The following is a 72089-nucleotide window of genomic DNA, read 5'->3' on the forward strand; positions in this document are numbered from 1 at the left end:
ACTCACTATTTTCACAAATTTTAATGACGGCATTAAAAACCGTCATTTTTCAAATACAAAAACAAATAGTGAGATTCAAATTCACTATTTTCACAAAATTTCAACGACGGCATTAAAAACCGTCATTTTACAAAAACAAATAATGAAATTCAAATTCACTATTTTCACAAAATTTCAACGACGGCATTAAAACCGTCATTTTTCAAATACAAGAACAAATAGTGAAATTCAAATTCACTATTTTCACAAAATTTCAACGACGGAATTAAAAACCGTCATTTTTCAAATACAAGAAAAAAGTAGTGAGATTCAAATTCACTATTTTCACAAATTTCAACGACGGCATTAAAAACCGTCATTTTTCAAATACAAAAACAAATAGTGAGATTCATATTCACTATTTTCACGAAATTTCAACGAAGGCATTAAAAACCGTCTTTTTTTCAAATACGAAAGAAAAACAGTGAGATTCAAATTCACTATTATCACAAATTTCCCACTGCAAAAAAAATATTTCGATGCGACGGACACATTGCGACGGAAGACTAATCCGTAGCAAATTTAAACCTGCGACGGACCTCAGAATTTGCGACGGACTTTCCGTTGCAGCATATTTTCCCAGACCGCCAAATTTTCTGACATGGCGGGAAGGGCTGGGACGAAATTTCTGTCACTATATTAAAATAATAATAAATTCTGTGACGGAAATTCCGTCGCTGCATTAAAATAATATTTTTCCCGCGACGGAATTTCCGTCACAGGCTTTTTTTAATGTCCACCTGTACAGCTCTTAACACGCTGGAAAAATATTATTATTTTATTCCTGCGACGGAAATTCCGTCGCAAGATTTATTATTATTTTATTCTTGCGACAGAAATTCCGTCGCAGAAATTCTTTATACCGGCAGCATCGAACCCGTCTCCCTCATTATCACTCTTCAATTATTTTACCCAAAAATCCCTAAAACCCGTCTCCCTCAATCCCACCAACACCACTCCCACCACCACCACTCCTACCACCACCCTACTCCCCAAATCACTCCTCCTATTTCTCATTTCTCCTTTCCCTTTTCCCCTTTCTTCTTCTTTCCCCTTTCTTCTCCTTTCCCCTTTCCTTTTTTTCTGCTGCCGCCGCCGTTCCTCCCTCCCCTTGTCTCCTTCTCTTAATTAATCTAAGGTTTGTTTAATTTATTTTACTATTTTGATTAATTAGGGTTTATGGTTATTGTTTTAATTAATTTAGGATGCTTAGTATTATTAGGATAGTTTAGTTTAGTTGAAAGCCAATTTAGGATGTTTAGTATTATTAGGATTGTTTAGTTTAGTTGAAAGCCAATTTAGGATGTTTAGTATTATTAGGATAGTTTAATTTAGTTAAAAGCCAATTTAGGATGTTTAAATCAATTTTATAATGCTTATTTAAATTATATTATTATTTGGTAAATAATTGGTTTATTATCATTAATACTAGGTAAATAATTTAAAAGATCCAGTTGTAGTTGCCTTAACAAATGGACCTTCAAGAAAAGTAAGAACATGGAAGCGTTATTCCATCAATGGTTACAAATTTCGAGCTTTCATAGATGGGAAAGATTTGGAAAAGTCGACAATTAACAATGGAGTGTGTGTGAGTTCGACTGAAGGAGCTGAATACTATGGAACCTTAAATGAAGTTGTTGAGTTGTCTTATACTGGCGAGAAAAACCCTTACAACGTTATTTTATTCAAATGTAATTGGATATATAACTCAGAAAGAGGAATGCAAGTACATAAGGAATATAAACTTGTGGATGTTAATCGTGTTGGAATATAAGTGTCCTCCGACAATAATGCGATCACAACTGTCGATCATGATGATCACATGTTTAAATCTCATTTTAAGAATACATGTGGGATTTAATGTTTTACAGTCAACTGGTCCACACATATCGGTAATGATTGGCTGACTAGAGTTTGACATTACTATCGTGCGACGGTGGTGATCAGTTGATCCCCTTAGGTCATACCTATAGGGAAATACTCTTAATTGATTATTTAAATAATCGTATGCCGATACGAGTTAATTAAATTGCTTAAAATTGACGGATGATTTTTGGAGTATGATTAACGTGTCTTATTATAATTCGATTAAATTGGATACGGTCTAAGTAATCGAATTGTTTTATTACTTAGATTAAATTATTGTTTACGAAACAATTGAAACAGAATGAATAATTTATTATAAATACAAGTTGTTGTAATTTATAATTTGATAAACCACTTTGGTACAAGTAATCAAGAATTACTAATTATTTTTGTATGTGACATATTTAATTATATGATGATTTTTAATATGTTAAAAATGCATTATAATGTAACATGTCATGTAACATGTCACATATGTCACAATTGACAAATGACAAAATAATATGGACCACCATTTTACATGGTAACCGAAAATTAGGAAGGGCATTAAGGGTTTGTGTTGTTTAATTTATTTTATTATATAAACATAATGATAACCCTAGGGTTGCATGCCTAGCCTCTTGTGAAGAGCAAAAATGAAATGCATTGGGCATGCTACCAAAGGCCAAATTTTCGGCCATCCATAAGAAAATGGAAAGAGTTTTTCTCTTCCTTGTATCATTATTCATTCTAGTCTTATATTTTCTTCTCTCTAGTTTTTGAAATAAAAAGCTTAAGAGTAAAAATAAACTCATATATCACTCCCTCTTGAACCGATTTTTCAAGACCAAAAATTACAATTTTTGTGTCAAATTTTAAGTAAAACTTATATTATTTCTAGTACAAAATAATATTAGTTATTAGGGGATTTCCTTGGGTATTCACTTTTGGGAGAGGTTCTAATTTGGACCTTTGTTCATCCATTTTAAGGAAAGCTCAAGAACTAACAAATAGGTGAATTTGTTGGTGCCCTTAATCCGAAATCATATAGTAAGATTGATGATTTCTTATCTTATCTTATTTATGTTTGCATGCATAAGATCTAGCTTTTATTTTATGACTAAATAAATCTTTTCATATATGAATATGTAAATTTATGAGATTATGAATCCTAACAAATCGGAGCAAAAATTTTCCAAAATATGACCCATTTGTGTTAGCATATCAAGTGGAACAAGTTTGCTATGCTCCTTATCCAAATATCAAAAGAGATAAAGATCAGTGGTCAGCAGTATTTAAAATAAAGGCAAGATCACAAGTTGATTCTCCTACCGATGAATCTATCTTTCAAGAAGATGTTAATAATGGTGATACAACATTGGCAATAATTGAAATAGAAGATGAGAATGAAAATGTGGAGGAGGAACAAGAAGAAATGCAAGGAGATGAAATGCAAGTACAGATTGATGATATGCAAGAGGAGGATGATGAGGAAGAGTTAGGAGAGGAGGCTTTGAAGAAGTATTTAGAAGAAGATGATGATGAGGATTTTTTAGATTCGCTTTTTGAACGCAACGAAAACACTAATTTAAGTGATGATGATGACTAGGATTTATATTAGTTGTAGATGTTTTGTACCCTTTCATTCAATCTTATTACTTTGTTAGTACTATTGGTTGTAGATGCCGTATGGCTTAATTTAATGAAATCTAGTTTGTTTTCATTCAATCTTACTTTTTATTCAATCTTATTTTTTTACTTTGTTGCTATTATTTGATTACTTGACCGAGAGGGAGGGAGTACTATTTAATTTCTTACTTTGTTGCTATTATATGATTATTTGATTTCTTACTTTGCCAATTTCTTATTTTGTTGCTATTATTTGATTATTTGATTTCTTACTTTGCCAATTTCTTATTTTGTTGCTATTATTTGATTATTTGATTTCTTACTTTGCCAATTTCTTACTTTGTTGCTATTATTTAATATTTTATTGTGTTGCTATTATTTGATTTCTAACAATGTTGAAGAATTTAGTTGGTTTCTATGGTGACGAGGAGACGAAGACATGGTAGTAATTGTAATGCAGAAAACCAAGGACATGAAAAAAAGAATGAAGAAATACCAGCAGGTCATCAACAAGAACAACAAAATGTGCAAGTTGACAAAATTCATCTCGATTCTCTTGAGCAAGATGGCGTTTGGTAAGTATGTTATTTTTTCGTAATTAATTATTTTTATAACGATATATATATATATATATATATATATATATATATATATATATATATGTATTATATTGTCATTTTTTTTCAGGTTCAGTAATGAATCCGTTGTGAACTTGATATCGAATAATATTGGATGCAACTACAAAGAACATGCTCCAAATTGGAAATCAGCGTCATCTACTATAAAGAAAGATTGGTGGAATTGGTTTGAGGTATTAGCAATTGTAATTTAATTTAATATTAGGTATTTTATTCATTTATTTTATATTTATTTACAATGAAGTTTATTTTCTAACTTTATTGTTTATTGAACAGTGGCGTGTTACTTACGATCCCCGCGACAAGGTAAGGGTAAAGAAAGCTTGGGAAGATGCCATGAAGACCCGTTTACGGCAAATGATTTATCGAGCTTATCATAAGGAAGAGCATGAAAATCTGGATTGGATTAGTGTTGACTTGCACCGTAGATTGAAGAATAGACCACTTGAAGAACCTACTTTCACGGAAAGATCGGAGCAGAATTCGGCTAACCGTAAGTAGGGATGTGACGAGAAGGGGAAGGCGTTGGGTACTCACCTAATGGGTCGAAAAAACACATTGCAATATATGGACTCAATGGTAATTTCTTCACTTCCTTTTTTAATTTATTACCTTTTTTTTCTTTAACTTTATTTAAAGTTAGTAATTATATTTAACAAGTATCAAAATTTTAGGTTGATAAAGATGGGAAAGGAGAAATTCCGTCCGCTTTGCAGTTGTTGGAGAAGACAAGGAAGTATAGCACAAAAGGATGGTTATCCAAAAAAGGCAGTCAACTCTTCGTAAATTACTATAATTATTTAATTTTTAACTCATTTTTTCAATCATGATTATTTAGTAGATGGTATCTAATCTTTCGTTTTTTAATGATATAGGGTAAGATCTGTTGGAATAAGTGTCCTCCGACAATAATGCGATCACAACTGTTGATCATATTGATCACATGTTTAAATCTCATTTTAAGAATACATGTGGGATGTAATATTTTACAGTCAAATGGTCCACACATATCGGTAATGATTGGCTGACTAGAGTTTGACATTACTGTCGTGCGGCGGTGGTGATCAGTTGATCCCCTTAGGTCATACCTATAGGGAAATACTCTTAATTGATTATTTAATTAATCGTATGCCGATACGAGTTAATTAAATTGCTTAAAAATTGACGGATGATTTTGTGAGTAAAATTAACATATCTTATTGTAATTCGATTATATTAGATACGGTCTAAGTAATTGAATTATTTTATTACTTAGATAAAATTATTGTTTACGAAACAATTGAAACTGAATGAATGATTTATTATAAATACAAGACGTTGTGATTTATAATGGGTAAACCGTTTTGGTACAAGTAATTATGAATTACTAAGTCGATTTTGTACATGACGTATTTTTATTAATTCGTTGATTTTTAACATGTTAAAAATACATTAAAATTTCACATGTCTAGTAACATGTCACATATGTCACAATTGACAAATGACAAAATAAAATGGGTCATTCATTTTATGTTATAAGTACCGAAATGGTGGAGGGAGTATTATGTTTTAAATTGTGTTAATTGTTTGAGTGGAAAACAAAATGATTGCACACCTATTTGTAGCCATGCAAGTCTATTTTTCTTGGGAAGAAAATGAGCCCATGCATTGGCTCTCCTCCACCCTCCCAACCGGTTTTCAAGAGCATCATAGAGGGTTTTTCCTCTAATTTTATTCATTCACAATTTGACAATATTTTCTAGTGTAAGAAAATAGAAAATACTCTCTACATCTTATGTAAAATTAGAGAGTTAAAATCTCCAAAAAATCCTCCCTCTTGAACCGAAATTTCAAGAGCAAAAATAACATTTTGTGTCAAATTTAAGTATGATTAATATTATTACTAGATCAAAATAATATTAGTTTTTCTGAGTTTTCCTTGGGTATATGCTTTTGGGAGAGATTCTATACTTGAATCTTTGTTCATCCATTATTTGGAATGCTCAAGAACTAACAAGAAGGAGATCTTGTTGGTGCCCTTATAATCCGAAAATCATATGGTGAGAAAACGATATCTTCACTTATCTATTTTAGTTTGCATGCATAAGATTTGTAATTAATTTTATGACTAAATTAATTAGAACATATATGAATATGTTAAGTAATGAGATATAGATTTCTAACAAGTGGTATCAGAGCCTTAGGTTGTTTGCATGCAAATCGGTTATAGTTTTTCCGAGTTATACGATTAACAAATAAAACTTATAAATTTGTGTTTATTATGATATATCACGAAATTAATTATGAATGTTAAATTTTCTGGTCCTAAAATGTATTTAGGATATTTTTGTTAATTTATGGATTTTTATTGTTCATTTTATATATTTTTAGCATTAAAATGTGATTTTTGTGATAAAAATGTCAATTTTGGACGAAAATTAGCTAAACTTCGATTTTTCCAGTGGTTTTTTGATATATTTTCACATATATTAAATTTAGATGACCTGTAAATTTTCATAATTTTTGGAGTTCTTATGCTCGAAATATGGTTTTTTCATGATAAAATCGAATTTAAATGGAAAAATAGGTTAATATGAGATAAATTTCGAATCTGGTCATTGATATTTAGTATGTTGTCACAAGCAATTTTACAAGATGTGTGTAAAATAATAGGCTATAATGAAGTCTTTATGCATGATTTATGAATTTTTGATGAAAAATAACAAAAATAGTGACTTTAATTAGTGAATAATTGCTAAAACATACTTCATGACTAAGGGAAAACGTCACATGTTGCATTTTATCATATGTTTCAGATCTAAAAGTGAAAAGTAATTAATATATTTTTCTCATATTTTTATGATTATATTTGATAAATCCGATAAACCGCAACATTGTTTTTCTCGATAAATTTCGAAATTTGTAACCTAAGTTTTTGAACATTATGAGTGTCATGGTATTTTTCCAGAATGTTCATGAGTTTAAATTTCAAATTTCAAATTTATTTGAAATTTTTATGATTTATTTGGAGTTTATGGCATTTTATTGTAATTTTGAGTCCATTAATGAACAATTTTAAGAAATATAAGTTAATTATTGTCAATATGTTAGTGGAGACTAATTTTGAGTCCTAAGTTGGTTAGGGTAATTAACTTGTGCATAAATAGATTTTATGTAATTTATTGTGATTTTAAAAGGTTGAATCACGCAAATCCGTAAAAACTGTTTAATATATGATATTGGCTCCTTAAAGGCGATTTAGCATAAAATTGGGCATGTTCATACATATTATAATGCTGCATTTTATTTATGATTGTCATAATTTTATTTTATGTAATTTTATTTTATGTAATTTTACTTAGTATGGCCTTAGTTTTTAATTGGTATTACCCGAAATGTATGGGAATATCAATTCGGTTGTAATTTATTGTGATCTCGTATCACCGTTTTGTAATTTAATAGATTTATTTTATTTTAAATACAAATTTATAATAGGAAATTATGTAATTTGTTATGTAATTTATTTATTCCGGAGATCCTTGAAGACGGAGCCACTCAAGAGGGCGATCCATTAAAGACGATGTTACCTCGAGATGTGTGCCAAAACCGAAGTTCAAGGGACCAATGGAGTTGGTTTCCGAATTTGTAATAGTTTATTAGATTTACTATTTTAGGAAGGTCATACTAGGATTTTATTTATGCTTTGCATTTTATTTTATATGTTGCATGCATCGCTAAATCGCCATAACTAAAAAACATGCATTATCATTTTAATCGAGTATATCGACCGTGTCAATTACAATTATCGTAGTTCACCGCTTTAGTTCACTTAAAACGTGATAGATAATAAATTGACATGATCTCTCGCTAAATAAACAATTGAGACTTAGCCTTACCAAAAAGTAGAAACCATGAAAACCTATTTCATGAGGGAGTGCACTCGGCCACACCGGGGTACAAACCTTGTTACGTAGGGGAAGTGGGTGATAAATGTCTATCCACCGAATTTATGTTAATGAAGGGTATTTCGCCACACCGTGCCCTAAGTTGATATGAGTTTGGATCATGGACACATTTATTCGAAATTTGGGTTGAACTCAACGAAAGTATTCACGACGATTTCCGGATGTGTTTCGGGCTAAAGATAAATATTAATGTAATTTTATCGACTAAGAGTTCTAAAAGTAGAATCGATTAAAGAGTTAATCCACCGAGTTATATTAATAAAGGGTATTTCGGCACACCGTGCCCCAAGTTAATATGAATTTGGATCTTGGAATCATTTATCATAGTTGGGTAGAGGTCACTATGTAAATGTTTTACTTGTTATTTACCAGTATTAATAAAACGATAAATGTTAAGTTTTCCACTATTCCGTTATCATATTGTTCTATTTCTTTACCGTAATTCATATACGATATCATTTCGATTTTCGATTCAAAACTCCATTAAAACATCGTAACTAAAGACAAATTTTGAATTTTCTTCTAAAAACCTCGAATTATGCATTGGAAGGATCTCTTGTGAAGAGTATAAATAAAAGTTATTCATTATCAAACGGGTTTTTGATTCTTGACTAACATATCTACTTACAATAAATTGGTTCTCATATGCTTAATTGAGTTAAGTACTTTGAAACGTTAAATCATTTTGGTGACTAGATTTGTTGGAAATCGTAATAGACCAAAATACCGCAACCACTTCAATGAAACTTTTAAGACTAAACAAACGAATGAAGAGTAGTCTTCATAAAATTCAATTTTGCTTCTCTAAGCAAAGACTCATTGAAATGAGTGGGAGCATTCTCTTAAACCGTTAAGAAAAGGACGAGGTTCAAAAAGAAAAGATTATAATGGAATTGATACAAGGTAATGTTAAAAGTAAAGTTATTGAGAATAACGACACTAAACCTATCAATACCGACCGATAAAGTTTTCATTGTCTTAAATGTTGGACACTAGAAAGGAAACTACCCCAAATTATTGAAGGATCAGCAAGTTAGTTGTGGAACATCTAATGAGACCTTCTTCTTTAAATGTTTATTCGATTAACATAAGTTTTGCTAGTACTACTTCGTCAATATTAGAAACCAGTGGAGGTTTTCATCATTGTACTTGATACATAGGATGATTAGAATATGACGACTAGCAACAATGATGTTGAGAGATAGCGTCATTGTTTAATCAATCTAGTTTTGGGTTTATAGCTGTACTTAATTATGACTATTAAGTGCATAAACTCTAAATAAGAATATAAACTTGTTAAGATACAAAAGAGGTTTCACTTTTGGACCCTATACACCACGATTTGATGTATGGCTAGCCCATTATCAAGGTATTATATTCTAAACCAAACTAAAATGATATATCATGTGGATGATGCAAGACTCAAATTGGTAACCCAAGATTGAACCTTAGATTCTGGAATGATGAACGCAAAGAGTTATTGAGTACTCTTGAAACCATTAGATTGTTAATCTTATGGTATATGCGTATCTTGTATTCAAAGCAAGATGTCTCGTGCCTTTTGGTTGAAAAGGAGATCGAGGTTGTAAATCATTGATCCAAAATAGGTTGATCATTATCTTTTACCAACGATTTAAGTTGACGCTAATATGTTCACTTAATAAGGTAAATAGAGAAATCTTTGAAGAAGTTCAAAGAGTTCAAAGAATCACGCTTTAGCCGTGATGGGATTATCAAAGTGAAAACTTTGATATAAGCCAACGGAAAAGTGATATAGTATCACAAATTAATCTCTCTTAGCACGCATTATGGGATAATGTGTGGTTGGATAAAGAATTTAAACTCCATTCGATATGGTTTGGACTTTAATCAAGTTACTTTGAGTTACTTGATCCTTTTGGGAATTTTATCATTTTGTCTAAATTATTTTTCCACTAAATCTAAAACGAATCATATGAGGTATGAAATGGTAGGGTACCATGTTTCTAAGTTCTTAAAAAGAAACAAATTCTCATCTTTCCTTACTATAATCACGAGTACAACGGGTTTGTGGCTCGTAAAGTTGTCTTTCTAGAATACAAGTTTATTTCTAGAAGGCAGATTGGGAGAAATTATTCAAAGAGCCACAAGGAATGTTATGTCCCAAGAAACTGGTCTTTCTTGACTACATGAGACGTTTTGTGTAAGACGTTGTTTCTTCAAAACCTAGGAGGTTAAAATCATCACTTATTGAAGATGATGAATTAGTGTTACTTTTAGGGGTCGTTTGGTTGCCACTTAGAAAACATAGGCATTGGAAAATCCCATGATTTTGAAAAACATGGGTTGTTTGGTTGCCATAAATTTTACAAAATGTAGGAATTAGAACTTCCCAAGAACTTCCAATGCCTACATGATGAGGGAAGTTGCTTACCTACTCCCCCCTTGGTCATTGAAAGTTCCTGTGGAATTTAATTCCTACATGAGCAACCAAACACTTTTCCGAAATTCACCTGAATTGGATGAGGGAACTTAATTCCCATGAATTGCGTTTTCCTAGGAAAATTAAGTTCCTTGATCAACCAAACAACCCCTTAGAAAGTAAAGAGCTTGCAACTTACAAAGAAATTGTTTGATTCAAGTTGATTACTTCTGGAAAGTAATGAACATATGACTTACATGAGAATGTTTAATTCACAACTCAATGCAAGGCTTAGAGCCATGAAAATCTGAAATAAAAGGCTTGATTAGTGTCAAAGGGTTTTGCACTAATAAAGAGAGATTTCAAAGTTTGATTGGTTGCAAAGGGTTTTGCACTAGTTGAAATGCTTAAGTCTATTTGGATCTTCTTAGGGATTGTGTTTCATTATGATGATATACATATAGCAAGTGAATCCAAAACCCACTTCTTCCATTAGAAGGAATGTATTCAATACATGTCTTGAGTTTTGTAGATTCTTGCAATCCTAAGATAATGTGAAACTTAAGAGAGAATCTTAAGTAGGACATCAATGAGTTGGAATCAATGTTTTGATCATGTTATAAAACTTTTATCGATATGTCGAGAAGTTGTGTTTATACATGAAGTTTAGTGGGAGTTACGAAAATTTTAATTAGTCTTATATATGGATGACATATTGACCATTGGGAATGATTTAAGACTTATGGAGTATTATAATACATCTATAATATCCGGATTTATGAAGATAAATCTACATGATATTAACGTCAAATAAGAAGTCTTATGTTGATAAGATTCATGACTAGTTCAATCAAGTTGAACATATTTGATTGATTCCATTTGCTTCCGCTGCCGAATCAATTAAATAGGAAATGATGTATAACACTTCATATACTTTGAGTATGATGAATTGTTTCAAATCGAATTTAAGTAATATTTACCAAGTGAGCCATAAAGATTACCCTTAAGTGCTTGCATAAGCGTTAAGGATGTAATGCAAAGTGTTTTTGATGCAATTTTGTGTAAGGATGTTACACAAATGACAATTGACAATTGCGATTGCGCATGGTTTCTGACAAAACCATAATCAAAACATATCAAGATGGTTAAGTAACCATTGTGGCTATGTTATTTAAGAAATAGATTTTCTAGAATCGTTCTAGACAATAAAGAACAATGAGAAATATTTACAACGGAAATTGAGTACACTTGCAATCATGAGATGTGCAAGAAGGATGAGTCTCGTACACTGTGAAAACAGTGGGAGCTATTCTAAGGCTAGAGGGCCTATGTTTTGATTGGATCTCGACACGTGCTCAAAAAGTTTTGTAATGTAAATGTATACATTACAAAGGAAAACAAGTATGTAGTAAGATTGAGTTAGGTACAAGAAATTGATAAAACCTACTAACCAAAGCCTTTTCATAGGCTTAACATGATGAGTCATGTCATTTCAATTGGATTGAGATTAATAACTACATAAAAGATCAAATTAGATTATAGAATATGAAATAGTAATCATGTATTGACTATTCACATGTGATAATCACATTTGTCGTTTGAGTTTTTAAGCTGAAAAAACTCTTTTTATACTTTGTTACATCCAAACGGATTGTAGAGACAACATTGAACCCCGTTAAACTGAACCCGGATTAACATAGTATTCGTCCATAGTCACTTGTATGAGGTGAAGTCTCAAAGTGACTAGAGTGTGATGCGATTGATGGCAAGTTCAAGTGCCATAGAGTCATGTGAGATGACTAGTCGATCACATAGGCAGACTGTTAGGAACGCCTTCTCGGGCCTTATGACCGCTTATAGAGTTCTGGAAAATTTATATAGCCTGGTCGTGGCGAGAGCTACTATAGTATTTTAATGAGTCGATTCTTTTGACTAAAGACTGTTCGCTTAAGGTGGCATACTTTCAGATTAACTTTGATTTGTGTTATTACGACCTTCGTAAATGGGGTCAAATGGGCATATTTTGGGTTATGATGGCTGTGGCTAGTCGAAGGGAATAAGTGCGATAGGAATTTTCCACCCCCTTGTCAGGGTTAAAACAATATCTCAGGGCCACTTGAGGAGCAATGAACTGGAAATGCGTGGCCACGCTCGAAAGGTATCTATGGTAGATAACTCCGGTCAATCAGTTATTCTCCAGATCGAGGAAACCACTCTCGATATGATCACTTGCAAGTACGACCTGAAAGACACCTTGCATTGAGTGGGAGATAGTAATAGGACAAGAGAATTGGTGACGCACACTTGTCGAGGACAAGTGGGAGATTGTTGGAATAAGTGTCCTCCGACAATAATGCGATCACAACTGTTGATCATATTGATCATATGTTTAAATCTCATTTTAAGAATACATGTGGGATGTAATATTTTACAGTCAACTGGTCCACACATATCGGTAATGATTGGCTGACTAGAGTTTGACATTACTGTCGTGCGACGGTGGTGATCAGTTGATCCTCTTAGGTCATACCTATAGGGAAATACTCTTAATTGATTATTTAATTAATCGTATGCCGATACGAGTTAATTAAATTGCTTAAAAATTGACGGATGATTTTGTGAGTAAAATTAACGTGTCTTATTGTAATTCGATTATATTAGATACGGTCTAAGTAATTTAATTGTTTTATTACTTAGATAAAATTATTGTTTACGAAACAATTGAAACTGAATGAATGATTTATTATAAATACAAGACGTTGTGATTTATAATGGGTAAACCGTTTTGGTACAAGTAATTATGAATTACTAAGTCGATTTTGTACATGACGTATTTTTATTAATACGTTGCTTTTTAACATGTTAAAAATACATTACAATTTCACATGTCTAGTAACATGTCACATATGTCACAATTGACAAATGATAAAATAAAATGGACCATCCATTTATGTTATAAGTACCGAAATGGTGGAGGGAGTATTATGTTTTAAATTGTGTTAATTGTTTGAGTGGAAAACAAAATGATTGCACACCTATTTGTAGCCATGCAAGTCTATTTTTCTTGGGAAGAAAATGAGCCCATGCATTGGCTCTCCTCCACCCTCCCAACCGGTTTTCAAGAGCATCATAGAGGGTTTTTCCTCTAATTTTATTCATTCACAATTTGACAATATTTTCTAGTGTAAGAAAATAGAAAATACTCTCTACATCTTTTGTAAAATTAGAGAGTTAAAATCTCCAAAAAATTCTCCCTCTTGAACCGAAATTTCAAGAGCAAAAATAACATTTTGTGTCAAATTTAAGTGTGATTAATATTATTACTAGATCAAAATAATATTAGTTTTTATGAGTTTTTCTTGGGTATATGCTTTTGGGAGAGATTATATACTTGAATCTTTGTTCATCCATTATTTGGAATGCTCAAGAACTTACAAGAAGGAGATCTTGTTGGTGCCCTTATAATCCGAAAATCATATGGTGAGAAAACGATTTCTTCACTTATCTATTTTAGTTTGCATGCATAAGATTTGTAATTAATTTTATGACTAAATTAATTAGAACATATATGAATATGTTAAGTAATGAGATATAGATTTCTAACAAGATCATCTCAAAGAAAACTCAGCTTCAGAGTCAAGGGGTCGAGAACATCGATGATAATGAGATTTATATTGAAGAACATGGAGGATTTGATAAGAAAGGAAGAGTACTTGGCACGGGAAATGCGGCACCACAAATTTGGGAGCACCACCGCGGCTCGACTGGTAACGTATTTTCTACTCCTCATACTCCGGGTTTTGTTGGTAGAGTCGCAAAAGAGAATGCCCGACTTAAGCAAGTCGAGGTCGAACAATCTCAAAGGATTGCGGCAATAGAGGAGTTCTTGAGCCAACAAGGTTTTACTACTCAAACTTGTAATCCCGGAGGTGTATCTCAAGCTAGAAATGACTTTGATGATGATGGTGGCGACAATGCTAGGCCTACTCCTACTCCCGTGTATTGATTAGTAGTTGTTAGTTGATTAGTAGTTATCACTCCTACTCCCGGTTTATGGACTTATTTAGCTTTCTTTGTTGAACAGTTATTGTACTAAACTTATGTAAACCTTTTATTTTAAGTTAATGCGAAAACGTTGTTTTGAAATCTCGTCTTGAACGAGGTGTGAATTTGTCAATTGCTGGATTTTCTGTATGTTTGCAGGAAACCGGGAGTATATCTAATTGTTTTCTAAGCAATTGGGGAGCTGGAAAAACGCTGTAAACCCCCTGGTTTATTTTGCCCTGCGACGGAATTTGCGACGGATTTTTCGTCGCAAATTTTGACTAATGGGTTGACTAGGGGGACACGTGGCTTACATGAACAGTGTTCTGCGACGGAAATTCCGTCGCAAATGTTGACTTTCTGGTTGACTAATGTGCATACATAGCCTTCCATGAACAGTGTTATGCGATGGAATTTCCGTCGCAAATTTTGACTTTCTGGTTGACCCTTGTGCCTACGTGGCCTTCCGTGAACAGTGAACTGCGACGGAAATTCCGTCGCAAGTCCATCTTTTGCGACGGGTAACTGCGACGCTTTGATCCGTCACAGATTTTACTTTTCAACGGAATTCCCGTCGCAAAACTGAATTTTACGACAAAATAAAGCGACGGAATAATTCCGTCGCAAGTTCTGTATTTGCGACGGGATTGGCATATTTGCGACAGATTTTTCCATCGCTATGGAAGCTTTTCTTTGTAGTGTCCAACAAACGACAATAAAAACTGTTACCTCTTTACGAGCTTCAAAATCGCCGCCAACCACAGGAGCCAGGTTCACGAGCCTATCCCTTTCCAGTGCCACAAACATCCAATATAAACACCGAGATTCCCAGTAGGATATCGGAGGCTTCCTGACGGAGCTCGTTAACTTAAACAACTTCTCGAAATAGGCCCATCCAACACGGCTATTTCCCACAATCGATCATTCGACATTCAACATGGCTGGCGAGCCTCACAACACAACACATTCGATATGTCTAGCGAGCCTCACAACGCACATTCAGCATGGCTGGTGAGCCTCAAAATGCAACACATTCGATATGGCTGGCGAGCCTCACAACGCACATCCAACATGGCTGGCGAGCCTCACAACGCACATTCAACATGGCTGGAGAGCCTCACAACGCACATTCGACACGGCTGGCGAGCCCCTTCATATCCGCAACGCGGTTGGCGAGCCCCTTCATATCCGCAACGCGTCTAGCGAGCCCCTTCATATCCACAAAGCGGCTGGCGAGCCCCATCATATCCGCAACGAGGCTGGCGAGCCCCTTTATATCCACAACGCGGCTGGCAAGCCTTTGTTCGCAAGCAAGAAAAACCTCAAGGACACATCCCGAAGATGCCTCAGGTATGACTCCTTCTTATGACTGGCGAGCCATTGTACGTAGTCTAACGAACTTTAAATGACCCGCATGGACAGTCGACAGACTCTAAACTGTTCCCGATGACAGGTCCTTGACTTGTATCCCCGAGTCGCCTTGGCGTCGCCCTTCCCGACGACAGGTCCTTGGCCCGAACCCTTTCGAGCCGCCTCGACGTCGCTTCGGTCTCCAGGTTGTAATCTTCGACTGACCTGGGGCTATACTTTGACTTTTGCCCTGTCCAAGCCTCAGTCAAAGTGGGGGCTCTGTAGATACCAAGTATCAGTCGAGTCTCCAACAAACACCCGATGATTATCGGACTACAACATGCTTAGGAATCGCAGCGTTTGATCGACAGTTTTCTACAACTATACGTCGGAAAACTTAATACGATTTCGAAAATAAAACATTTCAAACTTTTCAAAAGTACTTGAAGTGTTTAATGCATGACGACGGGGTCACAATGACATTAACTAGAATCAAAACCGACATCGGACCAAAAACCGACTCAAAATTCAAATCCCGACTCCAACAACGAGTCAAATCGAGTCAAACACAAAAAAAAAAAAACTTTTCAAGATTTCCACGTTAAGTATTTCCCGGAATGCTTCATGGTCAAGTACAAATCATGTCATCCAAAACATAAGATAGAACAAATCATGATTTTAATTGCGTGATAGTGACAAGACAGCTCGAAGACCCGCGAATTGGCTCGCGCCTCTTCAAGCAGCCCATGCGGCCACATCGCTCAAAACGCACACAACCACCCATTTCTCTATAAATACCCACCTTCACACACCATAACACCTTACGCGAGCGTCCGCCCCCTCATTTCTCCCTTAAAATTCTAGACTCGACTTCTAAAGTCACAAACCGACACGTGTTTTCAACCTACCGATCGAAAACACAAGCCTTACACATTATTTGGTACCGTTATCATGCATTAAATCACTTGATTGACCATCTCGACCAACTACACCATCACTAAACTTAAAACACTCTTTTTACATTGCTAAAACGGTTTTCAAACCGAGTTTTCCGACCAAACAAGTTGATAGACTTTCGTCGATTTCTCGTCTCAAGCCTAACATGTAAGTATGAGGGTGTAAAAATCCTCTTCTATCATGCTTTTCATTTGTTTTATGACTATAAAATGCTAAAACATGCATAACATTGTTCAAATATGGGATAAATGAGCCGAAACCGGATTTTGGCCGGAGACAGAGACTGCTTGTATAGCAGCATGGCTCGCGCCTAAAGCCCCTCTCAGGCCTTAATCCAACTGTGTTTGGTTTCATCTTCCTCTTTATTTCATTTCTTATTTGTAATCAGTTTTTACCATTTCAAATATTTCAAATCATTTTTATGATAAACTTTTAACCATAAAACATTTTCCACCCTTGGTTCCTAATACCATGACGGTTTAATCCGTGTTTCGGTGATAATATTTGGTTAAATACATTTTAAAAGGTATTTTAAAACCTTTTATTTCATTTCTTTACATTTTCAAAACAAATGCATATTAGTCATAAATACAAAATCATCCTTGGTTCTACATACCATGTAGGATTTTAACCCGAGTACGATGATAAACATTAACTAATCACAAACAAATGAACTTAAAACAATTAGTACATAATCATTTTCAAAACTATTCATGTAAAGCTTGCAAAACCGAGCCCGACATCGAATATTGTCAATACAATGACGATTATTCAAGTCTCCCTCTTCACATCAACACAAAAGCGGTCTAAACGACCTTTTCAAATCAATACGGGTTCAAACACCCTCTTTTCAAACCATTTTACAAACCTTTTTAATGGTCAAAAGACGTCTTTCAATCGTCTGTAGACCCGCGCCTAAACAGGCCACTCATTTTCCAATTTTCAAATCAGGACAGGCCTGTTTGCATCGCGCAATGGCTCACGCCTATATAGGTTGCCTGATGCAGACCCTGTTTACTTCCAGCACTTGTCTAGGACGATCCCGATTTCGGTTAACCCAAATACAGGACGGATCAGATGACAAATCTGCCCATTTTACATTGTGTTTGCAAAACGCCTTACTAAGACAAATGGATCACGTTATGCACCATAGACCTAATTCGTTAAATGGATATTTAATTTCCGTCTTGCATGCAAATCAACATTAAATCCAACTCGACATCAAATACTTGATACTTGGATTAAAAAAACCGACATAGAAAGCTCACACGTTAGGTTCAAACTTCTGGATGCGCATTCATGCATTTACCCGTTTTATCAACTTTTGCATTTAACCAACCAAGATCGATCAGTAGAGGCCGCTACCACGGGCGGGATTGGGTATCCGATTAAAGGGCTTCCCAATACGTACCTTCACCTCTTACTCAGAAACTTTGGATAGTGGACGACCTTATTCAGGGCGTACGAGAGTCATTCTAGAGATAGGATGCTAAAGAGGGACGATTCCTTATCTTTAGTACCTATGTCAAACACCGCTTTTTGCCTTGGTTGACCTAGGTATAAAGTGGATTCGAACGGGTTCCAAACATCCCACAAATGCTTGGTGGCGACTCCGAATATCTCTTGCATCGTTTCGAGACCCTTGCCGAGACGAAACTTACTGATCTAAAATGATCCGGTCGAAAGCATTTTCTTACGCCACCGAGCGTGGCTTTCAAAAGACCGCTGCCGCGTCCCACAGATCGGTTGGGCGTCGCAGGTGGGCCATGTCCACACCGGGTATTACATGGAGTATATAGTCAACGTAAGCTATTCAAGGTTAGTTATATTTAGTACAAAATTTCGGTTGATGATTTCTCAAGAATTGATAGCTCTCGGTCAAATTAATATTGAACTTTGATCGTTTGGTAGGAAAGGTAATAGAATCAACAAAAGAGAAAAAGAAAAGAGTAAAGAAAAGTGATTACCTTTAATACCATAAAGTGTTTGGTTGGATATTAATGAGTAAGGGAATCCCTCACTATGGAAACTAACATTCACCACCTCTACCGCCATCACCCATCACCTACGCCCCCTCCCACATCGGCACAACCACTAGAGGCGATGTCGACGTCCCAACATCACTCTTTCATCGACGACTTCATCACCATACCAACACAGCCCACCAAGCACCCATAATATCATCCCCTAAACACCTTCCACCCAAAAATAAATACTCCACCACCCAAAACACCATATCTAGTGTTTTGGGTGGTGGGGAAAGAGATTTCGAAGGGTGGTGGAGGGTTTTCTAGGGTTAGTTATGTATTTTATTATATGAGGTTATAATTCCGACGTGAATGAGTGGGTGGTGCAACGAGATACGGTGTGATGTGGGAACATTGTTAGCGGGTCGAAGTGGTGCAACGAATGGACGACGAGTCGCCGATGATGCTAGTGTTGATGGGCGTTGGTGGTGATGCGTGAAGAAACCCAATAGTCCCATATGTGAGTGTTATCCCACATCAAAAAGTGGAGAGAGTTTACTAATTTATAAGTAAAGAGCTACTCTCTTTATTACCAATTGATTTTAGTGTGGAACCTACTTGCACTTATGAAACTGATTCTCTCTCCTTCACTTGGGTCTTTTATCAGAACCATTAGAATCCGGCCTTTTTCAAGTTTGAATCAAATCAGTTAAGAAGGGTAATATGAGAACTTTTTTCAAGGTTGGACCGGACCAAAAATCGATCACCATTTATTCCCAGACCCGAACACCGGGTCGGAATGTATCTGGTCCATTCTAGTCCAAACCGGACATGACCAACCAATCCAGAACTCTAGACCCATTTATGAACATGCTTATCTGAATTGAACTAAATTCACAAGGACTGATTAATTAATCAGTTAGTCTTGCATAAGCCAGAATATCCGTCTTAAATCTTAAACAGCTAGTCCAAACCAGACAGGACCAACCGTATGGTAGTAATAAGACAAAACTTTTGGCATTTCTTAAAAAACTTGCCATGTAATTAGGCATGTATTTAATCCGCCTTAGCGTTTAAGACGGAGGCTTCCGAAAAGAAGTTGTGATATTAAATAAATAGACTTGTCAAACGAGTCGGGTCATATGGATCGGGTCAGAATATGGGTCTAATCGAATACGTCATACGGGTTTTAGATCGGGTTAGGGTCAGAATACGGGTTAGAAAAAAATGTGTGATGTCTTTTACTCCCTCCACATAACAATGTTTTCCCCATTTCTCTAAAAAATGTGAGAAGTATTTTATTGAAATGAGGCAAACATAGGTGTTGGGAGGGAGTATGTTTTATCATTTTTCAGTCGAAAAACATTCTCTACACTTTTTAAAATTAAATCATAGTTAAAATTAATAATATGATTATATTCATTTTTTATAGTACTTATATTAAGACATTTATTGAATAAAATTATCTTCGTTTTTGTTTTATTATTTCATGAAATAAAAGTTATATAAAATTAATATTTTAATTAGAAATATTGAAATAATTATTTTTGTATTTATAGTTTCAACTATAGTATAAAAGTATTAATATTTTAATAATACTCTTGATTTATCTTTAACCCACTGGGTCTAACGGACGAATTTCGACCCAAAAATAATGGGTTATTTGGGGTTTGGGTAAAGATTTATGGGTCTTAGAAGTTAGACCCTAAAAAATCGGGTCGAATCGTGTTTTGAGAGGTCTAGAAATAGACGATCATTAGTGGAAAGAAACACAAGGGCTGAGCAAAATCGGATATTCGATCTGAATTTCAAAACCGGATCGAATATCCGAATTTAAAATTATCAATTTTCCTGATCCACATCCGATCCGAATAATTCGGATATCCGAAAATCTGGAATCCGAAAATTCGGAGATCCGGATTTCGGAAAATGGATTCGATCCGGATTTAAATATACAGTAAAAATTCCACCGAGGCTGGTGATATTGGGCTATTGGCAGACTAACACTAAAGACAATTTCGGTCTATTTCACATTTTGCAACCCACTAAAAAAAGTAACGTCTTCGATCGCATAAATTACAAGCCTCGATCGCATAAATTACAAGTGTTAATTGCATAAATTACAAGTCTTTATTAAAAGCTTCAAAACTAGTCTAAAAACCGCATAAATTTTTCCTTTTTGTTTATATATATAAATTTTTAAAATTTGGATCGGATTCTGATATCCGGTTTTAAGAAAATCACAATCCACATCCGATTCAATTTATTCTGAAAAAATCAGAGGATATCCAATTTAAATGTTATCCATATACTAGGATTTTTTTTTCTCGGATTTCAGATCGGATTCGGAAAAACAAAAAAAAAAAAAAAAATTGGGTCGGATATTTTTTGTTCAACCCTAAGAAACACCCATATACCCTTGTAAGCTTTAGGTGAAGAGAGAGCACACTCCCCTGACAAAATCGGCATCAAACATAATTTCTCCTATGACATACGGAGTATAACATAAAGCTTTCGAATTCCATTAAAACACTCCCCCAATCATCTCTTTCGCACTTAAATCCCAATCATTATATTTCTCCACCCAATTCCAAAAAGTCTTCTCCACCCTCCCAAAATTATCTAACTTACCCAAATTTACACAAAGGATACTCAAAAACTAAACCTAAGTAACAAAAAAGAGGGAGCAGAGATGGGGACAGGAGGAGGTGGCGGAGCAGCAGGAGGCAGGACACCGTCATGGAAGGAAAGAGAAAATAACAGAAGAAGAGAACGACGTCGCCGTGCCATTTCCGCCAACATTTTCTCCGGCCTTCGTGCTTACGGCAATTACTCTCTTCCTAAACATTGTGATAACAATCAAGTTCTTATTGCTCTTTGTCATGAGGCCGGTTGGACCGTTGAACCTGATGGCACTACATATCGCAAGGTATACTCCCTTTTCTATTTTTCTTCTTCTATGGCTCCATGTGACACCGTCTTATACAAGAATTTATTCCGAGGAGGAAAGTTTTACTAAGACCGATCCACTACTTGACTTAGCTTGTGTGAATGCTAGATTTATCACGGTTACAATCGTTTTTATTTTACCAATTCACTAACAAACCACAATGTTAGCTACTTAGCTGAAGAACACGAGATATGAACAATAATGTTTACTTTTTAGCTTAGTGCTAAAATGCGCTATGATGAACTTCTCTGTTTTTTTTTTTTTTTTTTTTTTTTTTGGTGTTGCTCATTATTGTTGTTTCATCATGATGATAATTGTGATGTTGATAGCTCTGGTCTAGGCACTTTTGGGATAGTCTTTGAACGGCAATAGTCCTTAATTTGATTAATTCGAGTATTTGCTAATTATACTCCGTAATTTGATTAATCCATATTTTATACACGAGTAGCCTCATAACCTAAATCATTTCGGAAAGATTCTTGGGTACACCGGGTATACAAGATTATCGTATACCCTAACCAATGATAAACTTTTAATCATATTCCACTTAGATTTTGTTTTATTATTTATGAAAAGTGTTGATAATTCTAATAATTTTATTAGCTAGGGTGTACGATGACATAGTACACCCGGTGTACCTACCATTTTTTCATCATTTCAAAGGACACTACTTATGTACAATTCATTACTTAATTAATGTAAGGAATTATGTGTCATAATTCCCCTTTAAGTCCTACGAGTACTAGCTAGCTATTCACGTATAAAAATACCACACGTTAGTAAAAGTGTAAAACCACACTACATTTTAAGAGAAATGTGCTGGTTGATTATATAGAATTTTGGATAAATGTCACTCTATGTTGCTCAATATTCTAGAAAGTTTTAAACTATCACAAAAATAATAATTTGACCATGTTATTTTTTCCAGGGACGTGCTATTTCCTACACATTAGAACATCCACAATGGTAAGTTAGTTGTTACTAGCTTACCATTGCCACATAAGATTTTCAAGCTACAACAATTTTAAGCTAGAAATTACTACAATGGTAAACTACTAGTGTTGTGGCTTAGATGGGCCCATATGCACAACAACATTTCTGAAAATACAATTGTACTTCATGCCTATTTCCGCGTGTATTAGTTTAGTTGGTAGATTTTTTTTTGTAGGACCATTTGAGCTACTAGATCTATGGAGCTAGTTGCTCAATTTAAGCTAGTTCAATAGGAGTGCTCCAATGGTTAAGCAAGTAGCATAGAATTTTTTTTATTTGCAAGCAAGTCCTTTTGGGTAACCATTGGAGATGCTCTTATTTTACTAAATCCTACACAAATTTTCGACTTTTTTCAACTTTGCCTCTCCCATCTCATACACATAAAAGAAAAAAGAAAATTAACCCTAAATCAAATCTCAACCCCGACTACCCCCATCCCACTCCACCGACGGCGTCGACCACTACTTCCGCATCCCCACCGTTCCCCACTGGTGTCGCTCATACGTATTTCTCCCTGCAATAATAGATCGTAAAATGTTGGAATGATAATTCGTAACAACGGAAACCAGACAGAAACTTTAACGAAACAAGAGACAGAAATAGACTTATCGTAACAGAATTGCAGCGCCGTGGTATGGAGGCCACTGACTTGAAAACTATATCGGCACGATCATGGTGGTAATCGTCTCACGCCGGTAGTTCCCCAAGGTTAACACTGCGACGCCCGTACACAACCACTCGTGTATGAGAGCCTTGGAACAACCAAAAACGTACCCAGAAAAAACTCAGAAGCAGAAGTAGAATATCATTTTAGAGAGAGATAAGAGAGTGTGAAATTGTGTGTATGATCTGATGAGAGAACAGCTCTATTTAGAGTTGATAATAGAGTTGTTACAGGCAAAAACGTAGGGTCAAACGGAATTAAAGGAGATAATAAATCTCCTTAATTACAGCCAGTCAAACGGGATTAAAGGAGAATAAATCTCCTTTATCAAGGAGATCTTATTTGACTGAAATCCGTTACAGGACTCCAAAAACACACACAGACCAGGCCCAAAAAGATAAGGTAAAAGTGGGCCAAGGCCCGCACCGCAGGTGCTCTACCCAAACCCAATCCCGAGCCCGAGCTCGAGCCGGGCCGGCGCGCGCGCGTGTGTGTTTGGATCCAAACCCACAGGCCCAACAATCAGCACAAAAGTCTCCTTGGTCCAATCTCTTACCCACTATTAGACCAAGGGTAATATAAACACACTACAAACCACTCTCTCCACCGATGTGGAAGAGAGTAAGAACCAAAAAACCAAATTTCATGGTTTTACTTGGCATCACACCAACAATCCCCCACTGATGATAAGGAAAAGCTAAAGGGAAATTTATGGGTAAGGAGGACTGGATACTTAAACGTTCAATGTCTTTCGACTTGAATTGACGTATTAGTAAAATGAGGCAACAACTTACTTTCAACAAGAGAATATCTTTCGATTTGAATTCCTTGTCGGTGTTCGGTCATTGATTCCCCCACAACACATATCATACCTTCAAAGACTGTTTTTGTTCCGCGATTTCAAGTGCAACGCTTTTAAAGCCATGCGTTTACCCTGGTTTAGGTGAGTGCTCTAGTGAGAATTTTTTTTTTTATATTCTTACATTGATGGTGTGGCTGAACCATCACATCCCCAATAGTAGCTCAAGTGCTTCTCAGTAGCATTTCTCATAAGAGCTATTAAGGACAAAAGTCCAACCTCATATAAAAACACAATCCATGAAGTGCGTCTCAAAAGCACCGCCAAAAATGGCTATGGATATCAAATGCCACAGGAATGAGCTATAGAGTCCATCAAGTATCACACTCAAACTTGATTTAAGTACTTAAGCCCCATTCCCCTCGACATTTCAAGGACTACTCTCCTTGTTAACCCCTTAGTAAGGGGATCAGCAAGATTACGTTTGGATTTCACATAGTCCAAAGCAATTACTCCATTTTTCAGGAGTTGTTTTACCACACCGTGCCTGATTCGAATATGTCGTCTCTTACCATTGTAGACATTATTCTTAGCAACACCGATAGCTGCTTTACTATCACAGAGTAAGGAGACTGGTGCAACCTGTCCCCCCCACATAGGCACATCTGCTAGTAAGTTCCTCAACCAATCTGCTTCTTGACCTGCCAACTCAAGAGCAATGAACTCAGATTCCATGGTGGAGCTAGCTATACAAGTCTGTTTTGCAGACTTCCACGATATAGCTCCTCCACCCAAGGTGAACACATAACCACTAGTGGAATGAATTTCATCATTACCTGCAACCCAATTTGCATCACAATATCCTTCTAACACAGCAGGAAATTTACCATAATGCAAACACAAATCAATTGTTCCTTTCAGGTATTTAAGTAAATGACGAAGTGCATTCCAATGTTCATCACTGGGGTTATGTGTATATCGACGCAGTCTACTAACAGCATAAGCAATGTCTGGTCGAGTACAGTTCATGAGGAACATCACACTTCCTATAATTCTAGCATATTCTTCTTGTGAGACACTATCACCCAAGTTCTTACACAAAGATATACTAGCATAATAAGGAGTTCTAGCAGGTGTAACATCAAAACTGTTAAATTTAAAAGACACATTTTCAACATAATGTGATTGACTAAGGGATATACCATTTGGGGTTTTCATAACTCTAACTCCAAGAATAACATCAGCTTCTCATAAGTCTTTCATCTCAAAACGTGATGACAAAAATTGTTTGGGTTTATTTACAACAAATAAATTACTACCAAGAATTAACATGTCATCAACATATAAGCATATAATCACACAATCTGATCCAAACATTTTAGAATAAACACACGAATCAGAATTGTTAGTTATATAGCCATCATCAGTCAAAGTGTTGTGAAATTTCTCATACCACTGTTTAGGTGCTTGTTTAAGACCATATAGTGATTTTCTCAGTTTACACACTTTACTCTCTTGACCCTTTACCACAAACCCCTCGGGTTGCAACATATAGATCTCTTCATTTAGGTCATCATTCAAAAAAGCAGTTTTTACATCCATCTGATGTACCACAAGATCATGAATAGCAGCCAAAGCAATTAGAGTTCTAATGGTGGAAATTTTAGTCACAGGTGAGTAAGTATCAAAATAGTCAATGTCTTTCTTTTGTGTAAACCCCCTCACCAGAAGTCTGGTCTTGAACCTTTCTATTGTTCCATCAGGTCTAAATTTTTTTTTGAAGATCCATTTGCTACTAATGGGTTTACTACCTTTAGGCAAATCAGTTAACTCCCAAGTCTGATTAGAAACAATAGAATCTAGTTCATTTTTAATAGCTTCTTTCCAAAAAAACAACATCTATAGATCTCATAGCCTCAACATATGTTTTTGGATCATCTTCTATTAAAAAGGCAGAAACAAGCTCATCAAAAGCACAAATATCACCTGCGATTTCAGATAAGTGAAGTCTGATAGCATCAGTTCTGACGAAATCACTCCCGTAGTTCTTTTCAATTTTGGGCCTTTTGCTTCTTCTTGGCTCAACTGCATGATCAACAGAAGTACTAGTACTCGCATGCATAGAACTGTCAGTAGGGTTAACAGGCACAACATGAACAACAGGAGCATCAGGTAGAGATACAGTCTCCTTCTTCAAAGGAAATACCTGCTCAAAAAACTCAGCATCTCTAGCCTCAGTTATAGACCTGTCACTTAAAGACATGAACCTATAAGCAGAACTGTTTTGAGCATAACTAATGAAAATGCAATCATAAGTCTTAGGTCCAATGGTTGGCCTCCTAAAGCTAGGTAAGCCTACTTTGGCCAAACACCCCCACACTTTAAGGTAACTTAAGTTAGGAGCATAACCTTTCCACAACTCATAGGGTGTCTTGTCTAGTTTCTTATGAGGTACCACCCGTAAGAATATGACAAGCTGAAAGCACCGCTTCCCCCCACATATCATCAGAAAGGCCAGAACTTAAAAGCATATCATTCATCATTTCTTTCAAAGTTCTATTTTTACGTTCAGCTACTCCATTCGATTGAGGTAAGTATGGTGGGCTCTTTTCATGTATTAAACCATTTTTCTCACAAAAATATACTAAATAATTAGAGTCATACTCTCCTCCTCGATCAGACCTGCCTCTTTTGATCTTTCTATCATGCTGATTTTCTACCTCAGTTTTGAACTTTATAAACATGTCCTCATCTTCACTTTTATTTCGAAGCAAATATATTTTGGTATATCTAGAAAAATCATCAATAAAAGTGACATAATAATGTTTACCACCTCTGCTCATGGTGTTTTTGAAGTCAGCTAGGTCAATGTGAATTAACTCAAAAAGACTCGTTTGTCTAGTTGTAACAGGTCTACTAGGTTTCTTAGCAAATTTGGCCTCGACACAACTAGAACAATTCACATGACCTAATCTACCATGCCAAACATCAATAGACTCAGCAATATAAGCAGAAGTAGGAGCATTATTATTAATGATAGGAGAATCAACATTCAAAACAAATAAACCCCCACAGAGATAACCCTTGCCCATAAAATCCCCATTGTGCGACATTACAACCTTGTCAGCCTCAAAAACAAGTTTCACACCAGCTTTGTTTAGCAAGGCACCAGACACGAGGTTTCGACGCAAATTAGGAACATACAAAACATTATTTAAAGCAAGAGTTTTCCCTGAGGTTAGTTTGAGAAAGATCTTGCCTTTGCCGGTGATAAGAGCAGAAGAAGAGTTACCCATGTAGACACATTCACCATCAGCTACATCTTCGAACTCAACAAAGAGATCCTTGTTAGCACACAGATGCCTAGAAGCCCCTGTATCCAGAATCCAATCACTAGCATTTGCAACCAGATTTGCCTCAACTACCACAAAGAAAGAATGATATCATCTTTTTCAAAGAACATTAGCTTCAAGAACAACTTTCTTCGAGGACACCGATAAGCTTTGTGACCCGTTTTCCCACAAACATAACATACCGATTCGACTTGGTTTACGAATCTTTGAGGCGAGTTTGGTGAATTTCCCTTGACCAAACTTTCTTAGCATTCGACCCTTAGATTGACCACGACCCGACTTTAGCCTTTCCCTTACCCTTGAACCTATCTTCTTTTGAAGACCCACCAGTTTCAACAAGATTGGCTTTGGTAGTAGTAAGAAACAATTGGACTGACTTATCTTTCAGACGATTAGCTTATTTAGTCCTCATGTGGCCTACCAGCTCTTGAAGAGACAAATCCTTCTTCTTGTGTTTCAAATGGTTCCTATACTCATTCCAGAACGGGGGGAAATTTTTCTAGCAAAACATTAGCCAAAAATATTTCATCTAGTTTCATTCCCTCATTAGTGACATCAACACACAAGTTTCCATAAACATGAACTTGCTCCATAATTGGTTTGTCATCTACCATTTGAAACCCAAGCCACTGCTCGACAACATATTTTTTCTTACTCGCATCGTCAGCCCCATATTTTTTCTCTAACAACTCCCATATGGTTTTAGCATATTTATGAACCGAAAATAAGTCAAAAAGGGTATTCGACATATGAGTAAGGAGATGATGCTTAGCAGTTTTGTTATCCTTATCATGTTTCTTAATAGACTCCTCATTCGACTTAACAGCAACAGACGAAGGTGGGGGTAGCCTCTACACTAGTAGTGGTTACAGCAGCAGGAGGGTCAGAAAATAAGACATAGTCGATTTCTAATTGTTCAAAAAACATAAGCAGTTTCTGAGACCATCTTTTGTAGTTCAGACCGTCTAAGGGTTCCAATTTCGACAAGTCAGACAGGATTTTGTTTGAGACGTCAGCCATTATTACGACAAAAATATAGTTTTCAAATTGTTGGAATGATAATTCGTAACAACGGAAACCAGACAGAAACTTTAACGAAACAAGAGACAGAAATAGACTTATCGTAACAGAATTGCAGCGCCGTGGTATGGAGATCACTGACTTGAAAACTATATCGGCACGACCGTGGTGGTAATCGTCTCACGCCGGTAGTTCCCCAAGGTTAACACTACGACGCCCGTACACAACCACTCGTGTATAAGAGCCTTGGAACAAACAGAAACGTACCAAGAAAAAACTCAGAAGCAGAAGTAGAATATCATTTTAGAGAGAGATAAGAGAGTGTGAAATTGTGTGTATGATCTGATGAGAGAACAGCTCTATTTATACTCCCTCCGGCTTGCTGTTTTCTTCCCATTTCATTATAATACTCCTCACATATATTAGAGAAACGGGAAGAAAATTAAAAGACAGAGGGAGTAGTTGATAATAGAGTTGTTACAGGCAAAAACGTAGGGTCAAACGGAATTAAAGGATATAATAAACCTCCTTAATCACAGCCAGTCAAACGGGATTAAAGGAGAATAAATCTCCTTAATCAAGGAGATCTTATTTGACTGAAATCCGTTACAGGACTCCAAAAACACACACAGACCATGCCAAAAAAGATAAGGTAAAAGTGGGCCAAGGCCCGCACCGCAGGTGCTCTACCCGAGCTCAAGCCGGGTCGGGCCGGCGCGCGCGCGCGTGTGTATGTGTATGTGTTTGGACCCAAACTCACAGGCCCAACAATCACCACAAAAGCCTCCTTGGTCCAATCTCTTACCCACTATTGGACCAAGGGTAATATAAACACACTACAAACCACTCTCTCCACCGATGTGGGAGAGAGTAAAAACCAAAAAACCAAATTTCATGGTTTTACTTGGCATCACACCAACACAAAATAATCGAAACAATATTACAACAATGACGATTTCTTAGTATCAACAATGGCGATTTCAATATAATGCAATTACTTAGTATCAACAATGGGTTGTTGTCAGCCCATGGCGATTTCTTATTATCAACAATGGGTTTTAATTTCTTAGTATCAACAATGACGATTTCCGATCAGATTGTCGTGGATGAGGTGTTGACGTTCATTGGAAGGAATGAAAGAGGAATCTTGGCATAATTAAAGTCGACGAACTTCAATACCAATTTTGGGTTCTTCAAAAAAAAAAAAAAAATTGATGAATTTCAATGGCGATTTCCAATCAGATTGTCTGTGCAATTCAACAATGGCATTAGCGTTGATTTGTTTACCTTGGAGCGGTGGTTGTCGTCAGTCGATGGCGACGGACCATGGTGGTTTGCGGTGGGTAAGGGGAAAAGGGGTGGCTGGGCAAGTATTTGAATTAGGTTTAATTGTTTTGGGGTGGGTATGAAGTGCGAAGGGTAATGTCGGAAATAGTTGATAATTTGTGTAGGATTAAGTAAAGGTATGTGTAGGAAATAGCAATTGCGTTTTTTTTTAAAACAAATGTATATATTATTGTAATATCTTAGCATACTATTTCAGAATCTTAAAATATATTTACGATCAAAATTTAATTAAAAAAAGGAGATAGTTGCGCGGGACGGACAAAGAGTTGAGGAGTGATGGAACAAAAACTATTCAGCTGCAAATAGGCCTTGTAAATGGGTTATTCGTGTCGGGTCGGTCACATTGAGCTGGGCCATTTTCGGGTTACTTTTGGGTCGGGTCATTTAGGATCGGGTCAATCTGGGTCGCTCGGGTCATGAGTTTGCCTTAATTAAGTCATTTTGGATCCAATCGGGTCACTTAAATTGGGTTACTTTGGGTCGGGTCATTTTCGGGTCGGGTCACTTCGGATATGTCGGGTCACTTACGGGTGATGCATTTCGGGTCATTTTTGAATCTCGGGTCGGGTCAGCTTTGCCAAGTCTAGCTACAAACACGACCCAATGTTAGGGGAGTGTTGGAAACAATTATTTAGTTGAAAATTTCACACTTTTAATCAAGACTAGAGTAAAGTGTCATTGTTGTGGGTAATCTTTTTGTTACATGATACACAATCTTTCATTCCAAACTTGGACGGGCCTCAGCCTGGCATATTATGTTAGGTGTCAATTTACCATACTACCCTCTAGAATCAATCCATGCGCCACCAAACTACATCCATCCTTGAACAAGAGGGCAAATTTGGTACTTCATCTGAATCAATATCCTTTATTTTTCTCTCCTTTTCATTTTTTCACTAATGAACTGTTGAGATTTGATTTGGTATCTCCATTTCTTTTTTTCATATCCTCCATTTCTTTTCAAAAAAAACAATTACAACCAGTCGGGCAGTCCTCACCCACTAATAAGAAAAGGAAAACGGAAACGGACTAAACCGGAAAGAAACGAAGAGGATCCATCCGGTTCACTCTGAATATATAAAGTAACACAAATAACTGTCTCTCTTAAACGTGATACACTAGCGTCAGCTAAAGTACCACTTTGGAGAGTATAGTCGACCTGGCTAGTGACCTACGATCTGTTAGTTTACTAGTAGTGCTTTAATTATCTCAAGTGACCCAAGCAGTGGTCACGCTAACTAGGTCACGACCCGATTTTACTCTTAATTCCACCTTATTAACTTTGACTTATTTTTACCCTCCCAAGCAGAAGGTCGCGACCTAGGTCATCAACCCAATCATTTTCCACTTCACAACATTCCCAATCATACCACACTATCATATTATATACTTTTTATTATTATTTTTTTATTGTTCCACCAATCAAATTTGGACACATAGGAGGTCACATTAGTGGTCAATTTGTGACCAAAGTGACCAAGTTTGGTCACAAATTGACCTTTGGTCACAAATTAACATCTTTGGTCACCAATTAAATACCTTAATTACTCCATTAATCATGACCAAGCAAGGTCATGACCAAGCAATTGACCTTGCTTGGGGATGGTCTTACGTATTTCTCGTGAACAAAATTTGGTCACTTTAGTTATTTGTGTCAGGTGAGGTGAGGTGTGTATATCAATGCATGATCTGCTGCATTTTTAGGATACTCTTTTTGTACGTTTTGTTGCATGCATCTTTGATCAGGGTTCCAATTTGAGATGGGCGTGGAGGGGTATTTTTGTCTTTTCATTTTTGCTGACTAAAGTGTAGGGCCTCTCTTTCATGTTTCAGTTTTCTTGCTTTTCAGAACTCACATGCCAGACCAAAGTGGGGTTATCATTTATTCATTTGTGATCCTCTCATTTACTCTCATATCTCAATTATGTTTTATTACACAAATTATCGTTTAAGACAGACACGAATCAATATATATCAAATCACATAGCAAGTTGCCTAGAAAATGTTAAAAGTTGTCTTTTATACCACCATGTGGTGGTATTTGAGCCGTCTTAAGCTTAAGACACGGATTAAGCAAGACTTATTGTTTTCGGACATAGTTAGTGTATGTTGGAGTGACAAACACCGTCACACTGGTATCTTGTAGACGATTTTTAGGTTTTTGGCTAAGGTACACAGTGTCGGAGTAACAAAGGGTTGTGCTACAAGTGATAGATGGTCCTAAATAAATGTGACAGTAGTGAACTAGTATCTTAGGTTGAGGACCATCATGGCTCAATGCCTCAGTGTTCTGTAATGTTTCCATGGTTAAAATGAGGACCAATTAGAAGACCTGGAAACTGTGGGTGTTGTCACTGCTGTTGTAGGAGTTCATAACTCTGTTCTCATTTGTGATGATAGTATTACCCATGAATATTTACAACCTAACAAGCTGAGATAACTTCATCAGTCATTTCCTGAATTGATGAATCTGTAACAATGAATGAATGTCTCCCTCGAAAAACAAAACCGCAATGAATGTCGCCCATCTCTGATATTATGAAGGATACTACTTGGAGATAAATTGGCATGTGAAACCAAACTACCCACATCGACATTTTTTGAAATTTATGTTTGTTAGTCACACACTCTTTAGAGTATTCAACACGGGTATCTGAGTATTGGAATCGACTATTTTATGTAAATTTCCTGTGTTCTTGGTTTAGAATGAAGCTTGTGTCAATTGTCACACCTATATTCAAGTGTCATGTTTAAACACAGTACGAGTAACTGCGGTAAACATTGTTTGCGACTAATCAGAACATCATCAACCTAACAGTTTAGAATGACCCATCGTTTTTCCTTTTTATTGAATCGTAAAGATTTGCTATTTTCTTTCGGTGGCTTTTAGTTAGGAGTAGACCTTATTCCTCTACCAAATGGGCAGAACTTTTGTTTTCATCTCTTATAGATGTTCTTAGTTAGATATTTCAGATTTCAACTAAGTAGCCCATTTAAACTGGTTTCAATTTTTTTCCTATTATTTTCCGTAGTTATAATGCCATAATTGAAAGGGTAAGTCTCTGTTAATCGAGGAAGCACATCAGTCACCATTACAGGAAAATAGGATTCAGGCTTCATAGAGGGATGCTATTCTTGTGTGCTGAAACCGGTGTACTTCCATCAGCTCCGTGTTGTGCCTTTATCTTCTTTATTCTTTCGCTTTCAGTGTGTTACTAACTACTAACCCAATATATCACTGTCTGCAACTCCAGGGACGAAAACCCCCACCACACCTGGACCTCACAGCACGGCCTGCATCACTATCAGCCAGCCCATCATGCTCGTCTTACCAGCCCAGCCCCTACACTTCCTTCAACCCGAGCCCAGGATCATCATCCCTAGCTAGCCCGGCTTCATCTTCCTACGCTCCCAACCCCAGTTACCTCGAAGGCGGGTCCCTCATCCCGTGGCTAAAGAACCTGTCATCCTCCAACCGGGCCCAACTGTACACCCATGGAGGCTCAATCAGCGCTCCTGTCACTCCGCCTGGCAGCTCACCATCCCGCCATGTTGCCCCTGATCCTGATTGGTGGGGAGGGACTCGTGGGACCCACTCCCCGACATTCAGTCTTGTTTCTGCTCAGCCGTTAGGGTGTTGCTCCTCCCAGATGCTGACACCATTGCAGAGTGGGACATGCTCGCCAGCTGTCCCCGCTCGGTTTGATCAGACAGGGGATGTTCCGATGTCAGAAGTGCTATCGGATGACTTTGCGTTCAGGAGTGGGGCCAAGGGGGTTGTTAAGGCCTGGGAAGGAGAGAGAATCCATGAGGACTGCTCTGATGATCTTGAACTTACCCTTGGCTGCGCTAAGACAAGGTCAGTTTAATGATGTCAAATTTAAATTTTATGCTGCTATTTAACTTTGTTTCAATAAGACAGTTTGTCATGATAAGATATTCGTCAGAAATTATTGGAGGTTTTGCGGTTTAGGTGTTGAAAAAACCTTGAAAGGTCAGTCCGACATCTTACCATGGCTGATTATAAGACATGACGAAAAGATGATCCAAGGTTTCGAGGAGTGATCGTAAAGTTTCAACTTAAAAATCCACCTCAAAGTTTTAACTACGACCTGACGAATGACGATGTCTTCATGATTTATATAATATTACTCCCAGTACCTTGAATCATCTCCATATGTTAGTTAAAAACTCACATCAAACTTGGAATGGTCATTGTATATATGTTGTACCACGGCTTAGTATTAGACGGCCTAACCTAACTTTTACGGCTTTTGGTGCAATGTTATGCAGGTGAAGCGATAGTTAGAAAGGACATCTCTTTGGTACACTGACGTTTGCAATGGCATGGTGTTGTGGGAAGCTATGGTAGTAATAGTTAGTAGTTTAGGACTATCCAACAACCATCACATTCCATGGATATATATATACTAAAAGTGGGAACTCATTTGTGCTCTGGTAATATGCATGTCATTGTATATGTCATATGTGGTCTTTCAGGACAATCCACCTCTTTGCACTTTCATCATATATTCTCTCGAGCTCTTCTCCAATCTAAACTTCAATACTATTCCTTAAATCACCTATAAATTCTAAAACTACTAAATAACCTTCCAATTCAGAATTAATGGCTTCAATTTTTCAAAGTTTTAACATGAAGATGGCTGTTATTTAGCTAGTAAATTGATGAGATAAACTCTCGGAATTTGACTTTTGAAAATACCAAGGCTATGATATCATGCACGAGAGCAATCTCAAAAAAAAATGGCAAAGGTTAGAGGTCAATCATTACTTTGACAAATTACCTAATATTTACCTCATTTTCATAAATACTACCTAAAGTTTTAAATTTTGCGAGAAGCTATCTAATATTTTTTTACTTTTGTCGAAAACTACCAAATTGAAATTAATGAGCAAGTTCGACAATTTTTTTTTCCAAACTAACTAAAATTCCGACAAATAAGTCAAAATGTCAATCGAATTAATCATAATTTTGTCCAAATTAGCCACAATCTCGGCCAAACTAGTCAAAATTGTAGTAAAAAAAATTTGAAATAAATTTGTTAGTAGCTAATCAAAACAGTTGGCAGTGGTTTAGTATAGTAAATAATGTTATGTTCAATGCCAAAAATAATGTTTTCGAGTTAGAATTTTGTCTAATTTGATCAGATTTTTCAATTTGGTAGTGTCCGACAAAAGTCCAGAAAATTTAGGTAGTTTCTCGCAAAATTAAAAACTTTATGTGGTATTTATGATAATAAGGTAAATATTAGGTAGTTTTTGACAAAAAACCTCCTTAATAATCAATCAATCAATCCATCCTAAGTAAAAAATTGAAGCTTTTGACATACGTGAATGAGTGATTTAGAGCATCTCCAATGGTTAACAAAAAGGACATGCTTGCAATTTTAAAAAAAATTCAAGCATGTTGCTCACCACTGTTGTAGGAAATTTACAACCCGCTTGAAAGCTACTGTAGCTCTACCAAGCTACATGCTTGAAAATGAATAGCTTTCTTTCTATTGGTCGATATATGAGAAGTTGGTCAATTCAAGCTACAATTGTATATAGCTCACCATTGGGAGGGTGTGTAGCTTAAAAGCGATGTTGCTGAAAATTCTTATGTGGCAAGTCAAGCTACAATACGTCGTAGCTTACCATTAAAGATGCTCTTATATCACATATATTTCGGTTAGACAATCGTGTACAAGTATTTTTATAAACTAGGACTAGGATATGTTAACGATTCTTCTATTTATACGAATCATGATCTGTGAAACTCCGCAAAAACGGTAAGAAAAATACAATAACAAAATGTGGAATTTTCGGAAATTTTGAAACTTTTAAAATTTAAGGCGCGGGTTCATTAAAATCTAAAACATAAATAAAGTACGCGGAAAAGAAGTTAAGTTTATACAAACGTGATAGTCAAAGGTGAGGGAAAATATATCCCTCGAATGACAAAATGATAAAAGGTGAGTCTAAACAATCCTAATAAACCGACTACTAGTTCAAGGTGCTCGCTAGCTCACACGTCTAACCCCACGAATGCATCTTCACAAACCTGTAATTCATGTAAACATGAAAGCCACAGTCAGTGGGAAGTAACTCAAGGTTCTCCCAGCCACAAATTGTCGAAACACAGATAAGTAGGAACATATCAGAACATAAAAAATATAACTATTTGATGTAGGTACTGAGACATAAGAATAACATTCAAAACATGTGTAGTCAACTATAGATAAGACATATGATACATACATATGAGACAATCCACCCAAAACGCCCTAAATGATAATACAACTATAAACATGCATGGCTATATGAATAGTATGATACAAGAAGGCTAAGTGAACAATAATTAGACTTATATGACACAACACAAGTATCCGGCTCAGATGCTACCTTTAAAGCATGTCCAAGATACAACACACAAGTATCTGGCTCAGAGGCTACCTTTAAAGCATGTCCAAGACGCAACACACAAGTATCTGGCTCGGAGGCTACCTTTAAAGCATGTCCAAGACACAACACACAAGTATCTAGCTCAGAGGCTACCTTTAAAGCATGTCCAAGACACAACACACAAGTATCTGGCTCAAAGACTACCTTTAAAGCATGTCCAAGACACAACACACAAGTATCTAGGACGGGATTACTAATGTCACATTCATACTTATGGCTTGCATCTCACCATAAGAACGAATAGGAACATCAATCCCGACGATCATATCGCAACTAGAGGGCTTATAGCTCACCTCTAGTATCCGATAGGACCAAGACTCTCACAACCGAACAATACAAGGTATTATCAAGAATACGACCCCTCACAAGTAACTATTTATAATAAATATATCATACTTGTATTATATTAATAAATATTCCACTTCATAATTTAACATATCGGTTAAGTAAAATATAACAAGCGATAATGAATAATTTATGTTATGTGAAATTTACGGGATAAAATGTAAACCAGCTTATGTGACTCATTCCTGAGCCCACTTCAAAATATAAGGTTGGCCCGACAATTCAAACATGACGAGTCCAACAGCTAAAACATGTAAAGCCCAACAATTGCATCACATGAAGCCCAACAAATAAACCATATGGTGTCCAACAAGTTAAACATGTAAAGCCCAACAAACTAATTATGTGAAGTCCAACTATTTACACATATCAAATCCGACAAATTCAACACAACAAGCCCAATAATTGTAATGTATTTAGCCCAACAATAAATTATAAAGAAAGAACGATAATTAACGAATTACATTATATAAAACATGAGACGGAAATTAAATAATTCATATACACTAAACTTGCGCCAAAACCACCTATCACCACAACTTAGGGGAAGCCATATGGGCAGCCCCTTTCTCGCCTCAACAAACACCTACAACCACCATCATTCCACCCCCAAAACATCCACCATTCGACTACCCACAACTATCCCTCACACCACTCCATATCCCATCCCAAAATCAGTCCAAAATAGGCCCGAAATAGACTACCAGACCCGTCAAACAGACCACACCGAGACGCCTAGACACGAGATTTTCAACTATAAACCAGATGAAAATGATAATTTACACAAATAACAACACCCAACATAACCCAAATTGACTTCCAAATACCGTCCCACAACAGCCCACCCGCAACTCCATTCCGACTGTCCCAAAACAGTCTGAAGGCTGCAATAAAACCGTTCCCAAAACACAGGAATGAGCAGTACTAGTCACGGTACAAAACAGCCGCCATTTTTGTCCAAACTCAAGACGGAAATTGAAGCCAAAGCTAAGACGCGAAAGAGCATGACTTTACTATGAATAAACAGCATTCAATTTACCAATAACAATACATAAAAGGATCAGGACAAGGACGACCAAAAACAGTCTACAAAGAAGAGCACAACAGCCTTCGAAAAAGTCAAGGCCGAACATCACGTGAGGGATTTTAAGCTGTGGAAACAGCCAAACACCCATGTAAAATACTTACTAACTCACCAAATCCCTCATACACATGAGTAAAGGCACAAAGGTTTAATCTTTACGACAAAACGAGTGAAAAACCGAGTAAAAGGAGAAAGATCGACACTTTATCGAGTAACCTATCACCATTACCTTATAACTTCTTCAATGAACTCGATTCCGACTCAGAACTATGATGACCGGTTCTAGTCGTCATTCCCGGGTCAAAAACAATTTCTAAATTACCCAATTAAGTAGCATAATCGGGGTCGAATACACAAGGATGGCGGGGGTGTATACTTAGTCAGTTCAAATCCTATTTTAGTTAACCAAAAGTAAGATTGATTAATTGTAAACTAAGATGCAAGTAAGATATAAAATTAAGCTAAATGAAAATTGCTTCTAATCAAATGAATGAAAACTAAGGTCCTTGGGTTTACTTGGGTAAGTCGAGGAAAGATTGTTAACAAGAAATGGGTAATGATGTGGGCCTATGATTGATCACAATTTCTTAGTCAATTAGAGCTAACCAACAAGCATATACTTAGTATGAAAAACTCATCTCGGCCATGCCATACAGGCCTTCCGTTGTCTTTCGACCTAGAATAGACTAAACATGATAATGAAAGACTCAAACTCTCATTTAAGAAATCCATCAAACATTTCATAGGCATGGGAGTAAGGTTTTACAAACAAGCTTACACTTAGTTCAGATAAACTCATCACAAACATGCATAAAGACTATCTAATAGCATAGGCACCAAGATGGATCAAATATGTCTAAGAAAGGCTCCAACTTTCATTTAATCATCTCATTTAAATACTTCTAAAACCATCCAATAGCACAATGCACCAAGATAAGTTAAACATGCTAATAAAAGACTCAAACTTTCGTTTAAGCATTTCATCGAGCACTTCATATGCACAAGAGTAAGACCGATTAATTACCCAATTCAAAAGGTTAACAACCCAATTTCAATCCTCTTAATCACCCAAGATCCCCCATGACCTTAAATAAGACTACTCACACATGCCTATAAGAGAGAAATTGAAAGATAAAGAAACAAGCATGAATAACACAATAAACATGGTTACGAATTCAAACAATAATTTAAATGAACAAGAAATGTAAATAAACTAAAGGAAATGAGATTAAGAAGAGAAATTATACCAAAAGACAACAACTTTTATTGAATTATGGAAGGATTCTTCAATTCTCCACATACAACCCAGAATTACTAAATGTATACAAATGAGAAATGAAGAAGTTGGATAAATTAAAGAGCAATTATATTAATTCCATATATATATATATATATATATATATATATATATATAAAACTGGGTTGAAGCGTTGTGGATGCGCTACGTGTCCTATACAGCCTTAATGACAAGCATTAATTACAGTTAATCATTTAATATGAGCATAATAAATGCTGTATAAATCTCAGCAAAATATTAATTATAGTTTAATAAATTTATTATAAAATTACATAAAAAAAATTACGGTAATTTGATTCTAAATTTAGTAAAAAATTATTTTGATAAAAATTCTAAAATTTAAATAATTATGTTCATTGCGAAAAAAGCTTTCAATTGAGTATAATTTTGATTATATTTATTGAAATATTTTGATATGTAGAGATGATTAAAGTGAGTGTCTCACAATATTTTACATTTACGTAAAAAAGTATTTTGAGAAAGTTATAAAACTTAAACCATTAAATCCGATAATAAAAATATATTTGGGAGAGTCATTGTATTTATTGAAAATAAAACTTAAAAGAAAACTATTAAGAGATAAGTTTTTATAGTATGAGAATGAAAAAAATTAATTATATTGCGATAAATTGAATACATATAAGATTCTGATAGGTTTAAATAGTGTGATAAGGAGTATGTATTTACACAGTAACACATTGATCGCGAGTACATTTAAATAATCAAAACAAAAGTAATGATTATTAAGTAATATATATATAGTATTATAAACGACATGAAAAAGTAGAAAACACGTTACAATTTTCTTTAATATCTTCAATTAAATATGTATGCATCAAGTATAAAATATTGATTATGCCAAACTAAATATTACTTTAAGATAAATATTTTATATGTTATCTTTTAAGTACTTTTAAGTTAAACCTCAAAAAAATAATATTTGCGACACACAATCAAAAGAATACAATAGATAGTTGTTTAAAAAAACAAAAGGTGCAAATTTCTTATAGATATGTCTGACACATAACAATTGCAACACACAATCAAAAGAATTGAATAAGTTGAATTTGGACTCTATATGTTTGATACATAATTATCATACCGTTATACATAAAAATGTAAATTACATAAATTTATATTCACATCATTTTGAACAAATATTAACTGATTCGGGACATAATATTTCGCTAAATAATATAATTTAAGAACTCAATGTTGATCGTTGCGTTATTCAAATAAATTTTATTTTAATTAATATGATATTAGATAAGTCACAAATTTATTTATAAAACGTTGATCATGCATAATTAATTATCACTTAGTATTAGTTTTAATAATTAAAATTGTATGTGTGTTATTTTAAAATATTGAAGTTAAACTTAAAAAATATTAATTTATTTTTATTTATAAGTAAAAATATTAAAGATCATATGAATTCTATTATTTTTCTTCAATTATAATAATAAAATATTAAAACAGGCCGCGCGAAGCGCGGTATACTACCTAGTACTCTTTAAAAATCTCAAAGTGTGGTTATTGTTCTCAGCACAGTAACTTTGGGTATTTCTAACCATTTTGCCCCTGGCTCTTCTTTCTTCTATATTCTCGTTGCTTTCCCTTTTATCTCGTACATTTTCTCTCTCTCTCTCTCTCTCTCTCTCTCTCTCTCTCTCTCTCTCTCTCTATCTACAGTAATAATGTCATATCCACCACTCATTCTCCCTCATTCATTTTTAATCTACTCTTCAGTTCTATTTCCCTCTAATTCCAATGTCAACTTGCTTCCGTCTTCTGCTGTATTCTTCTTTTCTCTCTCTTCCCTCCTACTCCCTTGTCCATGTACGACCTTCTTACGTTCAGTTCTAATTTTAGGATGATTAAAGAAGTTGTGGAGAAGATTGGCACGTGATATATAGTGAGTTATACATCTAATTGATTTCTGGATTTAATTTGGGATTTAGATTTGATTTGTTTGCTTTTTGCATGATTATATTTGATGTTTGACTTTGATCTTAATGCAAATTTATATGTTTGATTTGTTAAGCAATGCAATTCAAATTACTTGTCAATTGCATTGGATTTTATTATCTCTGCTTTTTAATCTCTTGATTCATACAAAGTTTTCAACTTTTATGTCAGGTACACTTTGTTTAATGCCCAGACATTGACAAAGAAGGACACTTTTAGGCACATTCTCACTTTACTAAGCAACTATTTTCCTTTATTGTGTCATTGAAGTACTTAATCTCAATTAGAAGCAGTCAGATTGTGCCGCCAGGCAACTCCGCTGTTTGCGGCAATAGATAGAGCAACCTGATTGCCATACTTGAGGTAAGTAACTAAGTTGCCCTGTGCATTTTCTTCCTTTATTTTCCCACTCTCTTGTAAACCTTTGCATGTCGGGGTGCACAATTACGATCATGTTATTATTCCAATTTCAATCGATTTCTTGGTTATTTTGGTGTTTTTATTATGAGTTGGTATATTTCTTTTTATCATGGATTGGTATATGACTGAAAATTTGTGTTTTTTAGTATTGTGGTATAAGATATTGGCAATCTTATATTTTCGATTTGTTATTTTTTTTTTAATTATATATACATTTGGATTCCTCTGATTAGAGGACCACCGGTGGTAGCGAGTGGCTTCTGAAAGTGATGGCCCTTTATAGTTGTTATTTTCTTGCAGTTTTTGTTAAGGACGGAGGTTGGAGATCATCAATCACGATGAGGAATGCCACCGGCAATGAAAACGGGCACTCGTGAGGTAGTGCCGCATTAATTACTTCTTTTGTATTTTCAAGCTTATACGATAATTGTAAAGCTGCTACATGCGTCCGCCTGGTGGTATCCTTGCTCTTGGAGAGCATATTGTTGCTACGGGTAACATTGCCATGAACCTTTTTATGCTTTAACAAGAAGACTTTTTTCATGGGTTCTATCATTCAATTCTTGAATATATTATGCGTGGCAGTCTTTAAGTTTGCGGAGCAGCCGGAGAACAATGAAAAAATGCTAGACCTGAAGAAAAAAGTCAAATTTAAGATAATGAGTGTGAAGGCTAAACAAGGGACAGAATATGCGCCCGAGTTGGTGAGCATTCTCATCCAAAAAAATTTCGTTTACAAGTTGTAGATAATCTTATTACTTTTCAAAGATACTGTTTTATGCCCTTCTATCTTTGGTGGTTTTATTACATGGTTTATACTTTTTGTTTACGTTTTTGTTGAGTTTAAATCTTGGGCTGATGTGATGATTACAACTCACGACCTACGACATTTACAGTTTTAAAAATAAACAATGTACTTATCCAGTGGAGAGTGGATTTTTTCACTATTTGAGTTGGAGTAAAGTGTCGTCACTAAAGCTAACATGAAAATGTCGCGATTGTTTTCATGTTATGTGGGTTATGTATATATGTGAAGGTTATTAATTTAGCACATAGAACTTGGAACATTCATGTTACTCAAATCTGTTAGATGAATTTCAGTCAGGTCTTATGTCTTTCTTTATCCTAACCAAATTGAAACAAGCAGCATGGTTATGAATACCACCTTGCGCATATGCGTCATGTTGTAGGCCGTTAACTACCGTTTCTTTGGAGTTGATCGTTTTACTCTCTAATTTCAGCTATATCTTATTACTCTTGGCTTCATTTACGAGGACTGATATTTAAGTCATCGTGTGAGTTAAAGGATACTTGGGGTATTAATTTCGTCATAATATGCTATAAGTTGTTGGGATCGGCCTGCTCAGATACCAAGAGTTTAGGGACATTCTTGATGGTTTTCTTGGGTGTGAATATACATTCTTTATCTACTAGGTAATAGTAATTTATTTGCCCGACGGTCTTACACTATGAGACTGGCCCTTTACATGAAAAACACTCATTTATTAATAGCGTTAAATAGAATGGGTTTCTTTCATAAAAGGATTGTCATACATGTGAGACCGTGTGTGACTGGGTAAAACTTTAGGATAGTATCCAAAAAGAAAATTAAATTGGGTTTAGCTTCATTTTATCAAGAAAATGGTCTCATAAAAGGCCCCACAATACGGTGTTACAGTAGGTGTTTGGTTTGATTGGAGAAACTTGGGTTTGTGTTTACCTTATTTCACTAATCGGCGTCCAAAATTCATGTTTTGACATGCTCTATGAGCGTTTTTTAGCCGATGAAAGATTCAATTAATCTTCTACTCCCAATAAACAGTCCCATATTAATATATTGGGAGACCAAAGTATTTGACCAAAAGCATCATGACTATTGTATTGTATGTTGATTAATTTCTCATAAAAGAATTTGTTATGATCTGTTATGGAAATCTTAAGTCAGATTTTAACTCTATTGTCTATGTTATGCTCAAATAACTGTTTTCACCGTTTAATACTCATTTCTTGTAAGAGAACTATTTAAAATTTATGTTTACATTACCATGGCAGCAAACTATGTGGTTATTCAATACGGTAATTATGCTTTTAGCTTATCGGTTGATGAGTATCTCACACGTTTGATAGTTGGATGGTTGGCCTCATTATATTAACATGAGACTTCTATTCCAGATATGTGAAAGAGATCACGAGTACCAAATAGACCCCATATTAGCTAGGTTGAATAAATGAGCATGTCACACATTCTACAAACACTAATTTAGGTTCAGTCATAATATTATTTATAAAATAATATGATTTATTCCACCATTTGTTCGTTTTGTGCATAGCTCGGCCGAACAGAGATGCTGGACAGAGATGCTGGTGAAGGAGGTCAAGCTTGATGAGCTGATGGCAGCGTACTGAAGTTGGCAGCATTTTAGACATCAACTGCGTAATTTCTGATTGTACAGCAACAACGCCGTTTTTCCGACATCCGATAGTGAGGTTTGCATTTAAATTCTATTGGTTTACATGTAACTTTTGATTTTGATTAACAAGATAGTTTATGATCCCTATAAACTAAAAAGAGTTTGGTTGATGGTGATTAGGTTCGCTATGTGGTTTGTTGTTGATATCTTGTATTACGGCAGTTGGTGGCAGCGAGAGTGATGGCGAGGAAAAGTGTAGTGGTTTAGTTCCTATTGATGGTATTCCGGTTAGATTATACGGCTTCACACCTTATCTGAAGGTATGGTTTTATAAGTAAGAATATTGTTATTCTACCTCAACTATCATCCCATTTTCTCTAATTGTTGTCATCCTTCTAAACACTTCCAAAATTTCCTTACTTCAGCACACTGTTTTTATTTTTATTTTTCAGAACAACTGGTGGAGCTGTTGTGGATGGGAAGCATAGATGGATGTCTGAAGAAGACATATCTTGGTTAACTTAATCAAAGTTCCATTATTTATGAAAAAAAAGAGTATTAATGTTATTTAATTGTCAACTTACCCTTCAATAGTCTTGAGTTTCACAGGATGTTTCTGAGTTTGGCCTCCAATTTTCATCTGAAATCAAGGTACTTTCTTTGTTAATATTATTATCACTGACTTATCTTATTGCTGTTTTATGTACACATTGCCAGCACCGGTCCTCTCACTTTATCTTACACAGTTAGCGCCTTACTATAGTAGCATGTATTCGGGGTTGTGGTTGTTTGTGCTCCATGATAATGTTTTTGTCTTTTACGGAATTGGGTACCTCTGTCTATCCATTTTCCTTACTCAGTTACCCTCCACGTTCTCACATTTTCCTGACTCATTTTTTCCCATTTCCTCTCCCCCACTTAGTTTTTCCTACTAGCCATTCCCTATTACATTGTTAATTTACCCTATTACTTCTTTTATCTTACCCATTTCATGTTTATTTTGATCGTCAATTACTTTTCACGGTTGATTCTTATAGTTGAGGATTTTACTCGACTGATTTTCCCGATTGATTCTTATAGTTGGGGATATTACTTTATTGCTTTTTTCGGTTAGTTCATATAGTTAAGGATTCTTTGTAGGTGATGGCAATTGTTGGAAATATACAGTGTAGATTGGGCTAAAGTTCAGGGCCGCCGAACCAGTGGTGTGGAATGATTTAAAGTTCAAGGTGTGGATCGATGAGCACACTTATGCGGCTGCTAAGCCTGAAACTGGTGTGCTGATTGCTGTGAAGCGGCTTAATACATAAAAGTTTTCAGGGTCACAGGGAATGGTTGGTGAGTTTCTTTCCTACTTCCGTATTTGCTCTATAGTTCATATACTCTCTTAGGAACTTACGGGCTATTAGGCAACCATGCCGCCAAATCGTCAACTACTGTAAGAGTCTAGGAGTGTGCCATAAAAGGTTAAATCATCTGTCTTAGTTTTGTACTTGTTCCACGTGGCAGAAATTGGAAAATGGCTAGGGAAACAAATATACAGGGTCACAGCCATAACTACAGAGTTCCTGAACCATTTCCTAACCAGTTTTTTCCTAAATTAATCTAATAGTCGCTTATTCTTGCAAGTGAACAATTTTCAGAGTCGTCTAATGGATTAGAGTGACCTCAAATTGTTACTTAAAATGAACCACCTGGTGGTTGTTGGAACATGGGTAACACTCAATTAAACGCGATTGACACTTCTGATCAATAGTTCATTATTGGAATAAACTTAATAGGTGGTGGTTAGAATTAGAAATGGAGCAAGTGCGTATGATAAATCACGAGATATTTCTAAAGTTGCTAAGTGGTTTATGTATCATCAAAATACCTGAATGCTAAATTTTCAAAACTTGGTCATTATCATAATACTTCCTCCTATTCTATATTTTCTTACCTATTTCCTTATTCGGTTATTCGGATTTTCTTCCCTATTTCCTTTTTTGGGATGATTTGTGTGGTCCAAATTCAGTGACATATGGGGTAGTGTGTTTTGTGTGGTCCAAATTCACTTTGTTATTTCTTGTGTAAAAATGAAAGGGGAAGAAAATATAGAATAGGAGGGAGTACATGGAAACGCTCTTCTGTATGTGATAGTTTTTAAGCTCCTTTAAAGCTTATGTATCATGAACCTCATGACGGTTAAATATTTATGTGCCAACTGTTGTAGATAGCTGATGCCAAGGCAGGTACAAGTATGAGTGTCTATTTTTTAACAGAAATGGTATTTCAAGCGTCGATGACAATCGAGTTGGACCACTGCACAAGCATGTATTTCCTTCTGAGATGGGTCCTTGGCTTTCTTTTGTTGGTTTAACTCAGAAGGTAAGCAATGAATACTGGGAACCATTGCATTATTTTGATAGTTATTGTTTACTATATTCTCAATAAACTCCTCTTTGTTCAGATACGAATATTTGATACAATGGAACTGCAATCAAAGTATATAAATGACATTACTGAAAAGGCCTAAACACCTTACTCATTATCTCCAAATTCCCGAGGAGGTATCTCATATATTCTGCTATGTTAATTTCAAACTTAATTAGGACTCCCCTATTCCTGATTTAGTGCTATGTTTTATTGCTAGGAAGTGCTTATGTAAGTCGCTTTAGATTTAATAGAAGTCCGTAGATTCCTTGGTTTGGGATTATGGTTCAATAAAGCAAAATGGATCATTAAATTCGTTGTGTTTCATTTTGTTCTGAAGTAGCAATCATTTGGACCAAAGTACAACTCAATTCTCATAATGCGTCATCTAAAAACAGTTTCACAGAATGATCTACCTCTTTACCCGATTGCTGAAAAGCTCATATAAGGTTCAGAGTAATTTCTCAATAAACCTCTTGCACAGTACACTGACATGTTAACCTTGATCATGAAACAAGCAGACTTAAGACTTAATTAGTTCATTGCAATTTGATCTACACATTTCAAAAATCAGAACTTTTTTGAGTAATCTTGAATTTACAACACTTGTTTCTATTAATGTTTTTGTTTTCTAATTACCTGGACTGCTTAGCATCAAAAGCGGGAATAATCTCAGCATTGGGAGATTGGAGGAAGGAAGTTTAGAGGGAGACCGTTTAAAACATAGAGAATCAGCGGGATGGATTTTGACCTTACCGTTGATAAGAGCTTTCAAACAAGATATGTCCCCTTTAAGAATAATTTAGCAAAGTTTACTATGAGTGTTATGTAATCATTCGTCAGCATTCGTGTAGTTTACAAAAAAAAATACAACATTTACCTGGTTTTGATTACTTAAAAGTGATTTTTGTAAATAACCCCCTTTTATACTATGTTTTTTTACAAATAACCCCCTTATATGTCTATTTTTTGTAATAACCACCTTAATTTCTTCATAATCAAAAAATTAACACCCAAACGAAATTACGATGACGATTTTTATAAAACCCGATCTAATTACGACATTTCGACTTTTACTTAACTAAACTACCTAATCTACCCTTACTAATTACACTCACCCAACCCACACCCTCCTACTTCACTCATTCAAATCATTCATCCCCAAATCAATTGTTCATCCTCCATACTCAACACTCCTCCTTCCTTGTCCATCAACAACTTCATTCCATCTCTAATTAGCAAGGGTAGTTTAGTTAAGTTGATCGGATCGGAAGTCTGAATTTGATAAGCGGAAGATGGCTGGGATGTATAGTGTATGTGAAAGAATGTTGGATAGGCAAGAAAAGACGCTGATTTGATAGATTAGCAGAAAGTGTAAATGAACTTAATAGCTTGGCAGCCAAAGGTGTATATCAACTTTTACCAGTGTCAGTGTAGATTCCATTGTATCGTTGTTCATCCTTTTTAGTTTTTACTTTCTATTCTTTCGTCCCCTTTATTTCTAGCATCTCCATACTATTGGTGGATCTGTAATTTCCTCCGAATAGTGAGAAAATGAAAGAAAACCAAAAAATCATCATCGTAATTCCGTTGATTTAGGGGAGGAGTGTTGAGTATGGAGGGTGAACAATTGATTTGCGGATGAATGATTTGAATGAGTGGGGTAGGAGGGTGTGGGTTGGGTGAGTGTAATTAGTAAGGGTAGTTTAGATAGTTTAGTTAAGTTAAAGTCGGAATGTCGTAATTAGATCGGGTTTTATAAAGATCGTCATCGTAATTTCGTTTGGGTGTTAATTTTTTGATTATGAAGAAATTAAGGTGGTTATTACAAAGAATAGACATATAAGGGGGTTATTTGTAAAAAAACATAACATAAAAGGGGGTTATTTACAAAAAACACTACTTAAAACGATTAAGAAATGGGGATTCGGACATAGTTGCTAGAAATTCGGTGTTGATTTTATTCAAAAGGTGGGCTTTTTTTAGTCTACCGGTATTTTTTTGTTCTTATCTTTTTATTTACCTTTTCTTGTTTAAGACCATCTTGATTTAAGGCCGTTCTCATACGCAATCAAAATAGATGTGGAAAATTAAAGGAGGTTGTGAGATGTCATGAGTGAAGACGGTCTTAAGAAAGACCAAATGCTTTTAATTTGATTATTTACATTAAAGCGGTTCTCATACGCAATCAAAATAGATGTGTAAAATTAAAGGAGATTGTGAGGTCTTGAGTGATGACAGTCTTAAGCAAGACCAAATGCTTTTAATGTGATTATTTACATTTTAATACTTCATCGGATTACATCATGCTTATGTCTCCTTTGTCCCTATTTTAGTTATATTGCATGTCAAACTGCTATTTGTCACATTTTCTTGTCAAGATGGTTATTTGTAGCTGATTTCTAGATGTTGGTTAGTTTGATCTATTGGCGAGGTTGTTTAATTGGTTTAAAGGGTCACATGAAAATTAATGATCTTATAAATAAAGAAGCCATATGATATTTACAGTGATGATAATTCTTACTTACTCCATCCCACGTCCCACTCATTTGTTTACCGTTTTTTTATTCTTTGTGAGGGTATTCTAATCTTTGGTAAACAAATGACTGAGATGGAGGTAGTACTACCTAATTACTTAAAGTCCTTGCATCAGCATGAGAGTGAAGTTTGTTATGAAATGGGGCTATATTTGGGAGCGGCCGAGATTATGCTAATGGCCCACCTATATAACAATGTAAATAAATTTGATTATTTGTTTGAAATGTTACTATTTACAGGGGTAACACTCGGCCTTTACTAATCATTGAGCACGCTCCGAAATATTATTGTTGAATATTTGGTTGAGATTTTAGTATTTATACTAATGCAATTCTTCTTGAAAATTGCAGAATTAAGAATAATGGTACAAAAAGGTCTCCATCAGGGAAAACTTCCAGCAAGTCTAACAGGTATAAACACAACTTTTGGTATCAAGTCTAACCGAAACCAAAGAGAAAATACAACTAACCCAAACAAAGCATATTGAGAAGATTGAATCATAATGCGAAAATTAACCCATTTCCTCATTACATATGAACCAGAGCAGCATTAGTCCACTATAAACTTCAAATGGCAAATAGACTATAAATAAGGGGCGAGCATTAAACGCAGTACCGCGATAATGGGCTGCCTTGATGAAGTTATGTTAGATTACGCTCCTTTTTTTTTGAAACACTATCGGCTCACTTCCGCTTAGCACTCCACCAATTCTTGACGGATATAAGCAAGTCTAGGTAAGTATAGCATTAGTCCACTGTAAACTGCTTTATGAAATAATAAATGTCTACCAGTGGTCCTAATTATGCCATATACGAGATTGATTCTGCGAAGAATATTAAGAATAAGGTCGAACTTTATATTGATTATAACTCATGTAGCTTACCTTTTAAAATGGGCACATGACTGAAACATGAGAGTAGTTAGTATCTTTACCTTCTTTATTAGTTTGGGAGGACTTGGGAGTCAGGATCTCATGTTACAAGTATTAAGACAAATCAGGTGGTGAGTCATGCACTTATGCGAGTGAGTAATCAATGACTAATTGCTTTGATGCTGATTTGGAACTCAATAGGTTAACCATAGTAGTTGCTTACAGCAGAACAACGAACTGAAATTGCCAGTTTGATTTTTTAAATGTTGTTAAACTATGTGAGTTGCTGTTTTTTTTTAAATGTTGTTAAACTAATTAAGACCATGTCACTTTTGCTAATAGCCCGTCTGTTTACCGAGTATTTACATATTATTGTATTCAAAATTTTTGTAATATTGTTTACTGTGAGTGAATATTGGCAAAACTAAACATTGCTTGACCAACAAAGTTAAAGGGATAATATTTTCTAGAGAGGCATAAATAAGTTCAATTTTACTTAAAAGTCTCATTTTGATAGACGGATTATTGAAAGTTTGGTTTTAGATATTCCACATATCTGATTTAGAGCACATTGGTATATTGTTATATCCCCCTTCTCTGTATGGTTTAAGCCTACTCTTATCAAGCTACATCATTTATGTTTCTACACTAATTCACTTAACATAGTTGCTCGATTTGTGATCTTTAAGATTTATATAATGAACTGTGTGTTTCTCATTTTGCAGTTCAAAGCCAAAAAGCCATCTTGGAAACTCAGGTCATCGTATCCCTTTTAAGTATTAAAAGGCTTACATGTGGTTCAACTTAGAGATGATTTTGATCAGATCGATGAGGAGTCTTTAGTAACCGAGGAATGACGTAAAAAGCCACAATTGCCCCTGGTAAAGTCGTTTATTTGTCTCAAAATATTTGTTTTTCATCAAATAGTCCACCACAGTATCTGCATATTAATTCAAGCGGTCATTACACACTCAGGTGTTGTTCCTTGTTGTGGCATGTGCATATACCTGATTAAACAGTGCTTGATTGGGGTAATTTATATCTGTGTTTCCTTGAAGTGGTTTCTCTGAGGGATTAATGTTTTTTTTTTTGAATTTGTTAGGTGTTGATGTTGTCGTTTACAGCTTGGAGTCAAGTTATGGGAGTTGGCTTGCTGCGAAAAGGGGCGACAAGCTGCTCTTAGTACTGCGAAATGACAGGTAGTGGCCACTTCATCATGTTCATATGTCTTCTTAAACACCTTATTCTTACCATAAACCACAAGAATAGTGTGTTTCTTACTTTCTGATTGATTAGAAATGTGGAGTATAGGAAAATTAAACTTTAGGTCAATAATGAGAAATTAAAGTGGGCGTAATAATTTATAATGACGCTAACTTCCTTCTTATGCTGTGTGGTCCATTGAATGCATATAATTTTCTATGATATTGTTCAAATTATACTTTGGGTTGATTGATTATGTGTAATTCCATGTCATATTCTTGATTGGCATGGCACACACCTGACACGAGTACGAGCGTAGGACTCTGAATGTTAAGAATCAAGAAGTAAACATAATTAATGATAAACTTGTTTTGTATAACATTGGTGACATGTAAAACTTCTGAATTTCAGTTATTAACAAAAGTAGAATCGATGGAAAATGAGCCAAATGATTCCGACGTAGACGCCATGGATGATTAGGAATCAAATGACACGAAGAAAGAGCTTAAGAAGCCAGACAAGATTCTCAAATGGCTGTCTAAGGTGTAATAGCATGGACACTAAATTTTGCTACAACTACAATGTTAGCCAGCTAAAACACATTTGTCGGAGGTCAAAGATACTCGACTGCGGGTAGGACCATAAGGATGGTTTTTGTAATAGAGAGATGAAATTATGAACTAATGTTGTAAATGATCTTTGGTTTATCATTGGTTGCTGTTTAGGTGTTCTATGCTCGTTCGCCTTATTTATAAGCTATGTAACGAGCATATCACATGCTTAGGAATTGGCTTCCTTCGTGTTTTGCCTACTATACCGATTGTTAACGCATCTATTTGGGTGTTTGAAATGGTGATTTTTTCCTCGTCAAGGCAGCTGGTTTCTACCAACGTACTTCCGCTTAGAATTCTACCAAATTGGGGCACCGCGCCCGATAGGGTGCGGTGCAACAACTAGTTTTAGTAAAGATTACAACTTGTCTAGAGGAAAATTAAAAGAGGAGAAATATTCTAACTAGGGTTCTAAAATATTTGAGAGAAAGATGAACTAACTAGTCTAATTTCTAAGGTAGAGTAAGATAATCTAAGGTTAGCTTGCCTTTTTCTAATCTAATGTAGTCTTTATATACTACTTCTACTAATTACTACTAATAATTATAATTATAATAATAATATTAAAATAATTATAATTATAATTATAATTATAATTATTATAATTATAATTATAATCTAATAATAATAATAATAATAATAATAATAATAAGCAAACTAATCGACGCATAAAAACAAAACCATCGACATAATGGCAAAACGCAGCAACAAGCATCCTCTGCCGAGCCACCGACGGCCGGGGCTGGTACTGGCACCGAGTAGCGTCAAAAAAAGGGAGGAATTAACTGGGGTGTAGTGGGAGCCGGTCTGTCGGCTGCCGGGGCACCGGCATACAGAACAAGAGCTGATTAATGCGGTTGCGAGTTTGAGGCTTGCGTGTTATATGCCGGTAGGCCGGCTGCCGGTGGCTAAGCCGACATCGAGCACTTCAGAAATTGAGATGGGTTGCGTGCTGTCTGCCGGTGGTGAGGGCTAATGCCGGCTTACCGGCATAGAAAACATGGGAGGTGTTTGTTTGTCGAGGGGTATACGGGAGGCTATGGCGGTTGGTGTGGTGGTCCATGCTGGTTGTCGGAGGTTGGTTAGTGATGTGGATGTCAGGGGTGGTTAGTGGTGGTCGTAGGTGAGGTCCACGGTGGCTGGAGGTGGCTGTTGTGGGTGGTTGAAAGATGGGTGCATGAGATGGGTGTTGTTTGTGTTGTTTATGGACGGGGGTGGAAGGAGAGGTCATGGTGGCTGTTTTGGGTGGTTGTGGTGGCCATGGGTGGTTGGGTTGTAATGGAGGAAGTTAAGGGTGACCAATGGTGGTGAGAGGTGGCTGCCACGGTGGCTGGAGGTGGCTTTGGTGGTGGTTGAAAGATGGTCGCATGAAATGGTTGTAATTGTATGTTTTTGGCTAGGGTTGGAAGAAGGGTTCGTGGTGGCTGTTGCGGTGGTCCATGGTGGTTGGATGGTTGGTACGTGATGCTGGAAGTGGAGGGTGGTGAGTGGTGGTGAGTGGTGGCTGCCACGGTGGCGGGAGGTGATAGTAAAAGCTCAACAAAGACCGTCTGAAATTAGCAGCTGCTCCTTTACTTAGTTTATTTTTCCATGATTTGGCCTATTTTCACCTCCGCCATTTCTTCTCATAATCCCGTCTTGCTCTGCCGCCTCACTTTCCCGTCTTGCCTGCACATTAAATTAATATAATAATAATAATACTAATATTATACATAAATATAATTAATTATTAATTATAAACTAATATGACTAATTATTATAACAACAACATCAGAGCCTTAATCCCAAAATGATTTGGGGTCGGCTAACATGAATCATCCTTTCGAACCGTCCATGAGTGTACGCACGCCTCAAAATGCGAATAAAAAAAGGGAGAATGAAAAACAAAAAGTGTTATGCGCGGAAGCGTGTTGAGACGATATAAAAACAATAGCAAAATAAAGAACACAAGAATTTACGTGGTTCACTATCAATATGATAGCTACGTCCACAAGGGCCAGGGAAATATTTCACTATGTATGGAGAGAATTACTGATTACAAAAGATTTGCCCTAAAACTTGCCTCACCAAGTTTTCTACCTTTCTCTCTTAATTAACCTAGAATATAGTCGGGTCTTTATATAGTATTATTCCACCCAAAACTATATACCTAAACTAATTAGGAGACTAATTAAATAAACTAAAGTTTATCACAAAACAAACTAAGGAAATCTTCCGTAAGTCAAAAGGCCAAGCTTAAGGAATTAATAAGCACCAACCAAATTTTAGTGCACAGCCAACATGTTTCATACGTACACACCCCATGAAACATCTAAAGTCAGAATCATGTGCGACCCGCAAGCAAGTGTCTCGCCATGTAGCTGTTCCTCGTTCTATGTCTTTGCTTTTATTCCTTAGTTTATTTTGCTCCATCTTTTAATCTCACTCTCACATACCCAAAACCGAATACGACTCGGACGAGTCATATTCTAACAATCTCCACCTTGACTCGGACAGTCGGATCTACGAACAACTTCCAGTCAACTGAGCCCTCCACCATAGTTACACTATGATTGCGAGACCGGGTCTCAAACCATGAGACACCGTGCTAGCTCAACCTTAGCCAAGATGAGCTACACTATAGCCGAACCGACCCACGCCGGAGTCAAATGCCTACGCCGAGGCATGGACGCCCCGTCGGGCTCTCTTACTGTGCTCGCGCCGGAGCACTCACACCCTCGCCGGGGTGATCCCGCGCCCTCACCGGACGCGCTAGCTAACTGGTGACTCCCCATAAAATCACCTCTCGACCCAACATCTTCTGGCTTAGACTTGTTGCTTGAGACAAAATAGCTACCTTTTAGTATACAAGGCTCGAAATTTCCAAACCTTATCATACCACTCCGCAATTGAAAGACTCTTTGTTGTTCTTCTGCACGATCTGTTTTATCAACCCGGCCTTTAGGAGTATTCCCTAACTCCACCTTCCCGTTGACACAATCATCCTCAACAAAATATGAACTCTTCAATTCGGTTGTTGACCTCCTTCTTTTTGATCCTGATCCATCGACCACTAGAGCCTCGGCAAGCTCCATCTCACCTTCGACATCATCAACTATCAAACCGACAAGATTCAACCCCTCTAGACCAACATGCCTAGTATGACTCACCTCTACATTACCACAATGTTTAGAAGGTGACATCCCCCTAGTCAATGCCTTACCTTGTAAAAGATACAAGTTACCTGCACTTGACTTCACACCACGAAGCAACTCCCATGGACCCTTGTACACACTCAATACTCCACCTTTTCCTTGAAATCTAAAACCCCTCCGGTCTAACATTCCAAGAGAAATAAGATTACTCTTAAGTTGTGGAACATGCCTTACACCCTTGAGATATCTAACCTTTCCATCATGCATTAAAAACTTCACAGAGCCTACTCCAATGACCTCACAAACCGCTCCATCACCCATGGTAACATTGCTCTATGATGACTATATGTCGAAAAATCCCCGTTTAGAACACATGTGAGATGTGCATCCACTATCAAGAACCCATCTATCACCTAGATGCTTCTTTTCTTGGACCACCAATGCCGGATCATCCTCGAGTCGTAATCACTTTTTGATTGTTGTGCGGTACAAAAGAAGCAAAATTTCCCTTCTTTGGCTTAGGACATTCTAACTTCCAATGACCCTTTTCCCCACAATTATGGCAATAATCACTAGAACTTGGTCCCTTTGACTTAGGCCTATAAGACTTCTTCTTTTTCCCTCCATCCCAACCATTTCCTTTTCCGCTTTAGCAACCAATCCCAAAGCTTTGATTATCTACCACAACATTAGTTGCCTTCTGGCGTAACTCCCTAGTGTGAAGCGACGACTTCACCTCCTCTAGGGTCAAAGTCTCCTTACCCACCACAAGTGACTCTACAAAGTTCTCATATGATAACGGCAAAGAAACTAACAAAATAAGCGCAAAGATCCTCATCTTCTATCTTAACATCTAAATTACGTAGATCTAGTAAAATAGAGTTAAGCTTATCTAGATGATCCCGAAGTGACATACCTTCTTGCATTCTGAGGCCAAACAAACGTTGTTTCAATAACAATTTATTGGTGAGTGTTTTAGTCATATAAAGACTCTCCAATTTTGCCCACAAGCCAGCTGCAGTTTCCTCACCTGCAACTTCTGTAATAACATCGTCTGCCAGACATAACAAGATTGTAGCATGAGCCCTTTCCTCCATTGTTACCAACTCAGGGATCCTCGATCCACCGTGGATCGACGACTCAAGACTTGCCACCCCCTGCGGTAGTCTTTGTCACCTTTGTGGAGAAACCCGGCGTCAACGGTCTCCAGATACACTGCTGCTTAAGCAAAGCTCTCATCTTTATCTGCCATAGTCCAAAATTATTCCTTCCCGTAAATCTGTCGATCTTTGTAGCTAACTGTTGTGCCATCATCTCTCCCAGATCAAATAACCTAGCTCAGATGCCAATTGTTATGCGCGGAAGCGTGTTGAGACGATATAAAAACAATAGCAAAATAAAGAACACAAGAATTTACGTGGTTCACTATCAATATGATAGCTACGTCCACAAGGGCCAGGGAAGTATTTCACTATGTATGGAGAGAATTACAGATTACAAAAGATTTGCAGCCCTAAAACTTGCCTCACCAAGTTTTCTACCTTTCTCTCTTAATTAACCTAGAATATAGTCGGGTCTTTATATAGTATTATTCCACCCAAAACTATATACCTAAACTAATTAGGAGACTAATTAAATAAACTAAAGTTTATCACAAAACAAACTAAGGAAATCTTCCGTAAGTCAAAAGGCCAAGCTTAAGGAATTAATAAGCACCAACCAAATTTTAGTGCACAGCCAACATGTTTCATACGTACACACCCCATGAAACATCTAAAGTCAGAATCATGTGCGACCCGCAAGCAAGTGTCTCGCCATGTAGCTGTTCCTCGTTCTATGTCTTTGCTTTTATTCCTTAGTTTATTTTGCTCCATCTTTTAATCTCACTCTCACATACCCAAAACCGAATACGACTCGGACGAGTCATATTCTAACAAAAAGGAAGAACGAAAATGTAATAGAAAGTCAAGGTAAACTTAGAGGTTTTAAAATCGAATTCTGGATTTCTTTTATAAAAACTTAAAATTTAAATCGAGAGAAAAGATTAAAACGATTTTTAAAAACCGAAATAGAATCAAGGATCCGGAATGAACCAAGTAAAATCTATAAGAAAGTGGTTGGTAAAAAGTGTAATAAAGGAGAGAAGAATAAATAATTTAATTTCTTTAAATTAAATAAAAAAACACTAAATATGTCAAAAAAACATCAAATACTAAAAATCCACATGTATCCTTTCCCTCCATTGTGCCCTCTCCGTCACCATACTCTCCTCAAGCCCCAGAAATCTCATATCGTGCTCTATCACTCTCAACCATGTCTGTCTCGGTCTTCCTCTACCTCTAGGGACCTTTTCTGTTCTCCAAGTCTCGACCTCCTAAAAGTGCGTCCATAGGTCTCCTTCTCACATGGCCAAACCATCTTAGTCGGTTTTCCATCATCTTGTCCTCTATTGACACCACTTTTACCTTTTCCCTAATCACCTCATTCCTTAACCGATCTTTCCTTGTATGTCCGCACATCCACCTCAACATGCGCATCTCCGCCACACTCATCTTTTGAATGTGACAATGTTTCACGGCCCAACACTCGGAACCGTAAAGTAAGGTAGGCCTAATTGTCGTGCGATAAAATTTTCCCTTTAATATTTGGGGCATATCTTTATCGCACAGAAACCCTGAAGCACTCTTCCATTTCAACCATCCCGCTTTAATTCTGTGAGCCACATCTCCATCTAACTCCCCATCTTTTTGAATAATAGATCCTAGATATCTGAAGAAATCAGACCCCTCAACAACATTCCCATCAAAAATAATACTCCCCGCCTCTGTCGATCTCAACCCCGCCACCTTAGTGAACTGAAACTTCAAATACTCAATCTTACTCCTGCTCAGCCTAAACCCACGAGTCTCTAAAGTCTGCCTCCACAATTCCAACTTTATCTCCACCCCCTCTTTTGTCTCATCAATCAACACAATATCATCAGCAAACATCATACACCACGGGATGTCGTCCTGATTATCCCTTGTCAACTCATCCATAACTATAGCAAAGAGAAAAAGACTAAGTGCGGAACCTTGATGCACCCCGATGGTAATGGGAAATTCTTCCGTTCTCCCAACATTAGTGCGAACACTTGCACTAGCCCCCTCATACATGTCCTTTATGAGGTCAATATATTTTCGAGACACACTTTCTCGCCAAAGCCCACCAAAGTACTCTCGGTACCCTATCATATGCTTTTTCCAAGTCAATAAAACTATATGCAATTCTTTCTTCTTGTGCCGATGGTGTTCCATCAACCGTCTCATGATAAAAATCGCATCCATAGTCAATCTCCCAAGCATAAATCCAAATCCAAATTGGTTATTCGAGATGTCTACACATTTTCTAAGCCTTTGCTCGATTATCCGCTCCCATAACTTCATCGTATGACTCATAAGTTTAATTCCTCGATAATTGGAACACTCTTGAACATCACCTTTGTTCTTGTACAAAGGGACAAGAGTGCTTCTCCTCCAAGCCGATGGCATCTTGTTGCTCCTCCAAATATTGTTGAAGAGCATGGTTACCCATTCGATCCCTCTCTCCCCGAAGCACCTCCAAACTTCTATGGGTATACCATCCGGTCCCTTTGCTTTCTTTGACCCCATCTTCCTTAATGCCTTTCTAACTTCACTCTTTTGTATTCTTCGCACAAATTCCCGATTAACCATGCTTGGTGTTACCTCTACATCCCCAAAACCTTGTTCCTGATGTCCATTGAATAAAGTATCAAAGTAAGAACTCCATCTAGCCTTTATTTCGTTATCCTGAACCAGAACTTTGTCGTTCATATCTTTCACACACCTAACTCTCCCAATATCTCTCGTCTTTCGGTCTCTTATGCGAGCCAGTTTATATATATCCTTCTCTCCTTCTCTTGTGTCCAACCTGGCATACACTTCTTGGTTAACCTTTGCCCTCGCATCCCGTATGGCCTTTTTAGCGGCTCTTCTAGCCTCCTTATACTTTTTGAAGTTCTTATCACTCATGCATTTCTACAAAACCTTATAGCATTCACGTTTAGTCTTTATCGCTTGTCTCACCACATCGTTCCACCAAGATGTGTCCTTACTTGATGGTCTATTCCCTTTAGATTCCCCTAACACCTCCCTCGCCAAATCCTTTACAACATGCTCCAATTTATCCCACGTTGCATCAATATCTTTCTCCTCGCAATCCGACCAAATATCGCTACTTCCAACCTTATCCAAAAACGCTTGTTGGTTTCCCCCTTGTAGCTTCCACCACTTGATCCGTGCCTCACCGATTATCTTTCTCTTCCTCAAGTCTCTCTTACCCCGAAAATCAAGCACCACTAGTCTATGTTGTGTTGCGGCACTTTCCCCGGGTATGACCTTGCAATCGGTATACTCTTTCCTCCACACATTCCTTACCAAAAGGAAGTCAATTTGACTAGCATTTCCTCCACTTCTATAAGTCACCAAATGAGAATGTCTTTTCTTGAACCAAGTGTTCATTACACCTAAGTCATATGCCAAAGCAAAATCTAATATGTCACTTCCTGCTTCATTTCTCTCCCCGAACCCAAAACCCCCATGAATGTTCTCGAAGCCAACTCGACTAGTACCCACATGCCCATTGAGGTCACCACCAATGATCTTATTAGACAATTAAGCACACAAAATGAGTCGGAATAAGGTAATAGGACGGGGAACGGTCCTAAATTAGGATGATATCAAATCTCCCCACACTTAAACCTTAATCGTCCTCGATTAAGCTCATTTAAACTAGACTGTGACCCATAATATAAAGAACTAACTAAACTAATAATATCCGATGAAAGGCAATTAACGGGTCTTCTCCGTCTCTTCAACTCACATTGAAATAAAATGAGGTATGCATTCCGATGTAAGGCAAGTGGGGGGGTTGCGGAAAATTGGACACATCCAACATTTAAGCACAAATCAACATATAAGATGCATCACAAAAAGTCAAACCGCTTTCCTCATCTAAGCGGCCGTTTTACTTTCAAAAACCGAACAAAGAGAGTCATTAGTGGAGGATGTCGTCTCCGGGTCTTACAAGGTGTCGACTCCCTAATTCTAGCTCAAGTAGCCAGCATTGACAACACGGGGTGCCTAAGAAACAAATTCTAGGCGGGAAAGGGGAAGTACTTCGCTATACTCCCAAGAATGACATGACACACGGCAGATTTGACTCCATATCAAACCTTTTACCAAAAGGAGACCAATGCCCGACTCTCACGGGTTTCACTAGTCACTCAAATGAAAGAACGGGGTGATTTTTGTGACAAAAAGTAGCCAAAATCACTCTCCTAACTCGACTTGCGAAGCATGCCCGCAATCTAATATGGTACTCCATCCAATATCCGCAAGAAAAATGTCAAATGATGCACATACAAGAGAGACAACCGGGTTGTAATGGGGCTTAGGTTAGGTGAAAAGGGATCGGTGCAAACACCATTTTAAGACATGTGAGGCTATCGGTTAAGTAGTCGTCACATCCAACCAATCCGCTAAACTCTATCCATGCAAATGAATTCTTCCACAAAATAGGGCAAGATTGCCATTTCCAAAAATCATTCAATTCTTTACAAAGCAAGACTCGATTTGCAAATTACCAACCCTTTATTTGACACAAAATATACATTCTTTTTTTTTTTCATTTCATTTTTTTCTCTTTTTCTACTTGTTTTTTTTCTTCTTCATTTTTTTCTTTTCATTCACTTGTAACCTCCTCAACAATTGCAAAATTGGCGAACCATCAAGCTTCATTTCACTTTTGTGATATTTCGGACCGTTCACCTCAATAAAAATAAAATTTCCTACCCAATTATACTCCTCAAAACAACTACAAAGACGAACTACTCAACAAAGGTGAGATGTTTATGGAATGTAGTTATTTTATTGGCAATTGAAATGACAAGGCTTAGGCACAAATTGGGTGAATAAAAGGGAAAGATGATCAAATGGGTGAAAATAAGCTTATTTGGCTATGAGAGGCTACTTTATTTGAGCAAAATTGTCTCAACATGCACATCGACACTTCTACGGTATGGAATGAGCACCATACTTATCCATTTTGACATGACATACCACGTAAGGAGAACTACTCACAATTCCTAAGTGGGACCGGTTTGATGGACCGGCCATAAGGAGGCTCTAACCTCACATTTTAGTAGCTATGTCGAGCCTAGGTCAAGTCTCGGGCCTAATACGGTCTCACAAGGTGGTCGCAACTTGGTTGTTAAGCTAGACTTCCGGGTTTTTGCAAGCAAAAATCCTAACATGTGTCATCAAAAGGCACGAGCTATAAAGAGGGAAGTGACACGGGCAAAACAAATTATCATCATTGGCAACATATGCCCTCGATATTTAGACTCCCTATGCAAATATTTACAAACAATATGCAACTGTATGGAATGCAACTAATCATATGAACAAGCTATGTGAATGCAAGAGTGAACATATATATACATGTCTAATCTAAATGCATACAAGTTCTCTAGTCCTAACAACACACCAACAACACAAGCATATCCAAAACGGTTCCTAAAAGGAACACCCACATCAAAAATCTCGTCCTCCTCCATGCTACTATATACAAAAAGAAAAGGAACGATAAAGGAGAAAGAATTGGAAGAATTTTACCAAGCGTCTTCTCCGATGATTCATGTGTTGCCTATCAAAATGATTAGGACAAATGCAATATATATAATATAAACAATGCAATATTTTTGGAATTTTTGAAAGTTTTCAATTTTTAGGTATTTTTGTAATTTTTTCAAATTAACAAGTAAATATATACAAATATAAACAAATATTCACAAAGTGGATATTTCTCTCCCCACACTTGAAATTTACATTGTTCTCAATGGAACAAAGTATAGGGAGAGAATAAGAAATTAAAAGAACATATTTTTTTTGATTTTAAATATTTGAAAATAATTAACATGTTTTTGTATTTTTTTAAAATTTGAGAATGTCCTCCCCACACTTATTTATTTACATATTTCTTGAAGGAAATAAATGTGTGGAGGATATTCGAAAAGTAAATACATATTTTTTGAATTTTTTCATTTTTTTCAATTTTTTGTGATTTTCAAATAGTTATGCAATGCATGATCGATTCTATATGCGGAATTAAAAGATGATGCAACTATATTATATGAATGCAAAGAGAGCTAATTTTGATTAAATCTTATTCGGACCATGTCGCTAAAGCAAAATGCGGTAAGAACTTAATTAAAGAGAAGGAGAATATATACAATGCGGTGGTTCTTAAGTAACTCCACCAAACCTCTTCATTAAGGAGGCTTCAATCAACCGGGATCCCCCTCTTGGAATCCCGCTATCCCCTTACCGTCTTCAAACTTTTCCATGGAGCAAGAGCTCCCAAGCTTTGATAACACTTCATGTACACCATTCATTGCATGGCGCACTTCCAACCATTTCTGGGCCGCTTCTTCCTCAAGCTTCTTCTTGTCATGGACAAGAACTTCTTCCTTTTCAAGGCTTGGCTCACATTTCCTTTTTCTTTTCACTTTCTTTCTCCATCTTTTGGGTTTCTTCTTCTCAATTCTCGGCTTTGTTTTTTGGAGGGGCATTACTGCTAAAATCAAATTTGGGAGGGATGACATTGGAGTGATCCTCTCCAACCTTAAGCTTCAACTCCTCTTTTCCTTTTTCATCTTCTATCATCAATACTTCACCTACCCCTTTTCCATCAATCTTCTTTGGGTTTTCTTTGCTTGAAGTGACCGAGCTACATTCTTCAAGGCAAGTAAATTGGTAAGAGGTGGGAGGTGGAGGAGTCAACTTCTCAACATTGAGGTTCATAATGATGTCATTTTTATCCTCATTTTCTTGACCCTCCAAATGAATCGGACCATTTCCAAAGAGGAGAGTTTCAATATCTTCCAAGCTAGTGTCAAAACTACAAATATCATAGTTTTTCTCACGGCTCCTCAACTCCCCAAGTATGGCAATTTCAAATTCATCAACCTCCATTTCCAAAGTCCTAACTGCTTCTCCACACTTGTCATTGACACACACTTCATCTTCATGAATTTTAGAAGGAATTGGTGGTGGGAGGTCTTCCTCATCATCATAGATATTCTTTTGCTTTGAGATAACTTCCTCAAGAAAGTCGGTGTAATGAGGTGTCTCTTCCGTGGATGGAAGAATGACTTCCATCATTTTCATCAAGCTAAAGAACTTATTGACACATGAGTCTTCATTTGTCACTTCCACCCTTTGAGGAAAAGGAAAAGGTGGCACATAAGAAGGTTTTGGTGTACCCTTGGGTTCCTTAATAACCAACTCACCAACTTCTTGTTTTCCCGATGAGTTTTCCTCCCACATTACCATTTCTTCTTCTTCATCATCGATTTCAACTTCTTTCCTCTCAACTTCTATCCCCATTATTTCTTCAAGAACAAACTCATCATCAATTTTACTCCTATGTTCACCAATTTCGGGGGTAGTTGATACAATCGGGTCATCATTCTCTTCACTCATTTCAAATGATATTGGCCTTGACTCGTTACTAAGATTAAGGGACATGCATGCTTCTTCCATTGCCACCTCCCCTCCCATAATGATAGTATTCACCTCATTTACCTCCATAGGATCCCTATCATTTTGCCCTTGCCCTAAAAATTCATCCGGTGGTGTTTGAGGGTCAACAAGAGCTTTGGAACCCATTAGACGAATAAGGGTACTTTGGGAGGCATAGAGTTTCTTTAAGTGTTCGAATACTTGGGTCTCAAGAAATTTTTGATGGGCGGAGAAGCTATTCATGCTTTGTAGGGTTGAACTTTCCAAGTCTTTTATCATCTTAAACAATTTGTCATATTGAGCATCTCCCAAGAAATTGCTTGCTTGAGGTAGTGGCTCTTGATTGGAAGATTGGTTGGCAAGTGAGAAAGGAGAGTCATGGTTGTACCGGTTTTGAAAATTTGAACCTTGTCCTTGGTCAAAGCCTTGGTTGAATCCTTGATAGTTTTGATTGAATTTTTGGTCTTGATAACCTTGGTTGTACCCTTGCTCTTGGTACCCTTGGTTGTACGCTTGGTCAAAACTTTGATAATTTTCATTGCAATTTTGATCTTGGTACCCTTGATTGAAGCCTTGATTGGCTTGGTTTCCTTGGTAAAAGTCTTGGTAACCTTAGTTGAAGCTTTGTTGATTCATGTTTGGCTTTGCGGTGGATATTTTTGTAGGGACTTGTGTGTTGTGAAAGGATTTTGTAAGAAGGGATCAATTTTGTTGTTTGGTTGTTCTTTGGTAAAGGTTTCTTGGTGAGATTTGGGTGGATGTGCTAGCTTGGTTTAAAGTTGCCAAGTCGGAACTCCCAATCTTTGCTAAGGTCCTTCTTCTCAAAGCTCTAAAGAGCCTTTCCGGTTCCGGGTCACTAAGCAAAGGATTATCGTTTGCTCTAGGCATATACTTCAACAAACTGTTAGTCTCCTAGTGCTTTGAGGCACTAGGGGTAAGCAATAACACACTCACTTTACAAGAAACAAGTAACTACTCAAACAAGCAAACACCAAGTAAAGACTAAGCCTAAGACTCTAACTAGCTAAGCATAACCTAACGACATCCCCGACAACTGCGCCATTTTGATGACCGGTTCTAGTCGTCATTCCCGGGTCAAAAACAATTTATAAATTACCCAATTAAGTAGCATAATCGGGGTCGAATCCACAAGGATGGAGGGGGTGTATACTTAGTCGGTTCAAATCCTATTTTAGTCAACCAAAAGTAAGATTGATTAATTGTAAACTAAGATGCAAGTAAGATATAAAATTAAGCTAAATGAAAATTGCTTCTAATCAAATGAATGAAAACTAAAGTCCTTGGGTTCACTTGGGTAAGTTGAGGAAGAAAAGATTGTTAACAAGAAATGGGTAATGATGAGGGCCTATGATTGATCCTAATTTCTTAGTCAATTAGAGCTAACCAACAAGCATTTACTTAGTATGAAAAACTCATCTCGACCATGCCATATAGGCCTTCCATTGTCTTTCGACCTAGGATAGACTAAATATGATAATGAAAGACTCAAAATCTCATTTAAGAATTCCATCAAACATTTCATAGACATGGGAGTAAGGTTTTACAAACAAGCTTACACTTAGTTTAGACAAACTCATCACAAACATGCATAAAGACCATCTAATAGCATAGGCACCAAGATGGATCAAATATGTCTAAGAAAGGCTCCAACTTTCATTTAATCATCTCATTTAAGCACTTCTAAAACCATCCAATAGCACAATGCACCAAGATAAGTTAAACATTCTAATAAAAGACTCAAACTTTCGTTTAAGCATTTCATCGAGCACTTCATATGCACAAGAGTAAGACCGATTAATTACCCAATTCAAAAGGTTAACAACCCAATTTCAATCCTCTTAATAACCCAAGATCCCCCATGACCTTAGATAAGACTACTCACACATACCTATAAGAGAGAAATTGAAAGATAAAGAAACAAGCATGAATAACACAATAAACATGGTTACTAATTCAAACAATAATTTAAATGAACAAGAAATGTAAATAAACTAAAGGAAATGAGATTAAGAAGAGAAATTATACCAAAAGACAATAACTTTGATTGAATTATGGAAGGATTCTTCAATTCTTCACATACAACCCAAAATTACTAAATGTATACTAATGAGAAATGAAGAACTTGGATAAATTAAAGAGCAATTACATTAATTTTTAGTAAAGATTACAACTTGGCTAGAGGAAAATTAAAAGAGGAGAAATATTCTAACTAGGGTTCTAAAATATTTGAGAGAAAGATGAACTAACTAGTCTAATTTAAGGAAATCGAATTCACAATATCTAGAGAGAGAGAGAGAGAGAGAAAATCCCAAAAATATGCGATTTACTGCTTAAAACCCTAAAAAAAACCCTAAAAAAAACCCTAAAAATGTCGATCGATTGTAGCGATCCGGTTCAATTTCCTCCTCTAAGCTCTAATTCAAACAATAAACAATCTGTGGAAGCAACCCTAGTCTCAGATCCTTCAACGTCGGTGGTGATTGGAGGGCCTGGGAGTGGGGATGGTAATAAATCTGCAAATATTAATCAAGTAGTTGGAATTGCACTATATAATTTGGATGGAATTGATCGGGCGAGTCTTCCTCGATCGGTTGTTCGAGAATCGGAGGAAGGGTAAGAAAACTTTGCAAAGTATTCCGGAAGAAGCTGGTGAATTGCTTCAATTTTCTGATGAGGACGTGAAAGAGGAGTTAGAATATTGGAGGAATTCCGTATATGGCTTTATCCTGGGTGCTAATCCACCTGTGGAAGTGGTGGAAGGTTTCTTACGCCGCCTCTGGGCAAGCTACCCAATTGATAAGATTTCCTTTTGTGCTAATGGTGTTTTTCTGGTTCGGTTTAAGAATGATGCTGCTAAGGATCAAATCCTTCAACAGGGACACTTCCTTTTTGATAATAAGCCTCTTATTATCAGACCTTGGAGTGAGGATGCGGCCTTAGAGAAGGAAGAGATCAAAGAAGTTCCAGTCTGGGTGAAGATTCATAATCTCCCGCTAAAATTTTGGGGGAAATGTCTTCCGAGAATAGCTGGATTGATGGGTAAGTTTGTACTATGTGATGGTGCCACAACTGAGAAAACTCGGTTGAGATTTGCCAGGGTGATGATAGATGTCCCTTTTGGTAAGCCCATACCTAGTAATGTGAAGTTCATGGATTCTGATGGTACCATTCTCAGTCTGAAAGTAGAATTTGAATGGAAACCTATTTTATGTACTAAATGTCAAGGAATTGGACATGAGACTGTGAAATGTAGAAAAGAGAAAAAAGGGGATACACAGAAGGTTCCTGCACAAAAGGGGGGCCAGAAACAATGGAGACCAAAGCAAGCAGTTGTACCTGTTACAAGTACCTCTGTTGGCTCTCCAACTATTTCAGCTCCGTCTGTTACTGAGTGTACTCCTTATGAAAAGCCAATAACTTTGATGTGACTTGGGCTACTAATGGTAAGTATCATATGGCAAATACTCCTGCTCGCAAAATTATCAGGCATAGTAGACAAGAGATTCTGGCAGCTAATTCTGGCTCTAACCATCTTAAAAAGGTGAACCTGCTAGAGTCTATTAACAGTGTTACCCCCAAAGTTGGAATAGGGACAAATGGTAGTGCATTACCTCCAATAGGGGGTAATGAGTAACTGGGGTTTTTGGAACATTAGAGGGTTGAATAGTCTATCTAAGCAATCTAGTATTAAAAATTTCCTTAAGCATCATCAGATAGAACTATTCGGCCTCCTTGAGACAAAGGTAAAGCCTTTGTCTCTAAATGCAGTGAGGAATAATTTATGTAGTTCTTGGTGTTTAACAACTAATACTCAATATCATAAGGGAGGGAGGATATGGGTCTTATGGAATCCTTCTCTTTTTAGAGTCTATATTCTAAACTACAATGCACAATTCATTCATTTGGAAGCTCTTTGATTTGGCTGGGACCGCCTCCTATGTGACGTTTATTTATGCTTTCAATGATACGCAAGAAAGGAAAAGTTTGTGGTCCAATTTGTGTGAGATTAAGAAAACTATCCAGGGACCATGGGTAATTTGTGGAGATTTCAACACTGTTTTACAGCCTTCAGAAAGGTTAGGAGGTAGTAGTACCATGGAAGAAATGGATGATTTCAAAGCATGTGTTGATGAATGTGAGGTTATGGACCATCCCCGCTAGTGGTTCTCTGTATACTTGGTGTAATAAGCATGAGCAGGTTACCAGAGTTTATAGCAGGTTGGATCGTGTACTGGTAAATCAGGAGTGGTTGCAGAATAATGGCCAGGCCTTTGCACATTTCTTTTGTGAAAGCACCTTTGATCACACTCCATGTGTAGTACAGAGGAAAACTGATTTGTGTAAAAGAAATAGGAGCTTCAAATACTTCAACATGTGGAGTAAATCTGTGGATTTTATTCCATGTGTTCAATTGAATTGGGGGAAAAAGTGGCCTGGGACAAAAATGTTTAATCTGGTTAAAAAGTTGAAGCATTTAAAAAGACCCCTGAAGGACCTCAATAGGGTTGATTTTGATGATATTGAGAATACTACTGCTAGGGCTCGTATGTATTTGGAATCTATTCAGATTAAGCTTAGAAGTGAACCACAAGGCTGAGCTTATTCATCTTGAATCGAAGTCGCTAGCGATGTTAGATTTTTGGAGGAAGCCTGCCATGATTTCTGATTCGAAGTCTAAGGCTCGTGGGTGGAGAAAGGAGACACCAACAAGAAATATTTCCATAGTATTATCAAGGGCAGGCATATAAGGAATAGGGTGATGAGAATTGAGAATCACCAAGGTGTCTGTGTGAGGATAATAGGGAGATCCAAAGAAGCTTTCATCGAGTTTTATCTTGAACTCACGGGGACATCTACGCCACCGCATATTAATGTGTCTAAAATGGTTGTTCAGAATGGCAAGATTTGTACTAGTGAGCATCATGCTAGTCTTTTGAGTCCTATAACCAATGATGAGATTAAACAGGTAATTTTCTCTATTCCTAATACTAAGGCTGTTGGGCCAGATGGTTATTCTAGTGCTTTTTTCAAGGACACTTGGGACATTTTGGGGGGGGGGGGGGGACTGTTTGTGATGCTGTGCAGGATTTCTTCAAAACTGGGAAACTCCTCAAACAAATTAATCATACCCTTGTTACCCTTATTCCCAAGTGTGAAATGCCAAAGAGTGTATCCCAATTTCGACCTATTTCTTGCTGCAATGTTATTTATAAATGCATCTCTAAACTGTTATGCAATAGGTTGGCTAAGATTTTCCCTGATATACTCAGTGAAAACCAGGGTGGGTTTATCCAAGGGAGGAGCATTGTGGAAAATATTCTTATTTGCCAAGACTTAGTGAGATGCTACAATAGGAAAGCCATCTCACCTAGATTTATGCTCAAAGTTGACCTCAAAAAAGCATATGACTCAGTCAATTGGGGGTGCTTAGAGCAGATGATGGTTTACTTGAATTTCCCTTCTCAGATTATTTCTTTAATTAAGGAGTGCATTCAAACTGCCTCTTATTCTTTAGTCCTCAATGGTGAAACATTTGGTCACTTCAATGGGGCAAAAGGGTTAAGACAAGGTGACCCTTTATCCCCTTTACTTTTTACCATTGCTATGGAGTATCTGAGTAGAATTTTGGCCTATACTACAAGTAATTTATCTTTTAAATTCCACCCTCTTTGTGGCCAGATGAAGCTTTCACGCTCAATGTTTGCAGACGATTTGCTCTTGTTTTGTAAGGGTGATATTGCTTCTATAATGGTTTTATTAAGGTCTTTTGCCACTTTCTCTGTTGCTTCTGGTCTGAGCATGAACTCTACTAAGACTGATGCTTATTTCAATGGGATCTCTAATGGTGTGAAAGAAGATATTCTGCAGATCTCAGGTTTCCATGAGGGGCACATGCCTTTTAAGTACTTAGGAGTTCCAATTACATGTGGTAGAATGACAAAATCGATTGTAATTTGCTAGTGGAGAAGTGATTTGCGGGATTAGAAGCTTTGGCTCTAAGAAGATCTCCTATCTTGGAAGATTGGTCTTAGTCAACTCGATTTCTTTACGCTCTCAATAATTACTGGGTAAATATTTTTCTTATCCCTAAAGGTGCTCTCAATAAAATTAACTCCATATGTAGAAATTACTTATGGGATGGGAGTGTGGATTATATAAGGGTTCCAATGGTGAGTTGGGAGAAGGTTTGTTCACCAAAGGAGGAAGGAGGACTGGGCATAAAGGATAGTCTGTCATGGAATATAGCTGCCATAGGAAAACTTGTGTGGTGGATATATTATAGTCCAGATAGACTATGGGTATAGTGGGTCAATCAAATTTATCCGAAGGAGCCGATGGCGGGAGTATCATCCTAGTGGGGATGTGAGCTGGGGATGGAAATCCATCTGCAGAGTCTTGGATAGGTTAGCTTCTGGATATCATAATGATCAGTGGATGCTTGATAACAAAGGTTATACTGTGGGTAGTGGTTATGAGCTGGTAAAGCAGAAGTTTCAGGCTGTTCAGTGGAATCAGTGTGTTTGGAATGGATGGTGTATACCTAGACACCAATTTATTGGTGCTCATTGCCGAGAGAAAGTTTGCGACTCAAGATGAAACTCTTTCAATTAGGAATAGTGATGATGATTGATTGCTATGTAGTAATGCTTCGAGACTCACAAACATCCTTTCGGAGTGTACTTATGGCGGAGGGTGTTCTCGAGATTAATAACTTTTGTGTAACATGTCAATACCTATGTCTAATCATATGCGATGTTGGTGGGAATGGGCATGTTTCACGTTTGCGAAGGTGTCCTTTTGTGTATAGTTATGGCTGCTTACTATCACATATGGATGCAAAGAAACAAGGCAAGGGTGGAAGGATGTATCCTTAAACTGGATCTTCTCAGCAATCAGATTAGACGAGAAGTTCAAGCTAGGATTAATGCACGTCTTCTACCAGTGACAGATAGGAGAGACTTAGATTGGTTGAGGAGTGTTAAATTGTATTTGTAAACCCAGTTGGGTATTAAATTGTATTAGTCTGAATGATGTAATCTATACTAGATTACTTTATTTTAATGGAAGCTTACATTTCACCAAAAAAAAAAAAAAAAAAACTAATCTAATTTCTAAGGTAGAGTAAGATAATCTAAGGTTAGCTTGCCTTTTTCTAATCTAATGTAGTCTTTATATACTACTTCTACTAATTACTACTAATAATTATAATTATTATTATAATTATAATAATATTAAAATAATAATAATAATAATAATAATAATTATTATTATAATTATAATCTAATAATAATAATAATAATAATAATAATAATAATAATAATAATAATAATAATAAGCAAACTAATCGACGCATAAAAACAAAACCATCGACATAATGGCAAAACGCAGGAACAAGCGTCCTCTGCCGGGCCACCGGCGGCCGGGGCTGATACCGGCAGCGAGTAGCGTCAAAAAAAGGGAGGAATTAACCGGGGTGTGGTGGGAGCCGGCCTGTCGGCTGCCGGGGCACCGGCATAGAGAACAAGAGCTAATTGATGCGATTGCGAGTTTGAGGCTTGCGTGTTATATGCCGGTAGGCCGGCTGCCGGTGGCCAAGCCGGCACTGAGCACTTCAGAAATTGAGATGGGTTGCGTGCTGTCTGCCGGTGGTGAGGGCTAATGCCGGCTTACCGGTATAGAAAACAGGGGAGGTGTTTGTTTGTCGAGGGGTATACGAGAGGCTATGGCGGCTGGTGTGGTGGTCCATGCTGGTTGTCGGAGGTTGGTTAGTGATGGTGGATGTCAGGGGTGCTTAGTGGTGGTCATAGGTGAGGTCCACGATGGCTGGAGGTTGCTGTTGTGGGTGGTTGAAAGATGGGTGCATGAGATGGGTGTTGTTTGTGTTGTTTATGGACGGGGGTGGAAGGAGAGGTCATGGTGGCTGTTTTGGGTGGTTGTGGTGGCCATGGGTGGTTGGGTTGTAATGGAGGAAGTTAAGGGTGACCAATGGCGGTGAGAGGTGGCTGCCACGGTGGCTGGAGGTGGCTTTAGTGGTGGTTGAAAGATGGTCGCATGAAATGGTTGTAATTGTATGTTTTTGGCTAGGGGTGGAAGAAGGGTTCGTGGTGGCTGTTGCGGTGGTCCATGGTGGTCGTGGATGGTTGGTAGGTGATGTTGGAAGTGGAGGGTGGTCAGTGGTGGTGAGTGGTGGCTGCCACGGTGGCCGAAGGTGGTAGTAAAAGCTCAGCAAAGACCGTCTGAAATTAGCAGCTGCTCCTTTACTTAGTTTATTTTTCCATGATTTGGCCTATTTTTACCTCCGCCATTTCTTCTCAGAATCCTGTCTTGCTCTTCCGCCTCACTTTCCCGTCTTGCATGCACATTAAATTAATATAATAATAATAATAATAATACTAATATTATACATAAATACAATTAATTATTAATCATAAACTAATACAACTAATTATTATAAATTAGTAATTAAATGAGCTTATTAGACAATTAAGCACACAAAATGAGTCGGAATAAGGTAATATGACGGAGCTAAACGGTCCTAAATTAGGACGATATCAAACAACTCCGGGCCATTCAAGCTTGCACCTATACATCACAAAACACGAAATTAGCAAGGAATTTCGAGCCATATTTGAGACAGCCGAACTGAAACAGGACGAAAGTTTGGCTCTTTCTTACATACACACAAAAAGAGGAAGCTAATGGCGCGAGAATTAGCGAAAATGATTGAGAAACGGGGATGAAATCTGCGTTTGAAGGCTGTGTTTTAATGGAGATTTAAGAAGGTGG

The 72089-nt window shown here is 36.8% G+C and overlaps 2 protein-coding genes and 1 long non-coding RNA gene across 11 annotated transcripts; all 3 read left to right on the top strand.

Annotated features, from left to right (window-relative positions):
- Nucleotides 1–21230: 21230 nt before the first annotated feature.
- On the top strand, nt 21231–34441 carry LOC141634350 (BES1/BZR1 homolog protein 4-like). Its single transcript, XM_074446559.1, has 3 exons — nt 21231–21743; nt 33195–33799; nt 34234–34441. The coding sequence occupies exons 1-3, from the start codon at nt 21507–21509 to the stop codon at nt 34235–34237; spliced, it is 846 nt and encodes a 281-aa protein (XP_074302660.1). The 5' UTR covers nt 21231–21506; the 3' UTR covers nt 34238–34441.
- Nucleotides 34442–40753: 6312 nt separating this feature from the next.
- Nucleotides 40754–51825, top strand: LOC141634451 (uncharacterized). Of its 9 annotated transcripts, none has more exons than XR_012539181.1 (15): nt 40755–41046; nt 41271–41462; nt 41820–42013; nt 42105–42223; nt 43850–44006; nt 44111–44250; nt 44383–44445; nt 44525–44581; nt 45071–45268; nt 46143–46297; nt 46380–46479; nt 46995–49290; nt 50477–50632; nt 50854–50950; nt 51366–51825. It is a non-coding gene; the product is annotated as an uncharacterized LOC141634451 (long non-coding RNA). The 9 variants fall into 9 exon arrangements; XR_012539182.1 differs by having other exon boundaries at nt 44540–44581; XR_012539184.1 differs by having other exon boundaries at nt 40755–40927; nt 41004–41046; nt 44383–44581.
- A 14931-nt stretch (nt 51826–66756) lies between these two features.
- On the top strand, nt 66757–67899 carry LOC141627884 (uncharacterized). The gene is made up of 3 exons (XM_074441088.1): nt 66757–66843; nt 67326–67442; nt 67501–67899. Exons 1-3 carry the CDS (start codon nt 66757–66759, stop codon nt 67897–67899), a joined length of 603 nt encoding a protein of 200 aa, XP_074297189.1.
- The last annotated feature ends 4190 nt before the right edge of the window (nt 67900–72089 follow it).

The sequence above is a fragment of the Silene latifolia genome, chromosome Y, assembly GCF_048544455.1.
Source record: "Silene latifolia isolate original U9 population chromosome Y, ASM4854445v1, whole genome shotgun sequence".
In the NCBI taxonomy this organism is placed as follows: Eukaryota; Viridiplantae; Streptophyta; class Magnoliopsida; order Caryophyllales; family Caryophyllaceae; genus Silene; species Silene latifolia.

Excerpts from the sequence above, each read along its gene's own strand:
- LOC141634350 (XM_074446559.1), top strand. The coding sequence starts at position 21,507 with ATGGGGACAGGAGGAGGTGGCGGAGCAGCAGGAGGCAGGACACCGTCA. Across the intron at positions 21,744-33,194 it reads ATGGCACTACATATCGCAAG|GGACGAAAACCCCCACCACA; the intron begins GTATACTCCCTT and ends CTGCAACTCCAG.
- LOC141627884 (XM_074441088.1), top strand. The coding sequence starts at position 66,757 with ATGGCAAATACTCCTGCTCGCAAAATTATCAGGCATAGTAGACAAGAG. Across the intron at positions 66,844-67,325 it reads GCTCTAACCATCTTAAAAAG|GGACCATGGGTAATTTGTGG; the intron begins GTGAACCTGCTA and ends AAAACTATCCAG. Across the intron at positions 67,443-67,500 it reads CATGTGTTGATGAATGTGAG|GTTACCAGAGTTTATAGCAG; the intron begins GTTATGGACCAT and ends AAGCATGAGCAG.